This window comes from Pelobates fuscus, chromosome 4 (genome assembly GCF_036172605.1).
Source record: "Pelobates fuscus isolate aPelFus1 chromosome 4, aPelFus1.pri, whole genome shotgun sequence".
NCBI classification, from domain to species: Eukaryota; Metazoa; Chordata; class Amphibia; order Anura; family Pelobatidae; genus Pelobates; species Pelobates fuscus.
In genome coordinates, this window is record NC_086320.1 from 182,873,916 (window position 1) to 182,946,004 (window position 72,089).

A 72,089-nucleotide genomic window follows, 5' to 3' on the forward strand; every position below is an offset into this window, starting at 1 on the left:
TGTAAAAAAGAATCAGGCTCATTCCTTCATATCTGGTGGCAGTGCTCAAAACTCCAACCATACTGGAGAGAGGTCATTTCACTGATCCGCCAACACACGTCCATCACAATACCAAACACCCCGTCCTCTATACTTCTATTCATGTTCGATACCAATTACCAGAAACCCGTGAAATACTTAATATTTCACATTCTGGTGGCAGCTCAACAACTTATAGCAAAAAACTGGCTATCACCCGACAATGCCTCAACACAAGAGATAATTAGATATGTGTCCCAAGTAGGGAGATATGAATCCAACATCTCACAGGTACCACCGGGAAATAGCTGGAAACACGAAGTATGGGAGGATTGGGAACTAAAACATCCAACATGAGACACGCATAGGAACCTCACCACGCCTAACTACAGGACCCTACCACCCTACATTGTAGGGACACTAGTGGATCTGAATTATCCAAATAACCAGCAATCAAAATGCGGGTACTTTACCCTGTTCCTCCCCTCTCCTCCAGCCTCCTCAAACCCCTTTCCTCCCCTCCTCCCCCTCATTTCCCTCTCCCCCATTTACAAGTGACCTGCTAAAGATGTCCTTTCAGGTGAGGAACTACCTACATCTCACATACATGGCTCAGTGCCACTAAAGTACACATAGCGCAGGGACGGGTCAGCCGAGATTGTAACCCTGAATCGGGATATATGATGACGAGTAGGAAGCTTGGTTCAGATTGTTGCATACCACAAACATGGAAGCTGTAAATGACATGGAATATAACTTTGAAATATAAATCTGTAATGTATAACTATGTAATGTAAATCGGTAATGAACAACTGGTGAAACCAGTAGTATTACTTTCCCCTCTTAACCTTACCCTTTCTTTTCTGTACCCCCTATGTTCTGCACAAAATAAAAATTGTCAAATTGAAAAAAAAAAAGTGTCCCTTTTAAAAGTGGATGTTTTAGCATTTCCCATGTGCATTTGCTCTTTTGAGTTTATTTCAAAATACATCATATTGTGTATCATATCGATATTTCCCAAGTGCTCCTTTACGTTAATGTTTGACAAAAGATCAACATTGCTCATTATATCCATATCCAGACAACCATCTTTTCAGCATTAATTCAAGGGGTTGAACAAAAATATTGTATGAAAAATTTAGGAATTGCAGCCATTTTCATACACAGTTCCCTTTTTTCAGGGGCTCAAATATGATTGAACAAATTGACACAATGCATTCTTTTTTTCTCAGAATGTACCAAACTGATGATTTTGACGCTCGTAGTGTTCCTGCTATCTCTCCAATGGAATTTTTCTTTTGCAGCCTAAGAATGGCCTGTTTCACTTGCATTGAAAGCTTCTTTGACTGCATGTTGAGTTCACAGCAATATGTTCCAAATGCCAATGCCAATGCCACACCTGGAATCAACTCTAGACCTTTTAACTGTTTAATTGATGAAGGAATATCCCTGTCCATGAAACAGCTTTTGAGTCAATTTTTAGTTATGTTTGGTCCTTCCTTTGAAAAAGAGGGGGATACATACTAAAGAGCCGCAATTTCTAAACCCTTACTCCAATTTTGTTATTAATGCCCTCAAATTAAAGCTCAGAGACTGCACTTAAACAGACAAAAAACAAAACTTGTGTCAGTGTCCAAATATTTCCAGACCTAACTGTTTATCATATCACTTAAAGGAATATGAGTGGTAGATGAAGGGAGTGTGGAACACAATAGTTTCAAAAGACCACTTTGGATTGACTCAATGTCTTTCCGATAGATTTTCATCACCTGAGAGCAAGCTCACCCAATTCCAGAGCTTTAAAGTACAAGTGAGTATCTGGGATGGAAAGACTACACGCTAATCCATGAATTCATAAGTATGACAAGCATATGTTTTTATGATGCCTAAAAAGGTAAACATTGTATCTGAGCAGTTTACTGGTCAGGGTATCACCTTAAAGGAATATTATAAATTGACAGAATATTTATTTCAATGAAGTATATCCACCTTATCCATGAGATGTTATGCATATCACAGGTTCTGGAGCTCGATTCCAAATTTTCAGTAAATAACAGTTTCAAGCGATTGCTTAGATTAACCACAGGTATTTAGTAGAGGCTGCAGACTAAACCTCCCCTAATACCAATATAACAAAAAGCCCACACACAAACATGCTCAACCCCAATAAACACAATGCCACTGACGATCCATATACATGCAAACATACCCACAAACAGCCTCTCGCATGCAAATAGCCCCACACATATGCATCCTATCATATGTGACATATCCACACACGCAATTCCACAAGCAGCCCCTACACACAGCACACATTCATAGGTGTCAAACACAATTCCACAAACAGCCAATACATGCACAAATACAATGCTACAAAGCAACTGCAGTACCCATAAATAACACAAGCAGAATACGACAACATTCACATCTCTTTTTTTTTTATTCTATTTTTATTTTAATTTTATTACCATAATTTCACTTACACAAAAAGTATTAAAAAATTCATATTCATACACATAGACATTTAGACAAAAAAGGGACAAAGACACAAAACAACCCCCCCCCCCCCCCCACGAAAGCTCTACATACTTCCAGCTTCTACTACTTATTTCAAATGGTATCGATATTACATTTGTAGTAATTTTTTTCCCAATTTGCCCATAGGCTCAAAATATCATTCAGAAACTTGCAGTGATCCTTCTCCATTTTAATTTGGTATATCTACTGAATTGTTATTAATTTGATGTTAAATGCAGTATCTCCCTTCCAGTTCCTTGCTATTACTATTTTACAAGCTATTAAACAATGAGTAATTAAAAATTGATTTATTTTGTTTCATTTTGGCCATTGATAGTGTAATAGCATTATTTCAGGTTTTAGGAATATTTTTACACCACACAGTGTATGGATGAGAAATTGAGCCCACTGCCATACAACAATCACTTGTTTACATGACCACCACATGTGGATATAATTTCCTTTTTCCTCTCTACACTTCCAACACTTTGTGTCCATGGATGTATCAAATTTAGCTATTTTGGTTGGCGTCATATACCATTGATAGGCCAACTTAAAGTGTGTTTCTATCAATATAAAAGAATGGACATATTTATTGATTTTTTTGTAGAGTAGCTAACCATTCATTTGATTCTATATTTATTTTTAACTCAGTGTTCCATTTTTTAATAGCACTGGATAGGACTGAATCCTTTATTGGGTCTAGCATTCTAACACATCTAGAGAACAACTGCTTTGTTTTATTCTGGTTTATTATTGCTTTCAAAATATCATACATCTTACCCTCTATTACTATCTCTACTTTCTCCAAAAAATGTTTTACTCTGAGATAGGTATATACATCTTTAACAGAGAACTTAAACTCCTCTATCAGCATTTTATAAGGTTTAATTTTTCCATCTTTGGTCAGATCTTTTAAAGTGCTTATTCCTTTTTCCTTCCATAATTTTAAGGAAATATTCTTCATATTCAATTCTATTATATCCAGATTTTGAAAATAAAATATTTTGTTAACTAAATCAATTTTTTTCCTTATTTTTTGCCATATTGGAATAATCTGTCCTAAGATATATGAGCCAGATAAATTAAATTGTTTTATTTTACATAATAAGTCTAGGGGATCTCTTAATTGGCCAGATTCTAATTCTGACCACCACCATATCTCCTCTTTATTTTGTTTTATCTGGCCAGCCATGACATGGGTTATAATCCCTGCTTCATAATATTTCCTTATGTTTGGATAACCTAGGCCTCCCTTCTTTATTCCTCTTGATAATGCTTCGTTTTTAATTCTGGGTTTTTTCCCTCGCCATACAAAGTTAGAAAACGCGTTGTTGATCATTGTTAACCATGCATTCGGGATTTCTAATGGGAGCATTCTAAACATATAAATCCATTTTGGCAAAACATATGATTTCAAAATATTTATTCTTCCTCCCCATGATACTTCTAATTTTCTCCATTCTTTCAAATTCTTGTTAGTTTCTTTTAAGAGATCCATAAAGTTTATTCGCATAATGTTTTCTACTTTTTTGTTAATTTTAATTCCTAGGTATGGGAACGTTTTAGCTTTATTAAAATTACATGCTTCTTGGTATGAATCTATTTCTTGATTCGACATATTAATATATACAGCAATTGATTTTGTTTTATTTAATTTATAATTTGATACTTCGCTGTACATTTCAATTTCTAACATTGCGTTTGATATAGATGTTGACTCATTACTTAAAAATAGAATGGTATCATCAGCGTAAAGAGACAACATTCACATCTCAATATAAAAAAAATTGGACCAGAATGCCAAGGGACTTCAAGATTTTGTATTGGCACAGTACTATGAAAAGGTTGCCTACCCCTGGTGTATAAATATATATTAAAACATGATTTTTTGCTATGCTGATGCATATCTATGTAATTTGTATATTTTGAGGTTAATTTATGTGATGTTAAGTTTTGATTTGAATGAAACATGCACTTATAACAATAGTAAAATATAATAATATTTTTTATTTGTATTAATTTTGGGTCTGCACAGGTGAAGAAGCTAGTTTTCCAATCATGACTTTGGCAGTCTTTTTTTTCCATTAAGTTAGCTCCCTATTTGAGAAGAAAGGTGACTATCTTTCTTTGCGTGGTGACAGTGAAATCCAGGGAAGAAGATTTCACAGGTAAGGATTCACACTTTCTGTGCAAAGAGAGCTATTTACCACAATTAACCATTTAAGTGACTGTGCACAATCTTGCAGCATTAAAATATATATTTAACATAACTGTTCATGATAAAATTAACACCCTATCTTTGTGTTATCAGTAAATCAGCTGTGGTAGACGTTCTAAATGGAAATCCTGAAATGCACTCTTGAAAATAATAAGAAATAATAATATTCTTATTAAGTATTTTGAGTGAAATGAGTGAAACTTATTTATTTCTTAATTTAATATGGTAAGCAGAACTTCAAAATATTGTTACGTCCTAAAAGAACAAGTTGTTATGGAAACAATATCAGTAATATTAATGTAACACAGCTTGTGCATACAAACGTGTGCTGCATAAAAATCTAAACATCAAGCTAGCACCAGTGACTGAAATATCCGATAAACTCAAGCACTGGAAACAATTGAACATCATTTTATAGGTACTTCATCTCAAGGTACCATACTGCTGTATAGGCTTTTCATACCAAATGATATCTCTATCTCACAATCTTTTTCATGAGAAACTTTCCTGACTTAGGCTGTCTAAGGGAATTGGTGTAATGATTTATGAAAGGGGAACAGTTTTGGATAGAAACATTTATTATGTCACCTATGCATGTTTCATCTCAACCTTGCACTGTCAATGATGTGCGCACTGGCACTTTGAACACACTGATAGATTATATTGGCTAAAACTTCAACTGGCTCGTGCTAGAAAACAATTTAACTGCAAGATAGGTTTATTTTGAAGAAATACATAAAGGAGATAGAAGCAAAGTGCAGAATATCTAATACAGTAATACCTAAAATAAGAGTACATGTAAAGAAGCACTAGTAATAATGATATATATAGAGAGATAGAAAGCGAGAAAGAGAAAGAGAAAAAGCGAGAGAGAGAAAGAGAAAGATAGAATGAAAGAAAGAGAGAAAGATAGAATGAAAGAAAGAAATATGTATGATAGATAGATAGATAGATTATGGTACCTGTGCTGCACACTGGTCACACAGTGCAATACTGTTATTATTGCATGGTGATGATGCGTATTATCAATACTAAATTAGGTCCACTATTCTATGAATTTACTATGTACAGATTTTATATCATTATAACATTTTGGAGTAAATATACTGCCATGGCTTCTGGCCCTTCTGCCAGCGTGGCTACACATAAACTAGGCAGCCATGCCGACAGATGTTTCAGACTTACCTTGGTCGCGGCGGGCAGCTGCTCGGTCTCCCTCCGTTCCGATCCCAAGGGGTGCAAAGTTCTTAGGAACGCTGGCCACTGTGGTTCAGGTTTTTATAATAAACGTACCATCGCCCACCAACGTGCGTGCGACATCACGTGATAGATGCACACGCACAGTTTGGGATCAAAGGTCAGAGACATCCAATTACAGCCTAAAGAGGGTTATTAAAACCCAAATTACCTTTTTTTTTTGCCAGTGCCCTGTCATGGTTTCCACTAGCTGGTTATCCAAGAGTGTGTTCCTGGTCATGTTTTTTCAGGTATTTGACTTTGGCTTTGTTTCAACTTCCCTGATTTCGGGTATCCTTGACTTCTGGCTTTCCTCATCGTTGTGTCTCATTCTGTGTTTCTGACCTTGGCAAGTATTTTGACTATTCTCTGGTACGTTAAGGTCCAGTTAGACGTTATCCTTAGTTCTAGGTGTGATAGTATTCTGCGTGCTGGATCAACTATAATCCTGACATTACGACATGGCCATAGATCCTGCAGATTTGTGTCAGCACATAGCAGCTTGCGAGAGAAAGCTAGAGGAAATTGATAATATTTTGAAGCCTCATCTGGGTCCTTCCCCATGGATAGATCTAAAATTGGGTACTTAATGAACCAACTGAAAGGTAATGCTTTAGCTTTGGCCAGTCTATTATGGGAAAGTGATAGGACTATTGCCCATAATTAGCAAGAACTCCTTGCGGAATTCAAATGAACGTTTGAGCCATTGGGAAGGGAGAACAATGCTTCCACTGCCCTAATGCGTATCAAACAAGGGAACCATTCTTTCTCAGATTATGCCAAAGAATTCCGCACCTTGGCTTCTGAGGTAGACTGGACTAATAACGGATTAATCACTGCATTTCCAGAGGGATTATCCGAAGCTATCCTTGATGAAATTGCAGCCAAAGAACTACCAGGGAGGTTAAATGAATACATCACTTATGTGATGCATATCGATAACGGACTTAGGAACAGGGAGATAACTAGCAATAGAACCAGACGTATGAATATGTCACTAGCGGGGGGCGTGGTTTGGGCTCTGACCAAGATGGCCGCATAAACTGAGGGCTCCGCTCCACCAGACTCCTATATGGCACCTGTAAATTAGTCTATTGCCCCAAACGGGTCGTAATAAACGCCCTGAACCTCCGCAAACACCAAGAGGCAAGCAACAGGGCCCCCTAGATGGCTTCCTACATTCCTAACCCGGCGCAAGAGGAGAAACTGGAAGCCCGAGGATGGCGCCGACACCCCCGGCGGGCCCAAATACCACCGCATTGGAAAGGATAGGGGAAGAACTCCGAGGCCTGGCAGCCTTTATGGCTACCAGAGCGGACCTACAGCAACTCACCTCCACCATCCAGGACACGCTGAGGGCAGAGATGCTGGGGTCCGCTCTGAAGTCACTTCACAGGCGAATCGCATCACCACGAATCGCATCACCATGGCGGAGACCCAAACCAGCAGACTCAATGCTGCAGTCACAGCGGTGGCTCGGCAGGGAGACATGGTCTTGGCCATGAGGAGGCATCTTGAGGACCTCGACAACAGGGGGCACTGATGCAATATTCACATCTGCAGTGTGCCGGAAGCCGAGGGAGCTGACAACCCCGAGGAGATCCTTACCGACCTCTTCCAATCGATCATGCAACTGGCGACCCCTCAAAGATTTGAATTCGAGAGGGCACACAGGATCCTGAGGCCGCGCACTCTGGAAGAAGGCCCAAGGGATCTAATCTGCTGCCTGCACTCATTCAGAGTGAAGGACACCATCATGAAGAAGGCCCATGAGAGGCCCACATGGCCTTACAGAGGGGCCCAGATATCACTCTTCAATGACCTGTCCCCTCTCACTCTAGATGCACGAAGAGCACTACGCCTGGTAACGACGGCCCTGAGAGGCCGCGGCATAACCTACAAATGGGGCTTCCCATTCACCCTCCTGGCCAGGCACAACAATGCCTGGATCGCTCTGCGCTGGCCTGAATAGGTACCTGGATTCATGGAGGAGCTGGGACCTATGCTGGTACAGGTCAATAATTGGATCCTGGGACCAATAGGACCACCACCCCCCCACCACCCACCTAAAAAGTGCCAAAACTGGTAAAGCTCCAGGTCCAGATGGCTTCTCCACGGGCTAGTATAAGCTATTCGCAGGAAGGCTTCTGCCATGGCTCACAAAAGCTTTAAACGCAGTGGCAGACGGCGGAAGCTTTGGCCCAGAATCCCTATCCGCGACCATAACAGTACTTCTCAAACCAGGAAAGGACCCAATTAACTGCAGCAGCTACCGCCCAATATCCCTCTTAAACGTTGACACAAAACTGTTTACAAAGGTGCTCGCAACCAGACTGCAGCCTCTCCTACCGTCTTTGATTCACATGGATCAAACGGGTTTTATACCTGGAGAGGCAAGAGATAGCACTTTAAGGCTCTTCTCCATCCAGCACCGGGTGAGAAAGACGGGGGAGCGCCTTCTGTTGCTGTCGACTGACGCGGAGAAGGCGTTCGACTGAGTCGACTGGCAATACATGATGACCACGCTGAGGGAGATGGGATAAAAGCCCTTAAAATGGATCGCCGCCATATATAGCAAACTGAGGGCAGCAGTGAAGGTCAACGGAGCTCGGATGACTGACTTCGAGATAAAGAACAGAACGCGACAAGGGTGTTCACTCTCCCCACTATTGTTCGCTATATCACTAGAACCGCTCCTCCAAGCAATTCACCTGAACCCAGACATTAGGGGATACGAGGGACCGAGAACGACCCACAAGGTAGCGGCTTACGCCGACAATTTACTCTTTTTCATCAAACAACCCAGAACAACTATGCCAAACCTCCTAGCGGAATTTGAACGATTTGGCACAATGTCAGGGTTCAAGTTCAACTTGATGAAATGTGAGGTACTGAATCTTACGCTCCCTAGTGACGAATACATGGCAATGGATTCTCAATTTGAATTTCGATGGTGTTATGGCAAAATGAAATACCTGGGTGTATGGGTGACCACAGACCCCAAGCAATTATGCAAACAGTGCTCAAAATGAATGTTCTTCCTAGAATCGTATACCTCATGCAGACCATATCCCTCACACTACCAGCAACATTCTTCTCCTCCTTGAAAACAGCAGTCATACACTACACATGGTGTGGCGAAAGATCCCGACTAAAACAACATATTATGCCTACCCAGACCATCCAGTGGATTGGCATTACCGGATTTTAGAAAATACCACCAAACTGCGGTACTACAGCGCATTCTTGACTGGCACTCGAAACCCCCACATAAGTAATGGGTAATTTTGGATAAAGCAGCCAATGAACTGAGATTCGAACCAATGATTTGGGGGGGGGGAGGAGAAATGAGACCAATTGACCAAAAGGTAGGCGAGGGACCGGTAGCACAAACGTTATGAGGATGGAAATCGCTAAGAGAACAACCACATATCTCACCAACGCCCAGCCCCCTCACTCCGGTGACGCACAACAGCAAAATTGGTGGAGGACTGCCAGCTGGGGCATGGAACTTCCTGGGTGACGGAGACTACATACCCATACGAAGGGCCTTAAAAGATGGCGGAATGCGGGACCTGGACTCGTTGCTGGAAAGCAGACCACGGACCCTTAGATATATGCAAGTAAAACAATGCTACACTACTCTCACACATAAAGAACGCCTGCATAGGGACCTAACATGGTTTGAAGAATTATGCGAACAGAGCTCAGTGTTGGATCACGCAGTCTCCTCACTATACCAACACCTAGTCATGAATGGCCGGACAGATAATAACACATTCAAAAGGCAATGGGAGGAATCATTAGGTATAACACTCACACCACAGCAATGGGACAAAGCGCTTGTGTGGCAACACAAGAGCTCCATAAGCTCAAATTATCAAAAGGTTAACTATAAACTGATTTCCTCCTGGTATAGAACGCCAACCGTTCAACACCGAATGTTCCAGACAATACCACCAATGTGTTGGAGATGCCAAGTGGAATGGGGCACGCTGTTGGGAATTGTCCCATATTGGGAAATGGATTGGTCAGGCGAATTAGCTTTACTACATATCTCCCAGCAACCAATATCGAGTTACAAAAAATCAATCCTACGCCATATGCTGAATGCGGCTAAAGCAGCCATACCAGCCTAATGGAAAAAAGCAGAGGATTGGATCAGACGAGTAGAAGACATACAGAGTGCTGAATCGCTCCATGCCTCCCTAACAGGAAGGGAAACTAAACACGTGGAAGTCTGGCAACCGTGGTTTATATGTATCTCCCGACTGTACCGGAACGACGGAGAACCCGAGACCGGGGGCGGAGTGCGGGTGGGCCCGGGCCCCTTCTAACGCAGAACTTACTTTAGTCCTCTCTCACTCCCCTTTCTGCTCTCTCATCTTCTCTTCCTATCTGTCTTTTCCCCTCTCTCCCTCTTCATACTCAACCCCCCCCCCCCGCACACCCAAACTGAAACTAGATCAATCTGAGGTACACCTGACAAAAGGAGGAATCTTACCTCCCAATCCACATTACTTTGAACAGGCACCACATATTATATATATCGTGACACACAAAACTCCACTCAACAGAACAACTACACCACATGAGGACACACAACACACACATAACATACCAACCGCAGAACGCAACAAACAACCAAAGAAAAAAAAAAAGACACCTATAAGCATAGAACAGCCACTCTCTTCCACTCGCTACACCAATTACACTTCTCCCAAGTCAAAGACAAAAGTTCCTTCCCCATTAGACCACATTTAGGGAAAAATGCACCAAAATGAAACATAACACCTTAAAGGGGACGATAAAATGCGAACCGCAGACACCGCAGGCTCCAAGCCCAAAACATACACAACAACCGAGAATGACCAAGAGGATAGGGGACAAAAACAATGACACCTCACAATGGAGGATTAGGAGGTAAAGAATAGTTCCAATAGTTCCAGTGTTTGCCCAAAAGATCCAGGGGAGCAACCCAAAACTCGAAATGTTGCTTTATCTGGAAACCTACCAATAATGCATAAAACACAGAAGTTCCTTAGTTTATTGTTTTTTCTTTTTTATACAATGGGGACCTGCGAGTCCTACAATGCAATTCACCTTGTTATGCGTTTTGATTGTGAGAACCACTCTTCAATAAAAACAGATTTACAAAAAAAAAAAAATATGTCACTGGCACCTCGCTTCTCCAATCCGGTTATCCCTGGCCCTTCTTTACAGTCTGAACCTGAACCTATGCAGGTTATGAGACTGTAAGAGGCAGATAAACATTTTAGGAGAAAAGAGGGCCTCTGCTTATACTGTGGCAAGAAAGGACACATAAGAAATGCTTGTCCCATACATCCAGAAATCTTATGCATCTAAGAACCATTAGGGTACCGGCCTTATGTGTGATGTATATGTCCCCTGGTACTACCCAAAGTAGATTTCTACTTCCTAAAGTAGTGTTGCTGCTCAATATGATGAGATAAGTTTTATGTGTAACGCCCTTATTGACTCAGGCACTGCAGAAAACGTTATTGATTGGGTATCATTAATCTACCTACTCCTACACCTCAGTCTACCGAAATTCCTGAGCCTTATAGGGAGGTTAAAGAAGTGTTTAATAAAAGTCACACTGATACGCTACCCCCTACAGATCCTATGATTGCTCCATAGATTACCTGGTACTATACCTTATCACCACAGGAGAGTAGAGTTATGGAAGAATAAATTAAAGAGTCTCTACAAAAAGGCCACATACATAAATCTTCTTCTCCTGCAGGTGAAGGGTTCTTTTTTGTTACCAAGAAAGGAGGAGAGATACAGTGATGCATTGATTATAGGGCATTGAACAAGAAATAAGGAAATAATATGTTGAGCTTTGTTGAGCACGATATTTAGGTTATATGTTCTCCAAATGTAAATGTATGGTTATTAGAGGATGTAGAATATATTCAATCTTTGCAGAGATCGATGATAACAGGTTGGTTCTGAGTGCAGCTGACTGGCTACTGTTTTATATATATTCTTGCACAGAATTCATAGCAGCATCATTTGGGTATGGCTTCTAATCTTCATGGACAATGAGTTCCAAAAGATGAATAATTCATAAGAGCAGCACTGTGGAAAGGTGCTACCTACAAATATACTGGGCCAGGCGATAAACAGTCTTCTACCTCCACCCTCCCCTTCCCCATGGCTATCTTTGATGGCGAGGAGGGACCGAGAGTAGCCCAGTCTCCAGTCTCCAAGTGATATAAACACATTACTTGACATGTTTTGCATGAAGATAGACTTGTCTATCAAAGCAGTGTGATTGCTCTTCTTCTAAGCCAACTGATCATAGTGCTTTTACCAAGTATTCAAAGTAGTAGAGGCTTGTGTAAAGCCTTTGCCATTTTTGTTGTTTTTCAATTTTTAATTTTTTTATTGTTTTACTATTTTTTCAGGGATACTTTACTTAGTATACCACAATACAAAAAGAAAATGTCTTGATCCTCATTTTCCTACAGAGCACTGCAATTATGGAACACACTTTCAAATTTTCCCCGAGGCTAAAATCCTTTAAGAAAGCCCACTCTACATATCTCAAAACAGAATGCACCTGTCATGGTTGATTATATATTTCTTACCTGTTCTATGTTACATTTTGTATATATTGTGTATTAATATTGTTTTGTATATTGTATTAATATTGTTTTTGTATTTTATTGTACCCTATTGTATCAATGTTTCGTGGACAACAAGAGGAATCTCAATGTATCCTTCCTGGTAAAATATTTCATAAATAAATAAATTCATTAGGCTGGCATTACCAGGCTTGTGAGACAATATGTCCATACAGTTTAATATTTACACAAGTAAAAAAGCTTTTCTCAGCCTTGTAACTACTCCTCCATTGAATGACTAGCAAATTACTTTGCTGTTTCTATAGTTTCCTGTGGAATAACTGGAATTACAGCAAAGTTATGCTATAGAATGAAAAACAGCTTTTTGGTGCAACTTCACTGGATTTTAAACCATGTCAATCTCTAGTGAATAGAGTCTTATATGTCACGTAGTGGCATGGTTACATAGGCTGAAAAGAGACATGTGTCCATCAAGTTCATCCTTCCTCACATCTTAATTTTGCTGTTGATTCAAAAGAAGGCAAACAAAAGCCAGTTTGATGCACTTCCAATTTTGCAACAAACTAGGAAAAGAATTCCCTCTTGACCCTAGAATGGCAGTCAGATTTATCCTTGGATCAAGAAGCTATTACCCTACATTTGAAAAAGTATATAATTGAATATTATACTTTTAAAGTATGCATCTAGTTGCTGTTTAAACATCTGTACAGACTTTGATAAAACCACTTCTTCAGGCAGAGAATTTCATATCCTTATTGTTCTTACAGTAAAAAAAAAAACTTTTCCTTTGTCTTAGACTAAATCTTCTTTCTTCCAGTCTAAACGCATGACCTTGTGTCCTATGTAAAGTCCTGTTTGTGAATAGATTTCCACACAATGGTTTGTATTGGCCCGGGATATATTTGAACAATGTTATCATATCTCCTCTAAAGTGACGTTTTTCTAAACTAAAAAGGTTTACATTTTTTTATATTTCTTCATAACTAGAATGCTCCATTTCTTTTATCAATTTTGAAGTCCATCTCTGCACTTTTTCTAGTGCCATAATATCCTTCTTTAGAACAGGTGCCCAAAATTGCACAGCATATTCAAGGTGTGGTCTTACCAGTGATTTTTAAAAGAGATTTATTTTATTTAAATTACTGTCTACACCTAGTTGTTATTAAATTAACCTGTCTTCACACCCATATTTTAAGTTTATTTGTTAATTTTGATTGTGTTATTTTTAAGTATGTATTTACATTTTTTATGCTACTACTTGTTTGGGTGAGAAATTTACAGTATTTTGTTAAGTTTGTGCATATTTTTTTTCAGAAAGCCATTCTTCCAATACTTCTTGGATTTTCAAGGTTCTCTGCAAAGTGCCACACAGTGTGAATGCACTAGGGAATCTAATCAATGTTTGAGGGTCTGTTTAAAATGTTTTCATCTTCACTTGGCAGCTGGGTACTTAGATTTCACACTGTGCAGTGATTCTAAAGAACCACCTATATATTTTTAACGAGATCTGTGTACATTGGATCAATTGTGGGCAGTTTGCCTACTTCATCAAGAGATTTTTATAAATAATCCGTTCTTGTGAAAATTCTGTTTCCTGTTCTCCTCCTTTTGATTGCCAAGCGTTTCTACAGATGCAGAAGACAGATGAGAATGTTAAATCTCACCAGAGAGAAAGATCAAATAGAGAGCCAAGTCATAACTCATTTGCAGGGCAGAAACTGAAATGGTATCTAACCAATGAAAACAAATTGTGGTAATGTACAGTGAAATGCAGCATGTTGATTACAGACAAATGATATACTTTCATATCCCTAGCATAAAGAGGTGAGTCACTTAGATGAAAGGGTTTCGATCATTCAAACATGATGTAGCGTGCTTACGATCTGTGAAATGTGGAAACCAGTCTGTTGGAAGAGCTTGTATTTCATTCTATAAAATAAACTGTTCAACACTACAGTTTAATATGTAGCTTGGTATGTTTAATAAAATGTAAAAAATTGATATCAAAGTCTGCCAGCTAGTACGTAAACCTAATTTGCTGAGGAATGCAATGATATTCATCACCTTGCTTTTATCCCTGCTTAGGGGATAAAAAAACAAACTATAAACCTTCTGTGATCATAGGCTGACTTTTAAGCATGATTAAGATTTCAGTTTATTAATGGCTTCAGTTTATCTTTTACGCTGTTCAGAAAGATGGTTGTTGTTGAAACTGTGACTTATATAAGTGAAAACATATCAGTCATACAAGGAAACATAGTGATACTTCTTTGAGGCTAATATTTAACATGTACCCAGTGCTATATAAACTGCTAGCTAATGTATGATTATACTTTTACTGGGTTCACTATTCACTAATGTGAGAATTCAAAGTACACTTCATGTTTCAAGCCAAAACAGTCAGCTATGCTTCCTCTTTGGATATGTTAGCCAAAATTTGAAATTCACTTAGAATTCACTTTGAATTCTCACCTTAGTGAATAACCCTGTAGATGTTACTTTATGTTTGACTTTACATCTATGATACTGGTATAGAGGTCATAGGCACGCTAAAGTATTGTGGCTGCAGTACTTGTGGTCACAAATGAACACTCCGACAACTACCTAAAATAATAGTTAGAAACCGCTTTCACGCGCGCAAACCGGAGAGACGCTGAATTGAAGAGACACATATCTGACAGGATCCATACAGACTATGGCAAAGTAAGAAATATTACGATTCACATGAGGATTCCTAGGACATTTCTTGCAAGCTAACTATATAGCATTAAAAGTGATCCCTTAGATATTCACTAACTATATTAACACCACAATAAAAACAAGATGTATACAGTGAACAAAAGTGAATCAGTGTGATAGCAAAGAGTGCTATAAACCACCTGAGTGGGGACCCCTTAGACCACTCTAGCAAATACAAAAGTAAAATACATACAATGGTGGATCACACGTCTTGATGCATCTAAAAAGAAACATAAATAGTGCAATATTGTCTGTAAATATATTAATATGGATTACGTAGAGGTCATGTACTCACAAGCCTGGAGCCAAATAATATCATATGGCTCCCATGAATAGCGCAGTGGGACTTTTGAATGGGATGTCCCCGTCCGTCTTCTGGATGCTCTTGTAATTCTCAAGCAGCATAGGAATAAAGTTGAGCTGAGTAAATGAGATTTCTTCACAAAGAGCTTTATTAATCCAAGGTATACAATAAAAAAAAAATAAACTATAAGTAAAATTAATAAATAGGAGGTGGTGATCAGAGAGAGGAAATGGAGTGTTGCAGATATTGGATACTGTACATGAATAAGAGAAAATAAGGTCAAGAGCATTGCCAGCAACAGGGGTGGGAGAATAAGCCCACTGCAATAGTCCGAGGGAGGAAGCAATTGAAAGTAGTTTAGAGGCTGCTGGGGTTAAAGGTGGGTTAATGGAAATATTGAAGTCTCCAAGAATTAGGGATGGAATGTTAGAAGAGAGTAAGTAGGGTAGCCAGGCAGCAAAGTGGTCAAGGAAGAGGAGAGGGGAACCAGGGGGGCGATAGATAATGGCAATGTTAGCAGGAAAGGGTTTCAAAAGGCGAATTTAATGAATTTCAAATGATGGGAAAGAGAGGGAAGGGGTGGGCAGGGTTTAAAAGGAGCAGTGGGGTGAGAGAAGAAAACCTACACCGCCACCTTTAATCTCTGCTTGTCTTGGATTGTGGGTAAAGTGAAGACCACCAAAGGACAGTGAGGCAGGGGTAGCAGTATCAGAGGGAGAGAGACATGTTTCGGTTAGTGCAAGTAGGTCATCCAGAAATGCTACCTCTGCTTACGGAAAGTCCTGCTTAGGCATCTATTGACTGCAGCAAACAAACTGATCCCTCATTTCTATAAAAACACTAAAGTACCTTCCATACAGGATTGGGTTTAGAAGGTAGAATCAATAAGAATTATTGAGGAATTACAATGCTCCTTAACATATAAATACTCTAGATTCTTAGACGACTGGATGCCTTGTTCTGCAATTCTTAACACCAGACATTTTAATTAATGTCCATGAGTTCCAAACGATCCTACCCATCCAAACCTTAAACTATCTTCTTCTCCCTACAATTACTGGTGCCTTCTCTTTGCAAAAGACCCCATAATGCTAGGATGCAACATAGAACCATACACACATACCACTAGCTCTCCGTAAGAGACTTACTAACAACAATACTAATCGCTCTGGCCTTTATTGATAGTCTACGTGCACACAATCTCGGATGGTCAAATGATCGTGGTTGTAATGTCCAAGTAAAGAAAAGTGAAAACCTGTATACAAAGTTCTACAAATAAATATTAAATATTTATTAAAATGTTGCATTGTAACCTTTATCTGTTATTTTTCCCTTTACATGTGAGAAACTTCTCTCTCCATAAAGTGGTAAATATATGATTATAGCCTTTATTGGTGAATGTGGCACCTTGATATGTTCAGAAAGATTTTTTATGAACAATATGTTGTTCTTTGTTTGATTGGATTGAGGAGTGTTTCAGGTATCAGTGACTAGCCATATATTTGCACTCTTGATTTCCACCCACTTAATTGTTTTATGATACTGGAATAGAGATGTCCTGAACAGTTCGCCGGCGAAAATAGCTTGTTCGCGGTCGCCGCAGCGGGCGAACATATGCGATGTTCAGTCCGCCCCCTATTCGTCATGGAGGTGGGAGGGTCTGGGAGGGAGGGTCTGCTGCTGATTGGCTGGAATGTGTCTGCTGACTGTGAGGTACAGGGTCAAAGTTTACTCAATGATGACGAATAGGGGGCGGACCGAACACCGCATATGTTCGCCCGCCGCAGCGACCGCGAACAAACTATCTTCGCCGGTGAACAGTTCCCGGCGAACTGTTCGGGACATCTCTATACTGGAAATGTATTAAAAATGTGCCCTGTCAAGGGAAACTAAGCTGCTCATTTGCTGCCACCCCTTCTAAAAAAAAATAATAAATCAGCCTCTTCACTATTCATTTTCCATTTTATTGCAACCATGCCCAGATTCCAAATTGCAAAGAAAAATTTAAATCTGTTTGTCTATTGCCCATGGTATTTGCTTTGTGATACGTCCATATGGCCTCTTGGAGTTAAGGAATGCTATTGAGAATGCAGTTTAACTATTACAATATTCTACAGTAGCTATGTTGCCTTACTTTTCCCTTTTCATGCAGTCTCATTATAGCAAAACATACTTGTATGCACAAGCATTCTATGCCTGTATTGCTAATGACATTCAGCCTTCATCCAGTATACTCTACTTAACATCTACTGAATCGACCATCTTTTCTTATCTTATGTTTTGAGAAACCAACAGGTTAATTATTGCCAGGAGAGGATTTTGTTGGATTACACAATGGACATTTCTATTTTTCCTTGACCCAGTTATCTTGTAATGTCAAATTAAGAGATTCTAGAAATTACTACATATTTATTTACTATATGATGTATGGAGGTTAACCACACTCAATATAAGCCATTCTATACTCTTGAATAGATTGTGCTTTAGGAGCAACAATTGCCGTGAATCATTGGAGGCTACCTTTGAAGAAATTGCATTATGGTTAGTTCAAACACCACTACTGTCACAAGAAAAAATAATTGGGTCGTGCAACTTGACATTTAAGTGAATCTTCATATAAGTGAACCTTCTAAATATTCCTCTCAATTCTTTTTTCCCAAATTACTTTTTGGGGTTTTCTCAAATGTAAGTAAGAGCTCACAATATCCAGTATTTACCATATAAGTAACAATAAGGCTACATAGCCATGTCTTACGTAGGATGATGATCATCTGTGTACTGCTTAGGGTTGCCACTGTTTGCTGTACTCTTAGTTCATATTTTAAGTGGGAATGGCTAGTGGTGGTGTGTAGGTGGGTGTGCCCAGAGGTACAGCATTGTTAATACAGCTTTTATTGTATGTATTGGGGTTTATTGGGTAATATTAAAAATCCTCCACGGACGAAATGTGCATAAGGATTTGGGATAGTGCCAAGTACATTTTTTCTTTGATATTCATTTAATTTATTGGGGCTGATGTGTACTATAGTCATTCCCGCTCCCCAAGAGCAGTGGGAGATTGAGTGCAGAGCTCAATTTTGTATATTTGTACAGCTTTGCTAATAACCAGTACATTTTCTTTTTTAACAGTGTTGTCATGCAATAAGGATCAATATAATATGGTAATGTTTAAGTATTAGATGAAGCTTAACTCTAAACAAAATAGTAGACCTGGGGATTAGAAACTACAATTTACCTAAATTTGGGCCAATCAGATCAGTCAAATTCCCAAACTTCAAACCGAAATGTAACCGAATTGCAAACCTTATGAAACATGCAATAGTCTAGCAAATCTGTTTTAGTTTGTGATTCTGAATTTCATCCATGATGCCAAAAAATGAGGTTATTGATGGCATAAAAAAAAAAAAGATGATTGATGGCTAGGGGGCAGTCGCTAAATGTTGATTTTATTCATAGAGCAAGCCAGAAGTTACCAATAGAGGAAAAAATAGAGAAGCAGTATAATAAATATAAAATATAAATATCACACCCGCTTTTCCATCTGTGGATTACGTTTTCTCACTTAATCTGTGAACCAAATGGCGGAAAAATGCTCCAACATCTTTACTGGTAAATATACAGCTAACATTATATTATGTATTTATTTTGGAGCACACTGACTGGTACATTTGTTGGTTCATCTGATTCTTTTAGTGTTGAAATTCTGATGAACCAAACCAACATTTTTGCCAAAATTCTGGAAAAATGGTTGGTGCATCAAATATGGACTTATTTAGTTTTCCAAACTCACACTTAAACACACTTTTTCATTTTTTTTAATTTTTATATATTTTGTATGCATTTTTTCTTTTTTTTTTGACAATCTTTTTTCATCATTCTGCCAGAAAGAAACCCAGAGTTGACTATACCGAGGGCTCTCAATCATACAGTACGGTTGTGCACTATCACTACTGACATAGTCTGACTCAAAAGGGGTTGATTTATCTATGTATGGTGTATCACTGATAGTTTTATTGGTTGTTATATGATTATATGTAACAGGTTATTTATTAAGTATTTCACATTGCCTCGATTGTATATATCATATTGATTTTAAAAAATCATCCATTTGAAACAGGCAATTAATTAAAAAACAAGTTTACTTCGAACAAATCATTTCAGTGCGGAATCATATGTTTTTGTAATGTCCCTCACAGGTCCCCACCTATGACCGGCGGGTCGGGACCACACATAATAAAGTGACTAGGGTCCCCAAACCCCTAGTCACTGCCCCGCCAATAAAAATACCCTGCCTACCTCAGCCTAATAATAGTGAGGGGGGGGGGGGGGCAAATAAACTAACGCTGTAAAATAAAAGTTCATACTTACCATTAGATGTCTTCTATCTTCTTTTATTTCTTCAGCCCCAAAAAAGGCCAAATAAAAATCCATAATACCAGTCGCAACTGTTAAAATAAAAATAAACTGGAACGCAAAAACAAAATATACACCAGAAAAAAAAAAAACACAACAAAATATTCCTTTTTCACCCAGCGAGGGCACGGCGCAGAATGAGCACTGCAGGCCGGGGAAAGGCTAATAAAGCTTTCACACGCCCTGAAATTATGCTCAAAGCGCTCTGATTGGTTGGTGTAAGCCAACCAGAGTACTCTGACAGATAATTGAAGAGACTGACAGGTAAGAATCCAACCAATCAGAATGCTCTGAGTCATTTTACATAGCGTGGCAAAGTTCTTTTGAATTTCCCCATGCTGTGTGATTTCACTCATAACACTCTGATTGGTTGCTTTTAAAAAATAAAGCAACCAATCAGAGCGTTATGAGTCAAATGGACGAAAACAAATTATTTTTTAAGGAATTTTGTTAGAAAATTAATGGTTTATGGATGAAATTCGGGATTGACAAATGAAATTTCTATTTAGTACGAAATCATTCGTACGAAACAAGAATTTTGCTGTCTAGATCTCACTTACTGTTTTTTTTTGCGGTGACCACTGGTAACACAAGATATACAGAATTATTCATTAACACAACATTTTGTCAGAATGGGCAAAATTCAGGGCAAATGGCCAAATGAAGACTAAAGTTACAAGTCTCCTATTTGCTAACACCAATTCTGGTTGATCTAAACAAACCTGTATCATTGGGTCAGAAGTGTTTGTTGACTGGCTTAAAATCAGTGCATTTCACATCTTAACTCTATATAAAATGTAGGATTTGGAATATGTACAAAGCATTAATTTTAAATTGAACTAGGTCCAACTGCACATTCTCATATTATCATTTACTTGCTTTTTGCAAGCGAATGATAATTTGAAGTACTATTTGCCTACTGGCAATGCTAACAGTCTGGGACGAGGCCTTTCTATTGACTTGACAGCAGTTGCTAGCTTATAGTTAAAGTCACTGTGTAGTATATTTGTCCCAATTGGCAACAAGGCAGGAGGGGAAAAAAGGTAGATGTATAACCTCCCTTATACTAATTGTAACTGGCAAGCTCCACATGGTTAAACCTCATGCCCCTGATGGTTTTCTGCTGGCAGTGGTCAAATTGTTTGGATTTAAACTCTGGGCTCTGGATTTGAAGCAGATGGACTGGATTTCAACCATCTGGTAACTTTTGGTCTGGTTGAAATCAGGACTAAATTCAGTCTTGTTCAGAGACTGCTCTGCAAAATCCAGATATTGTTAAATAGAATGAACAGTTTCAATGGTCCAATACAGCACCAAATAGTGCTTTTCCATCCGGTGTGTGCACATTTCAAATTTAGTGAATAATCCTGATAGAGAACTATGGGAGTCTGGAAATACCTCTCTCTATTCCAAAATAGCCTTGTCAAACTAGTAAGAGTAGCAAAAAAAATTAAAAATGAGAGATGAAAATAAACACAATGCAGAAACACCAAAATTGGCCATGGATCAGAACAAGACGCCAATTATTGGCAACATTAGATATAAGATGTATATTCAAATTTGTCTGACAAACAAGGGAAGATGACATAATAAAAAATATAGAAAATAATACAAATAAAGAATTTATAATAAATCACATGTGCAAACATGAACATTCCTCATGTGTACCTACCACAATCCAGGTGGACACAAGAGGGTGCGATGTTACTTCGAGAAGCGCTAAGAGATAAAGATAGAAAAATTATAAGAATAAGTCATAATAAATATATACAAATTCACAAACGAGAAGTAAGGAGAAATTCTCTATTGAGTCCCTTTGGCCATAGGGTCTCTAATGTATGAATCCAAAAGGATTCTTTCTTTTTAAGCAAACCCTGCCGATTAACCCCTCTCCTTAATGGAGGCACATGGTCAATGACCTGATTATTGTATCTTTTTGGGTCACATCCTCTATGGTTTTCACCATTGAGTACACCTACCCCCCCTTTTTTTTTTTTTTTTTTTACTACTGTTTCCTTTCTAGGGTGTATTTTCATCCTTCTCTCATGTTGATTCATTGTTGATTTAGTCTGTGATATCAATACACATCAGAGTGATACCTCTAACTGCTACACCCTAGTTCTAGTTGTTTTTCATGGCATTATAACTTGGAATGTTGCCATTTATGTCTGAGTGTATCTGTTACTTTACTTGGGTGGTATTTTCTCATTGAATTTTATTGATCTTAACATCACATTTTCTAACACAAAACTTTATTTCATTCAGGTTCTAGTTGCTTATTCTGCATTAGTACCCTGAATGCTGCTAATTGAAGATTATGCTAGCTTTAGTGTACAGATATTCTTAATTTTAATAATGACAGGAGGCGAGTATTTTGCATAATCTTTCTTTACTAACTCCATAGCAGCAAAGAAAAGAGTGGCATAACTGAGAACCAATCACAATGCAGTATAGAGTATAAGAGGTGTAACACATGACATAATTTCCTCTTAAAGCATGCAACATCACAAGATCACAATGCAGAATAACAATAGAGATAACTCATAACATGAAAATTGAACATAAACAGATAAACTCCAAGGGAAGACTTCTTGATGTCAAGTGACGATCTTCCATGACAAGACGATGATGACATCTTGAATGGAGTCTTTACTGTCTTGATTCATCTGGTTAAACTGAAATGAGAATATAAAGGTTATTAGATTCCAAAAAAAGGTTGTGTAAAACAATGAACTGTCGATCCTTTATGATTAAGTAAAACCATCATTATTAAAATAGAGCGAATACATTCCTCCCATCTATTGATGCTAACTAAAACATCCCACCCACATGGCATATCTGTATTAAGTGTGAGAAAAAAACCCAACTTGGGCATTAGTACAATAATAATAGAAACAAAGAGGGTCAGAGTTGGCAGCGGAGTCCCAGTCGGATTCCTCCTTGTCAGAGGCAGCCGTCTGCCATTCGTCAACCATGGCTAGAGTATGTGATGGTCCTGCGTCATCTTCCCCAGAGGAAGTCTGAGCGGGTTTTTGGGACTATCTGCTCGTGTCTCTTCTGCGTTTAGCAGGGGCCTTTCCTTTGGGCTTACATGGTCCCATGGCCTCGCCTTTCCAATGGCGCTTAGGGGGGTGGGAGCGTTCCCTGGAGGAATCGGAGTCCTCAGAATCTGCCCCATAATGAGCCCATTTGGGATTGGGCTTAGATGCATCTTGTTCCAATTGGAACGACTTAGCAAAGGTCTTTTCCATGGACGCAGCTACAGCTGCTGCAATCATGGCCTGGAGATCTGAGGGGTTTTGAGATTCTTCCATGGTGTTATAATCACACTCGGGGCTCACCCGGTGAATATGCATGAGGGCACTTGTGGCACAAAAAATTGGAGAGGCCTGGGGACCAGGTGGTTGTATAGAAGTAGGTAATGGTTAACCTGAGAGGGTTATGTGACTGGTAGGTCAAGTGAGGTGATGAAGGCTGTCACTGGGGCTCACCCAGGAATTCGGAATCCTGCATGGACAGGTCCGTTCAGCAGCACATGAATGGGGGCTCACCCCTGCCAGAATAAGGATAATCCAACTGGCTTAAACCGACCCCAAGTGCAAAGCACTAACCTGATACTGGTCCCACAGTGAGCTGTGATAAGGATGCAGAGTTCAGGTGAGTATTCCAGAGCATCTGGCAGTAATAATTGACTGGAGTCTGCAACAGGACAACAGTAGCCATTTAAAATGGCCGACGGACTGAAGGCAGTTAAAATGGGGAGGTTTTAGTACCTCCCCTAGATGTTAGGGTGGCAAAAGGAATTACACAAACCCAGGGCATTCGTGCGCAATGAATTAGCCGAACATGAGCGCCAATAGGTGGTGCGGGTGTTCTGCACACGAAACAAATGCGAGCGCCTAATACAAGGCATTCGTGGGAAATTTGCCAAACGCCTAGAAACGAACCTATGCGAATGAACGGTCATATAGTGCCGTTCGCAAAATGAAAAGAACGTGCGAATGACGATGAAAGGCGGGGAATACCGCGAGGAGAGATCTGGCACTGGAGAGTAGAGGTGAAGATGGCGAGAATGCCGTTAAGTCCTCCTGTAAAAAGGGATAGGGCTAGAAAAATAGTAGAAGGGTCCCAGAGCCGCGGGGGGCGGGGGAGCCCAGAAATAGAGGGTAATAGCCCCAAAGGGTAATATTAACAGAAATATAGTAAAATAATAGTTACACAATATGATATGAAACACAGTAGACGTGTAAGGACAGAGAGGATAAACCAAAATCTGTACTTATCTTGTGATGGAGCAGCAAAGAAAGAGGAAATGATGTCATATGTTACACCTCTTATACTCTATACTGCATTATGATTGGTTCTCAGTTATGTCACTCTTTTCTTTGCTGCTATGGAGTTGGTAAAGAAAGATTATGCAACATACAAAGCCTTCTGTCATGTGATTAAATTAGAATTGTGATTCATTTGTCTTTATCTGTTTAGAACTACGTTTTTAAGAGACAGCTGATGTTGTATTATTATGTTGCTATTTGTAATTAATTTTATCGAATAGTCACCTTTTGTATTTTATCATTAAATATTTCCTTTTACTACTATCTCATGGACACCTTTTGTTGTTAGGAGCGCTCACACCATATTTTTATTTTTTCTGTTTATATTAGTCATTCGTGCATTGTGTGAAGCTGCCCGTATATCTAATTATTGTCATTCTTATTTTATTTAATTGTTGTTAATGACCTATACATCTTTTTCTTATGTTTGGTCAGAGAAAAAAACATGTAATTGTTTCTCAGGCACGTTGCTGGAAGTCTTATGCAATAGCCCATTGCTGTGCAGCTAATCTAAACATTTGCTAAAATCAATTGTTTACATATTAAAAGACTATAATTACAGGAGATACAGTGGATTTATTAGATTGATGTGGGATTAGATTGATTAGCGTTAAAACATGTAAATACACCATTTAAGATAGTGGACAAAAATCAGTAAAATTTTGCACATTCGATAATTAATTTTACATCAACCTTGCAGGTTTGAAGTGTGTCAATGACCGTTAACTAATATATCTGCCAAAGTGATATATCTTACAAGACCTCAGATGACCAGGATAGGATGAAACACTAACAGCAAAGCTGTGACTGCTATTGTGGATATGTGAACAGTGAGTTACCAGCTACAGAAGTGTATTTCACAATGCATCGGGTTTTAAGGCACCCCCCATGTATTGTATTTCAAATAGGCTCTTCAATAAACACTCTATTTAAATCATGGTTTAGTTCTTTTGGCTCAGTAGTTCAGGACATTGGATTCAAATTTTAATATTTGTAGTTAATCAATATCTGAAAGGCTAAAATAGTTAATATGGAAAAACTCTCAAACAGCTATATTTTGCCATTTATTGCCATTTGTGAAAGTACAACAGTCACGGTCTGTCGACTTTGCAGAATTTACACAGTCCCCTGATGGCAGTGATGTACCGAACTGTCCGCCGGCGAACAGTTCCCGGCGAACTTAGCGTGTTCGCGTTCGCCACGGCGGGCGGACACATGCGCAGTTCGATCCGCCCCCTATTCGTCATCATTGGGCAAACTTTGACCCTGTGCCTCTCGGTCAGCAGACACATTCCAGCCAATCAGCAGCACTCCCTCACTTCCTCACCCTCCAACCTCCCTCCCAGCATCCATTTTCGATTCATTCGGAAGATGCATGCTTAGTGAGAGGAGGGAAAGTTTAGCTGCTGCTGATTAGATAGGGAAATTGATAGCTAGGCTAGGGTATTCAGTGTCCACTACAATCCTGAAGGACTCATCTGATCTCTGCTGTAAGGACAGCACCCCAACAAGCCCTTTTTAGGGCTATAACATCAGGCTGCTTTTTTTTTTTTTTCCTGTATAATGTAATTGCAGGTGCCTGCCTGCCAGCTTCTGTTTGAGGTTCACATTGGATACTGTGCCTATTTGCCCAGTGCCACCACTCATATCTGTTTTAACAATAGGTTAAGCTTTACATTTAAAATAAATATTTTTTTTTCACTGTAATAGAAGAGCAGTTGCCTGCCTGCCAGCTTCTGTGTGAGGTTGGATGCCTTGCCCATTTGCACAGTCAGTGCCACCACTCATATCTGTTTTAACAATCGGTTAAGCTTTAGATTTAAAATATTTTTTTTTTCACTGTAATAGAAGAGCAGTTGCCTGCCTGCCAGCTTCTGTGTCAGGTTGGATGCCTTGCCCATTTGCACAGTCAGTGCCACCACTCATATCTGTTTTAACAATTGGTTAAGCTTTAGATTTTAAATACATATTTTTTTCACTGTAATAGAAGAGCAGTTGCCTGCCTGCCAGCTTCTGTGTGAGGTTCACATTGGATACTGTGCCCACTAGCCCAGTGCCACCACTCATATCTGTTTTAACAATTGGTTAAGCTTTAGATTTAAAATAAATAATTTTTTTTCACTGTAATAGAAGAGCAGTTGCCTGCCTGCCAGCTTCTGTGTCAGGTTGGATGCCTTGCCCATTTGCACAGTCAGTGCCACCACTCATATCTGTTTTAACAATTGGTTAAGCTTTAGATTTTAAATAAATATTTTTTTTCACTGTAATAGAAGAGCAGTTGCCTGCCTGCCAGCTTCTGTGTGAGGTTCACATTGGATACTGTGCCCACTAGCCCAGTGCCACCACTCATATCTGTTTTAACAATTGGTTAAGCTTTAGATTTAAAATAAATAATTTTTTTTCACTGTAATAGAAGAGCAGTTGCCTGCCTGCCAGCTTCTGTGTCAGGTTGGATGCCTTGCCCATTTGCACAGTCAGTGCCACCACTCATATCTGTTTTAACAATAGCTTAAGCTTTAGATTTTAAAGAAATCATTTTTTTTCACTGTAATAGAAGATCAGTTAGTTGTCTGCAAGCGTCTGGGTGTCAGGCCTACTTCAGCGTGTGCTCTGCAGACCTGTGCCAGCGTGCTTTGACAGTTGCCAATCATATCTGGTGTCTCTTTAGCGTGCTTTTACAAAGAAAAAAGGTTTCCAGTGTAAGCTAATAGCAGACAGTCAGTGTCCTTCCTTCAGCGTGTGCCCTGCACAACCCTGCCAGCGTGCTTTGACAGTTGCCACTCATATCTTGTGTCTCTATAGCGTGCTTTTACAACCAAAATTTTGTTTCCACTGTAATAGAAGAGCAGTTGCCTGCCTGCCAGCTTCTGTGTGAGGTTCACATTGGATACTGTGCCCACTAGCCCAGTGCCACCACTCATATCTGTTTTAACAATTGGTTAAGCTTTAGATTTAAAATAAATATTTTTTTTTCACTGTAATAGAAGATCAGTTAGTTGTCTGCAAGCATCTGGGTGTCAGGCCTACTTCAGCGTGTGCTCTGCACACCTGTGCCAGTGTGCTTTGACAGTTGCCAATCATATCTGGTGTCTCTTTAGCGTGCTTTTACAAAGAAAAAAGGTTTCCAGTGTAAGCTAGTAGCAGACAGTCAGTGTCCTTCAAGCGGCTCTGTCAGGCCTTCCTTCAGCGTGTGCCCTGCACAACCCTGCCAGCGTACTTTGACAGTTGCCACTCATATCTTGTGTCTCTATAGCGTGGTTTTACAACCAAAATTTTGTTTCCACTGTAATAGAAGAGCAGTTGCCTTCCTGCCAGCTTCTGTGTGAGGTTCACATTGGATACTGTGCCTACTTGCCCAGTGCCACCACTCATATCTGTTTTAACAATTGGTTAAGCTTTAGATTTAAAATAAATATTTTTTTTTCACTGTAATAGAAGATCAGTTAGTTGTCTGCAAGCATCTGGGTGTCAGGCCTACTTCAGCGTGTGCTCTGCACACCTGTGCCAGCGTGCTTTGACAGTTGCCAATCATATCTGGTGTCTCTTTAGCGTGCTTTTACAAAGAAAAAAGGTTTCCAGTGTAAGCTAGTAGCAGACAGTCAGTGTCCTTCAAGCGGCTCTGTCAGGCCTTCCTTCAGCGTGTGCCCTGCACAACCCTGCCAGCGTACTTTGACAGTTGCCACTCATATCTTGTGTCTCTATAGCGTGGTTTTACAACCAAAATTTTGTTTCCACTGTAATAGAAGAGCAGTTGCCTGCCTGCCAGCTTCTGTGTGAGGTTCACATTGGATACTGTGCCTACTTGCCCAGTGCCACCACTCATATCTGTTTTAACAATTGGTTAAGCTTTACATTTAAAATAAATAATTTTTTTTCACTGTAATAGAAGAGCAGTTAGTTGTCTGCAAGCGTCTGGGTGTCAGGCCTACTTCAGCGTGTGCTCTGCAGACCTGTGCCAGCGTGCTTTGACAGTTAACAATCATATCTGGTGTCTCTTTAGCGTGCTTTTACAAAGAAAAAAGGTTTCCAGTGTAAGCTAATAGCAGACAGTCAGTGTCCTTCAAGCGGCTCTGTCAGGACTTCCTTCAGCGTGTGCCCTGCACAACCCTGCCAGCGTGCTTTGACAGTTGCCACTCATATCTTGTGTCTCTATAGCGTGCTTTTACAACCAAAATTTTGTTTCCACTGTAATAGAAGAGCAGTTGCCTGCCTGCCAGCTTCTGTGTGAGGTTCATATTGGATACTGTGCCCACTAGCCCAGTGCCACCACTCATATCTGTTTTAACAATTGGTTAAGCTTTAGATTTAAAATAAATAATTTTTTTTCACTGTAATAGAAGATCAGTTAGTTGTCTGCAAGCATCTGGGTGTCAGGCCTACTTCAGCGTGTGCTCTGCAGACCTGTGCCAGCGTGCTTTGACAGTTGCCAATCATATCTGGTGTCGCTTTAGCGTGCTTTTACAAAGAAAAAAGGTTTCCAGTGTAAGCTAATAGCAGACAGTCAGTGTCCTTCAAGCGGCTCTGTCAGGCCTTCCTTCAGCGTGTGCCCTGCACAACCCTGCCAGCGTACTTTGACAGTTGCCACTCATATCTTGTGTCTCTATAGTGTGGTTTTACAACCAAAATTTTGTTTCCACTGTAATAGAAGAGCAGTTGCCTGCCTGCCAGCTTCTGTGTGAGGTTCACATTGGATACTGTGCCTACTTGCCCAGTGCCACCACTCATATCTGTTTTAACAATTGGTTAAGCTTTACATTTAAAATAAATAATTTTTTTTCACTGTAATAGAAGAGCAGTTAGTTGTCTGCAAGCGTCTGGGTGTCAGGCCTACTTCAGCGTGTGCTCTGCAGACCTGTGCCAGCGTGCTTTGACAGTTGCCAATCATATCTGGTGTCTCTTTAGCGTGCTTTTACAAAGAAAAAAGGTTTCCAGTGTAAGCTAATAGCAGACAGTCAGTGTCCTTCAAGCGGCTCTGTCAGGACTTCCTTCAGCGTGTGCCCTGCACAACCCTGCCAGCGTGCTTTGACAGTTGCCACTCATATCTTGTGTCTCTATAGCGTGCTTTTACAACCAAAATTTTGTTTCCACTGTAATAGAAGAGCAGTTGCCTGCCTGCCAGCTTCTGTGCCCACTAGCCCAGTGCCACCACTCATATCTGTTTTAACAATTGGTTAAGCTTTAGATTTAAAATAAATAATTTTTTCCACTGTAATAGAAGAGCAGTTGCCTGCCTGCCAGCTTCTGTGTGAGGTTCACATTGGATACTGTGCCTACTTGCCCAGTGCCACCACTCATATCTGTTTTAACAATTGGTTAAGCTTTAGATTTTAAAGAAATCATTTTTTTTCACTGTAATAGAAGATCAGTTAGTTGTCTGCAAGCGTCTGGGTGTCAGGCCTACTTCAACGTGTGCTCTGTAGACCTGTTCCAGCGTGCTTTGACAGTTGCCAATCATATTTGGTGTCTCTATAGCGTGCTTTTAAAACCAAAATTTGTTTTTCACTGTTATAGATTGAATAGCAGTTACTTGTCTTCAAGCGGGTGTCTCAGGCCTACAGTGTGTGCTCTGCAGAACTGTTCCAGTGCACATTGCCAATCATATCTGGTGTCTCTATAGCGTGCTTTTAAAACCAAAATTTGTTTTTCACTGTTATAGATTGAATAGCAGTTACTTGTCTTCAAGCGGCTCTGTCAGTCCTTCCTTCAGCGTGTGCTCTGCAGAACTGTTCCAGTGCACATTGCCAATCATATCTGGTCTCACAGTAGCTTGCACGCATAGTACCACTAATCCCCCAAAAAATGACAGGCAGAGGCAGGCCACCCCGCAGGGGCCGTCGTGGTCGTGGTGCTGTGATTCCCTTTTGCCCTAGAATAATGCCCAGTTTTCAGAAGCCACGTACCCTGAACTTGAAAAGTTCTGAGGACTTAGTTGACTGGCTAACACAGGACACCCAATCTTGTACAGCCTCCGCTCGGAACCTTGACGCACCATCCTCCTCCAGCTTAGCTTCAGGCACCTCTCAAGATAGCACTCACCCGCCTGCCGCCACCACCAAAACTAGCACCACAGCCGCTTTATTTGGTATGTCAGAGGAGTTATTCACACACCCGTTTGAAGAAATGAGTGATGCGCAACCATTATTGCTAGAGGATGTAGATAACAGGGATATATCTCAGGCAGGCAGCATTAAACACATGGAGGTACGGTGTGATGATTATGATGTTGTACCCGCTGCTGCTTCCTTTTCTGAGTTGTCAGATACAAGCGAAGCGGTTGATGATGACGATGCGTCCATGGATGTCACGTGGGTGCCCGCTCGGCAAGAAGAAGAACAGGGCAAAAGTTCAGATGGGGAGACAGAGAGGAGGAGGAGGAGACGAGTTGGAAGCAGGGGGGGGTCGTCGCAAGGAGCTAGTGGCACAGTCAGACAGCATGCATCGGCACCCGGGGTCAGCCCGACAGCACGCCAATCAACGCATGCTGTGTCCACCACCAGAATGCCGTCATTGCAGAGCTCAGCAGTGTGGCATTTTTTTTGTGTGTCTGCCTCTGACAACAGCGATGCCATTTGCAACCTGTGCCAAAGGAAACTGAGTCGTGGGAGGTCCAACACCCACCTAGGTACAACTGCTTTGCGTAGGCACATGATCTCACATCACAAACGCCTATGGGATCAACACATGAGTACAAGCAGCACGCCTACTCTAAGCCGCCATCCTCCTCCTGGTCCAGCATCTTCAGCCACGTCAACCACTGCTGTCCTTCTTGCCCCCTCTCAACCATCCGCCACTCCGTCTCCCGCCTTGAGCAGTTCCCGCTCATCTGTCCACAGTCATGTGTTTTTGTCAAGGACATGTTTGAGCGTAAGAAGCCAATGTCACCAAGTCACCCCCTTGCCCAGCGTCTGACAGCTGGCTTGTCCGAACTATTAGCCCGCCAGCTTTTACCATACAATCTGGTTGAGTCTGAGGCGTTCAAAAAATTTGTAGCTATTGGGACACCGCAGTGGAAGGTACCCGGCCGGAATTTCTTTTCACAAAAGGCAATCCCCAACTTGTACTCGATTGTGCAAAAGGAAGTCATGGCATGTCTGGCACACAGTGTTGGGGCAAGGGTCCATCTGACCACTGATACCTGGTCTGCAAAGCATGGTCAGGGCAGGTATATCACCTACACTGCGCATTGGGTTAACCTGCTGACGGCTGACAAGCAAGGGATGCGTGGCATTGCAGAGGAGTTGGTGACACCGCCACGAATTGCAGGCAGTCCTGCTGCCACCTCCTCTACTCCTCCTACTCCATCCTCTTCCATAACCTCCTCGGCTGAGTCCTCTTGTGCCGCTGCTTCTTGCTCCACATCAACGGCACCCCCCCAGCTCCCCAGGTACTATTCCACATCCCGGATACGGCAGTGTCACGCCGTCTTGGGTTTGACTTGCTTGAAAGAAGAGAGTCACACCGGACAAGCACTCCTGTCCGCCCTGAACGCACAGGTGGAAAAGTGGCTGACTCCGCAGCAACTGGATATCGGCAAAGTGGTGTGTGACAACGGAAAAAATTTGATAGCGGCATTGAAGTTGGGCAAGTTGTGCATAAGTACACAGGCTTACAGGACGTCCTGAAGCAGGCCAGGAAGGTGTGTGGCCATTTCAGGCGTTCCTACACGGCCATGGCTCACTTTGCCGATATCCAGCGGCGAAACAACATGCCAGTGAGGCGCTTGATTTGCGACAGCCCTACACGTTGGAATTCAACACTCCTAATGTTCGACCGCCTGCTCCAACAAGAAAAAGCTGTTAATGAATATTTGTATGACCGGGGTGCTAGGACAGCCTCTGGGGAGCTGGGAATTTTTTTGCCACGTTACTGGACGCTCATGCGCAATGCCTGTAGGCTCATGCGTCCTTTTGAGGAGGTGACAAACCTAGTCAGTCGCAGTTGTGTGTGTGCGTGTGTATGGCTGTCTGCCTGTGTGTGTGTGTGTGTGTGACAGGGTGAAGATTTCTTGCACATGGGTGTGACAGGGTGAAGATTTCTTGCACAGGGCGCCCAAAGGCCTAAGGCTGGCCCTGCGCATGGGTCAGTGGCTCTGCACCAGACTTCCCTCCAATTGATCAAAGTTAAAGGATTTCAAGTGGACTGATTATAATTACAGGGCCTCTAAAGAGTCCTGTATTGTTATTTGTCGTCACTACCTTCCCGCGTCGGGAGTGGGTCATTTGTGCCCCTGCTGCCTTCCTTGCATGTAGTAGCTGTTTGTCAGGAATTTGTCAATCCATATCTGCCAAGTGACCCTATGTAGGGGTAACAGTCCCTATTCTGCTCTGTGTCAGTGTGTATCATGGTCTCTGTGGACGGTGAACAGTCTCTATTCTGCTCTGTGTCAGTGTGTATCATGGTCTCTGTGGACAGGGAACAGTCTCTATTCTGCTCTGTGTCAGTGTGTATCAGGGGTTTTGAGGACAGGTGTCAATCCATATCTGCCAAGTGACCCTATGTAGGGGGAACAGTCCCTATTCTGCTCTGTGTCAGTGTGTATCATGGTCTCTGTGGACAGGGAACAGTCTCTATTCTGCTCTGTGTCAGTGTGTATCAGGGGTTTTGAGGACAGGTGTCAATCCATATCTGCCAAGTGACCCTATGTAGGGGGAACAGTCCCTATTCTGCTCTGTGTCAGTGTGTATCAGGGGTTTTGAGGACAGGTGTCAATCCATATCTGCCAAGTGACCCTATGTAGGAGGAACAGTCCCTATTCTGCTCTGTGTCAGTGTGTATCAGGGGTTTTGAGGACAGGTGTCAATCCATATCTGCCAAGTGACCCTATGTAGGGGGAACAGTCTCTATTCTGCTCTGTGTCAGTGTGTATCAGGGCTGGGCTTTGAGGACAGGTGTCAATGTTAGGTGATTTCTGCCCTTTATGGATTAAAAGCAGACTCTGCATCAACTGTGCAATTTTCCATGGGAGTTTTGCCATGGATCCCCCTCTGGCATGCCACAGTCCAGGTGTTAGTCCCCTTGAAACAACTTTTCCATCACTATTGTGGCCAGAAAGAGTCCCTGTTGGTTTTAAAATTTGCCTGCCCATTGAAGTCAATGGCGGTTCGCGCGGTTCGCCGGTTCGCGAACATTTGCGGAAGTTCGCGTTCGCCGTTCGCGAACCGAAAATTTCGGGTTCGCGACAACACTACCTGATGGTGATATCGCCGCTGGAGTCCAGTAGCCAAAGTTGAGGGGGGCGGGCAAGTAAGGGTGATATTTACTTACCTGAATCTGTCCCTCACAGGTGTGGGTCCTCTATAGACACAGTCAATTCCCTGCAGCAGTGATGATGGCTGTTGGGATTGACTCCGCCCTGAGTCTTAGAACGTCAAGCAGAGCAAAGGCAAAGTAGTCTCTGATTTGTCTCTGTATATCTCTTGACTGGGTAAAATTTCAGTAAACTTTCAACACAGTATGCATTTTTCATAAAGATTGTATCTTTATTAAATACTCTTTTTTTAGGGAGAGGAGGGTGGATTGACAGTGCCACTGTAAAGTTCAAAATCAGTAAGCTAATTAAATGATTCAATTATTTTGGTTCACTGTAAAACATACCATAACTCACCACTATTCCAAAAATAAAATTTTGGGGGGTAAAATCAGATGCAATACAGTGATTCATTACTGTAAAAATTCCTATATTTAGCTTGAATTCATATTTAATTTTTCTGTTTGGCAAATTCCAAATTGCTCCGAAACCAGTTCCTAAAGTTTAAAACTTATTTTGCACATCTGGGCATTATTGCGAATTAAGCACTGGACTTGTGTCACATTAAGATACTTTATTTTTTGCTTTTATTTGTAACTTGCTAAATAATGTTTATTTTTGTGTGTTTTATGATAATATAGAGTGGGCTCCCTTAATGTTTTAGTCAGAATCTCTTAAATAGGTATACTGCAAGTCATTGTTTAGGCAACTGACAGGTTCCTCCATTTAAAATATTAATATAAACTGGTTTTACAGCTCATCAACAATAAAAGGATTAACAAATTGATTGTGCACTGCAAATCAATATACAATTGCTGATTAGATCAGGCTGATGCATTATTTTAGATATATTAAACCTTTTAATGCCATGGGGTCATGCAATCATACTCTTCCAGTAAGTGGTCCAAATATTAAGGAAGCCAAGTAGATAATTTCAGCACAATACTTATACATCATGACAATGTGAATAGCGCCAACGTGCTATTAAAAATATTAACCCTTTTACTTTTGAACCAAGAAACCTTATCAACCTAGAAAGGTGTGCATTACTTGCATTTTAAAGAAAATATCCATGAACAGCTGGACAGCCCCAAATGACAGTCACATATGCCATCATCTGTAAACTAAAATGATGAAACTTATTTTACATTACAAGACCCCCCTTTATGCTTACCACATTGACATGGTCATGTTGCTTGTACTCTATATGTGCAGTGCATCATTAAGAAATGCTGCACATATAGAGATATTTGAGGTTGCTGCTTGAGGTGTAAGTTCACCAAGAATTAGCTTTTCGTGCTGCTTGCATGAATTCTGTGCATAAAATGCGTCTATCGGCAGCACGCATAAAACAATGTTTTTGGTTATGGTGATCTTTTAAAATAGTATTTTGTTTTAGTATACATTTACTGATTGTGACGAAGTGCCCTTCGCCACTTGGGCCTGGAGAGGACTGCTTGCCAGCCTCTTGCCATGTGATTATGGTCCCTGGGAGATTGGGCCCTTTTAAAAAAAAAAAATGTATTCGGCCCTAACAGAGTGCATGTCACTCATTCTGGCCCTTTAAACACAGTGGGGCCATTCGGTACTTGCCCTGTGTGAGCGGTGATACCCCCAGATAGCTATGCCATGGAGCCTATTCATATAATGAAAGACTATGGGAAAGACTTTAGCTCCATGGCAATTGAACTGTGTGAATAGGATCTGCGCGCTATTCGGTAGTTTTGTGCGTTCAGATCCCAGCTATCTGGGGATATGTTACATGTCTGTGTGTTATGTATAAAAAGTAACTTCATATATTTTAAAACATAATCCTGTATTTAGGTCCCCACATGTGTAATGGAGTTTTGTCTTTGACCTGGGAGATAATTGGATTACTTCTCCAATTATCTCCAGGGCAGAAGGGAGGAAGCCAGGATGCATTGTGGGGATGTTTTACTTTTACTTTTTGAGCCAGATTAAAATACTGCCAGCCAGGGGGAACAAAGGATACTTTTACTAACTTTTTAACCCCTGGTCTGATTCATGCCATTTTTTAATATGTTGTACCCCTGAATGGATTGATTGGATATGTATTTTTATGTGGATGTGATGTATGATTTTAAAGTTACAGAGTATGTGTGGAAACTGTATTTTTACTGTATGTAATAAATTATGTTAATTGCTTATCTGAGGGGAGGGGATGTGTGGGTTGTTCTATTACTTGATTGGTTGTTTTATGCCTCCCCCTGGGTGTGTCCTGTATGTGCACAACCGTATAAAAACCAGGCTGGGTGTGCCAGGACCTGAGACCACTGCTTGACCCTCAACACGGAGCCTTGTCTCGTTCTTGGGGGGATTCACTGTATGCTGTTGGAGATTGATTGCTAGGAGTGTAAGCTGATGTCTGCTTTTCCTGTTAGTCTGCTAGCAGCTATTCATGAGGTTCCAGTTTGGAGTGCTATTTTGTATCCAGTTCGGGAGTTTAGTGTTCTGCAGTAGCTGTGCCTGTCTCTCAGAAAGGGGCATATCGCCTAAACGGATTTTAACCCCTTGTCTGCTGAAACGTACCGTTACACTGATCCACATCCTACTACTCATTGTTTTTTGCGAAACTAAAATGTGACTAAACTGGAATAGATTACTAAGAATAATGAGTGTGCACCATAAGATAAATAAAAGTTTTGGATGAAATAAAGCTTAACATTATTTTTTAACAATACTTAATCTTTCATTAGAATTGATAACATCTGCAATAAATTGATTTACCGTATTTTTTGCTCCATAAGACACACCTCACCATAAGACGCACCTAGTTTTTAGAGGAAGAAACCCAGAAAAAAAATATTCTGAACAAACTGTCCCATAGTGTTTCTTACTATGGGACAGTTTGTACAGAATATTTTTTTTCTCTCCTGTCCCATAGTGTCCCCCCCTCCCATAGTCTTCTCCTCTCTCTTATAGTCTTCACTCACCCCCTCCCCATAGTCTTCATCCACCACCTCCCCATAGACTTCATCCCCCCATCCCCATAGACTTCATCCCCCCCCTCCCCATAGACTTCATCTCCCCCCCCTCCCCATAGACTTCATCTCCCCCCCTCCCCATAGACTTCATCTCCCCCCCTCCCCATAGACTTAATCTCCCCCCCTCCCCATAGACTTCATCTCCCCCCCTCCCCATAGACTTCATCCCCCACTCCCCATAGACTTCATCTCCCCCCCTCCCCATAGACTTAATCTCCCCCCACCATAGACTTAATCTCCCCCCCCTCCCCATAGACTTCATCTCCCCCCTCCCCATAGACTTCACCCCACCCCCTCCCCATAGACTTCATCCCCCCCCTCCCCATAGACTTCATCCCCCCCCTCCCCATAGACTTCATCCCCCTCCCCATATTCTTCTCTCCCATACTGTCCCCCTCCCCTTGTCCCATAATTACTTACCTGTCTTGTAGCGTTGGCCGGCAGCACAGGGCGCACCGCGGTACTGGAACTTGAATTTCATGTTCCGGTTTCCGGCGGGACTGAAAGGAAGTGCGCACTCAGCTTGTGCGCACTTCCTTTCAGTCCCGCCGGAAACCGGAACATGAAATTCAAGTTCCAGTACCGCGGTGCGCCCTGTGCTGCCGGCCAACGCTGCAAGACAGGTAAGTAAAGCTTCATATTCGCTCCATAAGACGCACAGACATTTCCCCTCACTTTTGAGGGGAAAAAAAGTGCGTCTTATGGAGCGAAAAATACGGTATATCTCTATGAACAAATTGGCTTTAGTATCTTGGCTTTTTTTAAATAGATTTCATATTAATGCATTTATTTACCTCATATTAATGTTTAATATATATTAAGTTCTAGCTCTTTTTTTTAGCTTTGACAAATTTTATTGAGTTTATATTAAAACATATCTATGGACTGTAGGAGGGAGAGAGTGTATAGGTACTATAGTGTTGTGTAGGGGGTTGTAGCAAGTGTGTGCATAGGGGCTGTATTGTAAGTGAATGTTTATTGGTTGTGTGTGTACAGGGAATCTAGTGTGTGCGTAGGGGATACATAGTGTGTATATAGGATCAACTGATAGTCATCAGTTACCAACCTTGCATTTAAGGTAATTGATCATGTACCTCCCCTGTGTACAGGAGGTGATCATGTCCAATTACTCTTGCAGATGGAGGATTTTTGTATTTTTACATGAAAAATTATTATTCCACAGGGTTTAAATGAGAAATGTTGCTGGAATCCTGTTTGAAGACAGTTTTTTTTATGCGGTTTTATTGGTGTATATCCGGATGCTCATTTTAGGTGTAACACATCTAGTTTGGAAATACACACTTAGCTTTTAGTAAGTTTAGTGTATGTATATAATGTGTGCTGTGTTTTATGGTCATTTGGGCATACAAGTTCCTTGACTGCCAGCTATTTTGTTCCAGCTTGTATGTGTGTACATATATATATGTATATATACACATATATATATATATATATATATATATATATATATATATATATATATATTTGTGCTCTGAATTTATCTAATATGTAATGGGATGTAGAAGGAGAAGCAAAGTTGGTTGAGGTGTGCCGAAACCAACGTACGAGTAGGCCTGTAAAAGAGGGCAAAAGAGGATTCAAAGAAAACACACTTTATGCAAGTTTATACAGCGTGGGTACTGAAAGCTTGTGAGGAGCTTTTACTCTGATTGAGGTACATATGTAACTGCGCTGAGGATTGCCCGTGGCCCCAACACTTAGTGATGTAGACTGGGGTGTAAGAGCTTGAAGCTGCTGATGCAGCGCTTTGTAACAGAGAGGCCGGCAAAGGAAGTCATGATATAGCTCCACCCTAATGGAAGGTTTAGACGTGAAGTAGTGGATTAGGATTGATAGTGTGTGGTTGACCTTGGAGACGTAAAGCGGAGTGAAAGCATAGGAAGTTTAAGTAAGATGCTTGATTTGTAGGTTTGGAGAAAGAGGCAAAAAAAAAAAAAAACATATTTAACTGCAAAAATCTAGATTCAAGCAAACTCTAATTGTCTATCGTCAATCAAGCTCTGTTAAAAGATAAGGAACATTTCAAATCTGCAGTTGTGTTCCACATGAATTATACTTGTGGCATAACAATAACTCCTCCCACAAATTCAGGCCAAATGGCCTTCCAACATATATAAAACATTATTTTCTCACCCCTCCTGGATGGAATGTTTTATTCCTCATTCTCGGTCCTCTACCAGAGGCGTGGGAGTTTAAGGGTTCAGCACAGTGTCTTAGCAGTTCATAGAACTGCACTCTTCTGGACAGCGATCTCAGATCTGGAATCTGATTAAGCCACTCCCCCAACTTGGGAGTCACAGCCCGAGTGCTCCTAACTGGGACTACTACTGCCTTCACTTTCCACATCCTTTCTAGTTCTTCTTTCAGTCCTTGGTATTTATCCATCTTCTCATGATCCTTCTTCCTGATGTCATGGTCACTGGGTTTTGCTATATATATATTAAGTGTGTATATATATGCATATATATATATATATATATATATATATATATATATATATACACACACACATATATATATGCATATCTATATATATAGATAGATAGATATGCATATATATATGTGTGTGTGTGTATATATATATATATATATATATATATATATATATATATGCATATACCGTATTTATCGGCGTATAACACGCACCGGCGTATAACACGCACCTCATTTTTAGAAAGAAATTCCAGGAAATTTACCCCCCTCCCATTGTATTCCCCCCCTCATCCCATAGTATTCCCCCCTCATCCCATAGTATTCCCCCCTCATCCCATAGTGCCCCCCCTTTCCATAGTATTCTCCCCCCCTCCCATAGTATTCCCCCCTCCCATAGTATTCTCCCCCCTCCCCTCCCATAGTATTCTCCCCCCTCCCCTCCCATAGTATTCTTCCCCCCTCCCCTCCCATAGTATTTCCCCCCCTCCCCTCCCATAGTATTTCCCCCCCTCCCCTCCCATAGTATTTCCCCCCCTCCCCTCCCATAGTATTTCCCCCCCCATAGTATTTCCCCCCTCCCATAGTATTTCCCCCCCTCCCCTCCCATAGTGTACTTTCCTCCCCCTCCCCTCCCATAGTGTACTTCCCCCTCCCCTCCCATAGTGTACTTTCCTCCCCCTCCCCTCCCATAGTGTACTTCCCCCTCCCCTCCCATAGTGTACTCCCCCCCTCCCCTCCCATAGTGTACTTCCCCCCCTCCCCTCCCATAGTGTACTTTCCTCCCCCTCCCCTCCCATAGTGTACTTTCCTCCCCTCCCCTTCCATAGTGTACTTTCCTCCCCCTCCCCTCCCATAGTGTACTTTCCTCCCCCTCCCCTCCCATAGTGTACTTTCCTCCCCCTCCCCTCCCCTCCCCTCCCATAGTGTACTTTCCTCCCCCTCCCCTCCCATAGTGTACTTCCCCCTCCCCTCCCATAGTGTACTTTCCTCCCCCTCCCCTCCCATAGTGTACTTTCCTCCCCCTCCCCTCCCATAGTGTACTTTCCTCCCCCACCCCTCCCCTCCCATAGTGTACTTTCCTCCCCTCCCATAATTACTTACCTGTCCTGAAGCGTGGGCCGGCTTCACAGCGCGCACCGCGGTACAGGAACTTTAATTTAAGGTTCCGGTTTCCGGCGGGACTGAAAGGAAGTGTGCACACTATTGTGCACACTTCCTTTCAGTCCCGCCGGAAACCGGAACCTGAAATTAAAGTTCCTGTACCGCGGTGCGCGCTGTGAAGCCGGCCCACGCTTCAGGACAGGTAAGTAATTATGGGATATCGGCGTATAACACGCACCCACGATTTTCCCCCTATTTTCAGGGGAAAAAAGTGCGTGTTATACGCCGATAAATACGGTATATACACACTTAATAAGCAACCCTTCATTTCTCTGTGTCTGAGCTTTCAGCTGATTTTAACAATCCGCTCCTTCATTAATGTTGCCACGGTTACTCACCTGATTGTAGTAACCAGCCCTGCTGCTAATCAGTGCAGCCTATTTAAGCAGCAAGCCCCAGTACCTCCTTGCCCTTGCATAGTTTCCTGTGTCCCAGAAGACTCCCTATTTCCTCTGTGTTCCTTGTTCCTGACTCCATTGCTCTCCGTTCTCCTGATCATGGCTCATCTGACTACCCGCTCTGGTGCCTGATCCCTGCTTGCCTCCTGGACTTTGCTTATGGTTATTTCTTTATTTGCTATTTATAATAAAGGTGTTTTGCATCTCTGTCTGGGTCCTGGTCCCTAACATTGTTTGCCCACAAAAGTGCCATTAATACTTTTTCCCGGCTATCCCCGTTCTTGGTGAACTATGGGTTTCAGCCGTCAATGTTGCCTGATACGTTCATGCTACAAGAGATACCAGCATTGGAGTAACTCTGTTCCACTTGGTTGCAGGTTCAGAACTCCTTGCAATGCTCAATGCAGATCTACAAACTCCAGGCTGACTGCAAACACCTACCTACATTTACCTAGACCTACCTAGAGAAAGGGTGTGGCTGTCTTCCCCTAACCTATGGCTTCGTGTTCCCTCACAAAAACTAGCACCCCGCTACATTGGGCCATTTCATATATAGTTTGAAGGGTTAACCCTGTAGCTTATGCATTTGACCTTCCTGCTAGCATGCGCATCTCAAATGTATTCCATGTTTCCCTCTTGAAACCCTTGGTGTGTAATCGCTACACCACCTCAGTGCCATGCCCATGTCCTGTTCTGGTTGATAATCATGAGAAATATGAGATATGCAGCATCATGGATTCACTAGTGTTCAGAGGACAAATAGAAACATAGAAACATAGAATGTGACGGCAGATAAGAACCATTCGGCCCATCTAGTCTGCCCAATTTTTACATACTTTCATTAGTTATAGTTAGGATAGCCTTAAGCCTATCCCACACATGCTTAAACATGCTTAAACTCCTTTACTGTGTTAACCTCTACCACTTCAGCTGGAAGGCTATTCCATGCATCCACTACTCTCTCAGTAAAGTAATATTTCCGGATATTATTTTTAAACCTGTGCCCCTCTAATTTAAGACTATGTCCTCTTGTTGTGGTTGTTTTTCTTCTTTTAAATATGGTCCAATACTTGGTGCAATGGAAAGGGTACAGTCCAGAGGAATGCTTCTGGGTTCCAGCCTCTGATGTCCATGCCCCATTCCTCCTTCGTTCCTTTCATACCCACTTTCTCATGAAGCCTGGATCCACCAGCAGTTATGGGGGGGGGGGGGGGGAGGGGCATTGAGGGGAGGTACTGTCAGGGTTTCTTTGCTGTTTTAAACGGCAACCCTTCCTTTCTGTTTGTCTGAGCTTTCAGCTGATTTTAATGACCAGCTCCTTCTTTAATGTTGCCATGGTTACTCACCTGATTGTAGTAACCAGCCCTGCTGCTAATCAGTGCAGCCTATTTAAGCAGCAAGCCCCAGTACCTTCCTGGCCCTTGCATGGTTTCCTGTTTCCCAGAAGACTCCATGTTTCCTGTGTGTTCCTGGTTCCTGTTTGCTGACTTCTGGCCTTGTTCCTGACTCCGGTGCTCTCCATTCTCCTGATCCTGGCTCGTCTGACTACCCGCTCTGGTGCCCCCTCCCTGCTTGCCTCCTGGACTTTGCTTTTGGTTATTTCTTTGTTTTCTATTTAATAATAAAGGTGTTTTGCATCTAAGTTCTGTCTCTGTCTGGTTCCTGGTTCCTAACAACATGTCAACAAAATCAATGTTCTTAAGGAAGAGAGGCTGTACTCCCTTGAGGCAGAAGGTAATAACTGTCAGGTAAGCCAAAAATAAAAAAATCTCTAGTCTTAGGATGACTGTCCTAAGGATAGGACAGGAACAAAAAGACTGAGAGGTAGGAGGGGTTTCTTTAATACTTTGTTTTAATTAAGTTCTTGTCTAATTGGGGATAGGGAAGAGCCACCCCATTGTTTTGCTGCCATGGATATGTACCCCTGCATCTTTATTTTTTGGTGGCCTTCAACTTACCCACAACCCAAGACACTCTGAATGTAAAGGTGGTGGTGTAGGGTTTCTACTCACACCTCACTGCTCCTTCCAACCTCTACCCACCCCCCCCTTGCCTCTCTTTCTCATCATTTGAAATCCATTCAATTAGCCTTTTCAAACCCTCCTCTGCTCACATTGCCATTACTTATCGCCCTCCTGGTTCCCCTCTCCTCTTCCTTGACCACTTTGCTGCCTGGCTACCCTACTTCCTCTACTCTAACATACCATCCTTAATTCTCGGGGACTTCAATATTCCCATTAACTCACTACATTCAATTCCCCCACCCATGTAGCTGGAAATTCCCTCAACCTCCCATTTTCTCTTATGCAAATACAGTGTCTAATATCTGCAACACTCCATTTCCACTCTCTTACCAGCACCTCTTATCATTTGCACTCGAATACCCCCCCACCCAACAACCTCAGCCTAACCACTCTCAACTCATAAGGAACCTTAATTCTATTGAACTCCAGCAGATGTCAGTTGATATTGATTCACAACTCTTATCCATCCCTTCCCTCTCCTGTCCCTCACTGGCCATCTGCACATATAACACCACCCTCACCTCTACCTTGAACACTGCAGCCCCACTCCAAACATGAATCTCGAGGAGGACACGCCCCCAACCGTGGCATACTAAATCAACACGCTACCTGCAAAGTTGCTCCCATTGTGCTAAACGTTCCTGGAGGAAGTCTGGCACCCACTCAGAATTTCTTCTTTATAGATTAATATTATGTTCACACAGCGCAGTCCTTGCACTGGCCAAACAGTCATATTTTTCCTCTCTCATTAATTCAAGCTCCTGCAATCCCAGGTGTTTCTTTTACACCTTTAACTCTCTTCTTTGCCCTGCTGTAGCCACCATTCAAAGCCAATAGCTTTGCATGCTACTTTACTGACAGCTAAGGAAAGGAAAGAATAAGGAAAGAATTCTCCCCACCCTGCCTTTCTCTTTCTCAACCACACGTTGATCATGGCTTTCCTACCCTTCAGACTTTCTTCCCGGCTACTGAACAAGAGGTGGCTGTGCTTCTCCTTTCCTCTCAACCCACCATTTGCCCGCTTCATCCTGTCCCATCCCACCTTATCAGATCTCTCTCCCCTTGTCTTGTGCCTTCCATAATACACATCTTCAACTGCTCTCTCTCTTCTGGCATTGTCCCTGCTGACCTTAAACATCTCTCGACCCGTCCTCGCCCTCTAACTATCGTTCCATATCCCTGCTCCCTTTTTCCTAAAAGCTTCCGGAAAGACTTGTCTTAACTCGTGTGTCTCACTTCCTCAATTCCAACTCTCTCCTTAACCCTCTTCAATCTGGCTTCTGCCCTCTCCACTCTACTGAAACTGCTCTTATCAATGTTACTAATGACCTAATAGCAGCTAAATCAAAAGGCCACTACTCCATACTTAGTCTTCTTGACCTCTGCTGCCTTTGACACTGTTGATCATATTCTCCTTCTTCAAACTCTTCAATCACTCAGTCTTTGTGACTCTGTCCTCTCGTGCTTTTCCTCCTACCTCTCCCAACGCTTATTCAGTGTCTTCTTTTCTAATGATACCTCCTCCCTTTGTCCTGTCTTGGTTGTAGTCCCCAAAGCCTCTGTCTTTGGTCCCCTTCTATTTTCTCTTTATACTGCCTCTCTTGGCAAACTTATTGCCTCATTTGGAATCCAATAACACCTGTACGCTGATGGAACCCAGATATATCTCTCCTCGCCGGACCTCTCCCCTGCCGTCCTGCAACGTGTCACTGCTTGCCTTTCTTCCATCTCTGACTGGATATCCTCCTGCTTTCTGAAACTAAATCTCTCTAAAACTTAGCTCCTTGTCTTTTTTTTTTTCTCCTAATACTGATCCTCCTCTTTCGCTCTCCCTTAAAGTTAGTGGTATCCACATCAGTCCATCCTTGCAAGCACGTTGTCTTGGTGTCATACTTGACTCTGGCCTCACATTTGAGTCTCACATCCAGCATGTTACCAAGTGCTGTAGATTCCATCTTAAAAACTAGCCCACATTCACCCCTTTCCTACGCAAGATGTTAGTAAGGATCTTGTCCATGCTCTAGTAATCTCCTTCTTGGATTATTGTAACCCTCTCCTAATTGGTCTTCCCAAAAACCGTATTGCCCTGCTGCAGTCTGTAATGAATGCTGCTGCCAGACTGATTTTCCTCTCAAGTCAGTCCTCTCACACCTCACCCCTCTGTCAGTCCTTACATTGGCTTCCTGTATCCTATAGGAGTCAATTCAAAGTGCTAACCCATACCTATAAAGCACTGAACAATTCTAGCCCCTCTTATATCTCTTCACAGATCCATAGGTATGCCCCTTCTCGGTCTCTCCACTCTGCCAGTAACCTTCTCCTGTCCGCTGCTAGCCCGCGGACGGCAACTCACGCATGCAGGACTTCTCGCAGGCGGCTCCCTTCCTATGGAATAACCTGCCTATTGCCATCAGACTCTCCCCTAGTCTTCAATTGTTTAATAAGTGCCTTAAAACCCATTTCATTAGGAAAGCTTATGGCCTCCCAGAGTAACCTCTACCTTGCATACCTGTCTCTTGCTCTCTCCTAAAGGGCAGCACTCCACTCTCTCCTCCAGCTCTACTTCACTCCCACCTTATTTGATGCTATTTCCTTTTCTATTGTGTTTTACACCCCACCTCCTTTAGACTGTAAGCTCATTTGAGCAGGGTCCTCTTCAACCTATCATTCCTGTAAGTTTTCTTGTAATTATCTTATTTATAGTTAAATCACCCCTCTTATAATATAGTAAAGTACTACGGAATCTGTTGGTGCTATAAAAATGACAATAATAATAATAGATAGATAGATAGATTGATTTGTCTTTCCCAGGATAAGTTATATATGATATATTGTACTACATTTATACATAATATTTTTGTTAATTGTCCCAATGAATCGTGTTGTGTCCTGTAAATGGGGAAATGTCCTATCAATGCAAAAGTTGGTTTTCTGAATATTTTTTTTGCTTTTATCTTTTATCTATAACCATCTCAAAGTCTCTAGTTTTAGCAGCTGAGGGATTTATAATGGATGTTAGTACAGGGTTTTAAATAATTTGCAATTTCCATTTAAAAATCCATTCTGTATATATCTGAAATTTGTGTAAATCCATTCCAACATGAAGCAAATAAACCTTTCTAAATGAAATCAAATGAATTCTCAAATGCAAAAGCAATACAAAGCAATATGAAAACATTGTGTGCTGCTCAGTTCTGCTTCTGTACAATTTTGTTTGTTCCTGATGCCTATGAGAACTACTATGGAGCAATGCTTGCAAAATTGCCTTTGCTTTTCTTTATAGTATTAATAAGATCTGCAGTTTTGGCAGATGAAAAGAATAGTACTTGATGTTTCTATTTCTCTGACCACATTTACTCAGTTAAAAGCATAAACATGATATGCATTGCTCCTATGTGTTGCTGCTTATGTCTTAATAACCATCAACTATTTCTGAGCAAAAACGAAATAAGATATTCCATCCTAACTCTGTTATTGTTCATTAATAATTACTATTTTAATTTTGTTCTGACCATTCACCCATAAAACCTGTATTACCATTGCTTTCAGTCTCTATAATTCTTTTTCAAATTGTTATACTTTGGCAGTTCTGATATAGGTCAAATTATATATCAATAATGAATAGTTTATACCCTTTTGTTTGCTCTTTGCTTATTATTGTATTTATTTTTTCTGACTAAATATACTGAAAAATGATATATGAATTATAATGATATGTACAGTGAGGGGAAAAAAATATTTGATCCCCAGTTGATTTTGAACGTTTACCCACTGACATAGAAATTATCAGTCTATAATGTTAATGGTAGGTGTATTTTAACAGAATACAGAGAGACAGAGAAACAGAATAACAAAAAAAAAATCCATTAAAACGCATATCAAAAAAGTTATTGATTTGCATGTCAATGAGTGAAATTAGTAACTGGAGTATCCCTTTAAGTTAATATACTCCCCCTATTACAGCTGCCTTTAGAAAAAAAATAACCACTGTGACATAATTAAATGCAATGTCAGTGTATAACAAAAAAGAATTGGTAGCTTTTAGATATTTATGTATTACAAATGGTTGAGCATGAGAGAAAGACAGTCCCAAGGTGAGCCAAATGAATATCACTTAAGCAAACCATATGGTGCTTTAACCTATGTTTTTTTTTAAATGCTTTCTTATTTTAATTAACACATGGTCATCACTGTGATAATCCAAGATCTTGCTCTGTATTTATTCTTAAGGAGCTATGAAACTAGTGGACCAGAAATAAACAAAACGCTGGATGGATATCACACTGACGAGCTAGACTAATGACATTTGACAGCTTTGCCTCTGGATAAGTCTGAAACTCAGGTTACCTGTAGCTTATATAAAGAAAGAACATTCAGATTTGTACAGCAAATTTTGAATTATACAATTACAAAAAAGAGTGGTATTAAATATAAAAGGATTAATCACATCTTTTATAGCAGTGACATGTTTATATGTACATGTATTTGTGCATATACACATTTTCATTAAATCTTGTATGCTAACAGGCAGCATTAGTAGCGAGTGAAGAAGCAGTTATTCAGTATGATTAAACACTGTCAAGATTGCTATGAATAGTCCTTTCTACCGGAGGGCAGACAAAATTAGGTACACCTGATATGCCTACAGGCATTCTTGTCTGCACAATAAACCAAAGCTTGCAAGCAAATCTTCCCGAGACGCATTAATGTGTGAGTAACAACAACAACAGTAGGCCATGTAGCAGAGGCTTATAACATTATGTGCACATGTTTATAAAAGAAGACATATTGCATAAGACATACATTAGTCTCAATATGTTCAACAGTGTTCTCAATACAATTAGCAGACTATGTAATGTTTTACTGTACACGTATGACATTGCAATTACCCTTATATGAAATGAGGTTACATATCTCGAGAGTAGAATTCTACAGGCATGTATTCTTAATGAACTATAGAAATGCATGTAGGAAGGCAAATGCACCTGTCTTTTCCTTCAGCAATTTATGAACAGAGCATTAAGGATTATGCATTTAGAGTTAACAAGCTCAGTTTGTCGGTCATAACATGATTTTTAAAATTTATGAGTTAATGAACCATTGCAGCATCAACTGAGTTTTCACATTAACATTTGTTTCAACAACAGCAGTATAGGGATTTTAAATTATCCTATGAACTGGAACTGGGCTCTGTCATGCAAAATATGAAAGAGTTCCATTTTAATCTAATAACGATTTAATCTATACATTATGCACTGATCTAGCACATCTATAAAGGAAGAGCTATTTTTTATTATCCTAGTATATTTATTTGTCCTCGGTCCCCTACCCTGACATTAAGTGCAGTGATAAGTCCTAGCATAGAAGTTGGGGTAGGTATGTATGTTTTATATCTGCATAAATCTGTTACTTATGCTTACTTATGTTTTAAAGAATTTTAACAGAATTCAAAATGAAAGGCATTAAAATGTGCTGATTATAAGAAAATATATGAATTAATTTAAAGTAACAGAGATGACAAACAGTCTGTTAAATAGAGAGTCCAATCATAACATCAGGACAAAATGTGGACATATTCTTCTTCATTCTATAACTATGTACAATTGTAACAGCCCCACCTACTGTCCGGTATGACAGACACACTTATATCTGATTTGTGATGCTTCAACTCAAAATACATTGTAGCAGTTCAGCTTAGAGGTTTAAGAAATATTCAAGCCAATATACATTTGAATCCATATATTATCTGGAAAATCACTGTATAGATAAACATTATATACCAGCTTTAATATGTATTTGTCATTTATGTGTTTTGTGGATAATAGACCAAATGTAAATAATTCAATTGTATGTTCATATTATATTATATGTGATATAATTTCACATATAAAACACACTAGATCACGCTTCCCCAAACTCCGGCCCTCCAGATGTTGCTGAACTACAACTCCCATGATTCTATGAATTAAATAGGCTGAAAATCATGGGAGTTGTAGTTCAGCGACATCTGGAGGGCCAAAGTTTGGGGAAGCCTGCACTAGATGAAGATGCGACACATATCTTAAGATGTTGCACATATAACATTTTTACAATTGGGAATTGTAAAGTGCCTTAGCTACATAAAACTGTTTCATTTTATCTTCCTCTTTCAGAATCTGTTCTTCATTAATTCATAGCTGATCTATTTCTCTTTAAACTATAAGGCAAAGAAGGGACTACTTTGTTTTATGTTTTTTTCCTACACTTGGCAGTCTTAAAAAAAAGATTAAGGCAAGCTTTACCCCCTTGTTAGATTGACAAAGGAAGTGAAGCTTGCCTGCAGCTCAACCTGTTGGTCACTATTCTGGCAAGTCTAGAACTGAAATGCTAGCAAGTCCTCTCTGCATGAGAGATACACCAACCCTGGGCAATCGTTTGGGCCTTTTGGCCTCATCAGAGAAGTGTAGCTACGTCTGATACCACACTAGGCACAGTAAGCACAGGGGTCCATGTCTGGATTACCCTTTTAAATAAGGGAGAACCTAAGCAAATACGTTGCTACAAAACCAAACAATATGAGAAATATGAGAATTGGCAACAATTTTGAGAAACTTGCTGATAGTGAGTAATTTTCCCCTGCCATGGTCTTTCTTATCAATTTGAAACTCTCTGTATTTCTCCTTGTCTCCAAACCAGCTGGCGAGGGGCACCAATGAACAAGACAAGACAATAGAAGGATCAAGGTTACTCCTAACATTTAATAGCTCCATCAGCTGATCATCTGCAATAAGCAATGCCTGATTTCAGAATTATCAAGCCCCAATACTGCTGTAAGAAATTCAGTGCTCCATCAGCTTATCATCTGCAATAAGCAAAGGCAGACTTGTGGAAGACCACACTAAGACTCTATCCTGCACAGCATCATTTATACCGTATTTATCGGCGTATAACACGCACCGGCGTATAACACGCACCTCATTTTTAGAAAGAAATTCCAGGAAATTTCCCCCCCTCCCATAGTATTCCCCCCCCTCATCCCATAGTATTCCCCCCTCATCCCATAGTGTTCCCCCCTCATCCCATAGTGTCCCCCCCCTTTCCATAGTATTCTCCCCCCCCTCCCATAGTATTCTCCCCCCTCCCCTCCCATAGTATTCTCCCCCCTCCCCTCCCATAGTATTCTCCCCCCCCTCCCCTCCCATAGTATTCTCCCCCCTCCCCTCCCATAGTATTCTCACCCCCTCCCCTCCCATAGTATTCTCCCCCCCCCTCCCATAGTATTCTCCCCCCCTCCCCTCCCATAGTATTTCCCCCCCTCCCCTCCCATAGTATTTCCCCCCATCCCCTCCCATAGTATCCCCCCCCCTCCCATAGTATTTCCCCCCCCTCCCCTCCCATAGTGTACTTTCCCCCCCTCCCCTCCCATAATGTACTTCCCCCCTCCCCTCCCATAGTGTACTTCCCCCCCTCCCCTCCCATAGTGTACTTCCCCCCCTCCCCTCCCATAGTGTACTTTCCTCCCCCTCCCATAGTGTACTTTCCTCCCCCTCCCCTCCCATAGTGTACTTCCCCCCCTCCCCTCCCATAGTGTACTTTCCTCCCCCCTCCCCTCCCATAGTGTACTTTCCTCCCCCTCCCCTCCCATAGTGTACTTTCCTCCCCCTCCCCTCCCATAGTGTACTTTCCTCCCCCTCCCCTCCCCTCCCATAGTGTACTTTCCTCCCCTCCCATAATTACTTACCTGTCCTGAAGCGTGGGCCGGCTTCACAGCGCGCACCGCGGTACAGGAACTTTAATTTCAGGTTCCGGTTTCCGGCGGGACTGAAAGGAAGTGTGCACACTATTGTGCACACTTCCTTTCAGTCCCGCCGGAAACCGGAACCTGAAATTAAAGTTCCTGTACCGCGGTGCGCGCTGTGAAGCCGGCCCACGCTTCAGGACAGGTAAGTAATTATGGGATATCGGCGTATAACACGCACCCACGATTTTTCCCCTATTTTCAGGGGAAAAAAGTGCGTGTTATACGCCGATAAATACGGTAATTAATTTAACAACCCTGTACATTTATTTTATATTATTTTATATATCCTGTGTGCATTGTATATTTTCTTGCCTTTATAACTTGTCTGTCATGCTAAAGTGTAGTTTTGCTAGCCCTGTACGTAATTGTTTTATTCACCTATATGCATTCCCCTATTTTCCCTCTGATTTCTGACTGACCTCTTCTTATATTGTTATGTTTGTTTTTATTTGAATAACTATCACTTCATTTCTGGGCCTAGATACATATCTCCTTCCCTCAGCTTTATTGCAAGCCTATCTGACCCTCACATATCTTTATTCAACAGCCTGATTTCAGAATTCTCAAGCCCCAATACTGCTGTAAGAAACTCTGAAAATCAACAGCCATACACAACATTTTCATCTCACACTACTTGCACTTACAGAGACCTGGCTGTCCCCCACTGCTAGTGCTACTCCTGCCTCTTTATGTCTTGGTGGGCTACAATTCTCTCACACTCCTAGACTCAACTGTAAATGAGGTGGTGTAGACATCCTTCTCTCCCCTCAATGTACTTTTCAACCAATCATAACTCCCCCTGCCCTATCCTTTTCTTCTTTTGAAGTCCACACTGTCCGCCTATTTAAACCCACTCCTTTAAGAATTGCTGTCATCCCATGCTATTCATTGAGCACTTTTATTCCTGGCTTCCCCACTTCCTCTCATCTAGCACTCCTTCCCGTATACTTGGGGATTTCAATATCCCAATTAACAACCCCAACTGTACTGATGCCTCTCGTCTGTTCTCTGTAACCTCCTCCTTTGACCTTACGCAGGGCCGGCCTTAGGCATTTAGACGCCCTGTGCGAAAAATCTTCACAGCGACCCCCCCCCCCCGTCATCCATGTATGCTGTAATGTTTGTGTTGTCTGTGTATGTGATAGTAGGTGTGATGACTGTGTGTGATATGTATGCTATGTGTGATATTTGTAATGGGTGTATTAACAGTGTGTGATATGCGTGTATTGGTTGTATGTGACACACACACACACACACAGAGTCAGACGGCCATACACACACACATGAAGACATCCACACACACACACAGGCAGACAGTCATACACACACACACAGACACACAAAGGCAGACAGTCTCACACACACACACAGACACACACAGGCAGACAGTCAGTCATACACACAGACAAAGACAGTAATACACACAGACACACACAAAGGCAGACAGTAATACACACAGACACACACAGTCATACACACAGACACACACAGAGGCAGACAGTCATACACAAACACACACACACACGCAGACAGTCATACACACAGACACACACAGACACACACAGGCAGACAGTCATGCACACACACAGACAGTAATACACACAAACACACACACACACACACACACAGGCAGACAGTCATACATACAGACACACAGAGGCAGACAGTCATACACACACACACAGACAGTAATACACACACAGACAGTAATACACACACACAGAGGCAGTAATACACACACAGAGGCAGACAGTCACACACACAGACACACAGAGGCAGACAGTCATACACACAGACACACAGAGGCAGACAGTCATACACACACACAGAGACAGTAATAAACACACACACACACACACACACACACACACACACACACACAGAGGCAGACAGTCATACACACAGACACGGACAGTAATACACACACACAGGCAGGCAGTCATACACACAGACACAGACAGTAATACACACACACAGGCAGACAGTCATACACACAGACACACAGAGGCAGACAGTCATACACACACAGACAGTAATGCACACACACAGGCAGACAGTCACACACACACACAGACAGTAATACACACACACAGGCAGACAGTCATACACACACACAGACACACACAGGCAGACAGTCATACACACAGAGGCAGACAGTCATACACACACACCGACAGTAATACACACACACAGGCAGACAGTCATACACACAGACACACAGAGGCAGACAGTCATATACACAGACACACAGAGGCAGACAGTCACACACACACACACACAGTAATACACACACACAGGTAGACAGTCATACACACAGAGGCAGACAGTCATATACACAGACACACAGAGGCAGACAGTCATATACACAGACACACAGAGGCAGACAGTCACACACACACATACACAGACAGTAATACACACACAGGCAGACAGTCATACACACAGACACACATAGGCAGACAGTGATACACACAGACAGTAATACACACAGGCAGAGAGTCATATACACACACACACACAGACAGTAATACACACAGACACACAGAGGCAGACAGTCATACACACACACAGACAGTAATACACACACACACACAGAGGCAGACAGTCATATACACACACACAGACAGTAATACACACAGGCAGAGAGTCACACTCACATGACAAGCACACAGTTACCTGTGGAGTTCATTGTGGAGGCAGTGCAGCTCCTGGTGACTGTTTGGTGGGGAAGCAGGGACTCCTTCCTGCTTCCCCTGCAGCAGTTTTCCGGCGCTTTTAGCTCCGCCCCACCCGCATGGTAAGCTCCGCCCCCGCTGAAAATTTAAAAAAAAAAAAAATCCCGGCCGGCTGTGCGGCCGCACGGCGCCCCCTGCTCCATGGCGCCCTGTGCGGCCACACAGCTCGCACACCCGTAAGGCCAGCCCTGACCTTACGCAATGGTCCAATTTAGCAACCCATACAGCAGGAAACACTCTTGATCTCGCCTTCACCAATCTATGTACTGCCTCTAATCTCTCCACTATTCCTTTTACTCTATCTGACCAGTATCTGCTGACTTTTGACATCGGCATACCTAAGACCCAATTTACGACACCGTATGAACATCAATCTCACAGAAACCTCCAATGTCTTGACCTAGAGCATTTCTCCACAAATCTCAAAACTCTCCTTTCACTGATCTCAAACCTCACCTAGCTCTGCAACCTCCTTCTACGATTCCACCCTCTCCTATCAACTAGACATCATGGCACCTCCTACATTTAAAGCGCCCCCAACAACCTTTCCGCCCACGGTTCACCCTTCTGTCAGTTCCTACATTGGCTTCCTGTAAGATATAGGGCTCAATTTAAAATTCTTGTTCTTGCTTTCAAATCTCTACATGATGCTGCTCCCACCTATCTATCCTCTTATACACAAGTATGTCCCGTGTAGGCCCTTACGGTCTGCTGAAGACTTACGTCTATCTTCTGTCCGTACACCCATCTCTGATGCTCACCTTCAAGACTTCTTGAGGGTTGCACCATTCCTGTGAAACTCCCTTCCCTCCTCCGTTAGATGCTCACCCAGTCTCCACTCCTTCAAAAAACCATTAAAAACCAACTTCTTCCTAAAAGCGTATCAATTAAACTGTAAATAGCTCTCGACTGATTCCTCTCTTGCAAATGTCTACTATCCTTACCTTTTGTGTCACTTTACCCCACTCCCTCTAGCATGTAAGCTCATTTAGCAGGACCCTCAACCCCTCTGATCCTGTGTGTCCATCTTATCTGGTTACAACTACATGTTTTTTCGTCCACCCTCTGTAAAGCGATGCGTAATTTAGTAGGATGTGTAACAGGTTAAATTCAAGGGGAAACAGAGGTGGTCTTACAAGCATTATCCAATCCTAACAAAAATCATTTATCTTATCTTAACCTATAGCTAGCTTGCAGGTGTATCTTCATGTTCAGGCCTTGCACAAAGCTAAGTTTCAATATAACTACGCACTTAGATTTAAAAGATATTAACTATGCAGTTCTAAATGACACATTACTAAGCAGTAATGATCAAAGAGAGAAACACAGGAAACAAGGCAGACGGTACAAACACACAATAAATAACACTAACACCTGTTACACGATGTTCTATAGCTCTTGTGTATGGGGTATATTCACTAAGCATTGTATGTAGACAAAGTGTATTATTCCCAATAGCTGACATGCTTCAGGTTAGCCAATTTTAAACAGACTGAACATCTGGTCATCTGTAGCTTGAGCCTTGTGTCACTAAGCAGTGTATATAGGCAAAGTGTATTATTCCCAACACTTGCCCTATGGTTAGTCACTGCTCAGGTCTTAATTAAATATTAGTAATGTGCATGGGCAAAAAATTAAGTTTGTTTCGGTTCAGAAATTAGGGTAAGAAATAAATTTCAACACTTCGACAATTTGGCACTTCGGCAATTCGATTCGGTTCGGCACTTCCGAAATTCAGAACTTTGGCAATTCGTAACTTCAGCAATTTGCAATTTGCAACTTCGGCAATTTGGAACTTTGGCAGTTCCGGACTTCAGAATTCAGAACATCTGTTGGGCTCCCTAACCGTACCCCTATCCCTATCCCTACCCCTGCACCTACTACTACCCTAACCATAACCCTACCTCTAACCCTAATTTTATCCCTACCCCCACCCCTGTCATCAATAACCGTATTCTCCCTCACTCTCTTGTTTTGCCACTTTTCAGAAATTCAAAGCACTTCAGCACTTCTGAAATTCGGCACTACGGCAATTTGGTTCAGTTCGGTACTTCCAAAATTCGGCAATTTGACACTTTGGACATTTGGAAGCATCCAAATGTCCGAATTGCCCAAAATTCATTCAAATTCACATTCAGAATGAAACGAATTGCACATGTCTATTAAATATATAGATTGAGATTTATTTTACTGAACACCCTTTTTTTTACTTTACTGGTCACTTCTCACTTAATCTGTGAATAAAATCAACATTTAGTGACTGGTGCATGGGAGGAACTATGAATTACATAAAAATAAAAAAGTTTTTTCTATTGTCCATTTTGTTTTTTTCATGATTCCATCCATTGCAATGTGTAGTTCAGGATTTCAGATGAATTGCTAATTGCCCACAATTGCCCACTTTCTCAACAATAAGTGTATGTACATAGAATAGGAGAATATCTGCTAAATACAGACACAAGAAAGAAACATAGCATTTAACTGTGTGGGGACTGGCATTGATGTGTAATCACAATTGGTCACTCACAAATATTGACTGTATTATAAATATAGACTGTATTGTAAATGTGGATATTATTTCACATTTTTTGTAAGTAGTGCCATCCAGAATTTTTTAATTGTTTTCCTCTCCCCCCGTTTCCTTCACCCACTCATATATGTTTTGAGCTAACACACCATCACAAGAAAGACTAACTAACGGCCGCGACCCATTTCCGGGTCGGTGGAACGCAAAATGAAACGCACACGTTGGACGCGATGACGTCACCAGGCTCAACAGCGTAACGTACGCGATGACGTCACCGGGTTCCTTGCCGAGAAAAAGAGAATTGGAAGACAGCTGATGGACGTTTACAATTTAAAGGGGATGTATATAAGGACTGGGAGGGGGGATTGTTTATTATGCTGCTATTTTTCACTGCACTTTACTGCACCAACTCCCTGAGGAAGTCCAGACTTGGGACGAAACGCGTAGGACGTATGGTGACAAGCTGTTTGTTTTTATATTCAAATGTAAGTTATTAAATACTTTTTTACTTTACTCTGGGAGTGCACTACGTCTTTGTATATATCCTTCTCTTTTGAGATACATACATCTTCTTTATGATGAACGTGTGAGGAGGGACAACACTACATTGGACACTGAAAGAAAAGACACTGCTTAAGGCTGTTTCAATTCTACAAATTTGTGAGTGACCAATTGTGATTACACATCAATGCCAGTCCCCACACAGTTAAACGCTATGTTTCTTTCTTGTGTCTGTATTTAGCAGATATTCCCCTATTCTATGTACATATATCTATTGAAGACAAGAGGAAGTCTTCGGGGATTTACCGGGAAAACTTCACCTAAAAATATTATGGGAAGTCCTGGTTTGCTTTGAACCATTTCTTTTTTTTCACTGGGTTGTGTTCACATACATTGTTGTTTTTGTTTGCATATCTTGATCCTCACTATTGTGACACAATCACTATGGCAACTCACTCATTTGCAAATATACAAAGAGGTAGAAATGTAAGATTCGAAAAAATGTTTCACCAAAATATAGATAATATCCCTTTAAGGGATTCTGATAACTACTACTTCACCAAATTAGAACGCCTAATGGTGAAAGAAACAAAAAAGTGGTGGGAAGTGTCCTATCTAGAGGGTTATCTCAAAGAGGGATTAATCCCTAGGGGATTGAGAGTGGAAAAGATAACAGCATGTGGTATAGAGAATGAGGAATTCTTAAGAAAATGGGACTCAATTTTAGATACATGTTCCCAAAACCTTATGAAATTGATAATTGAATTTGAAAAACAAGGTAGAGAACAAATAGAGTCAGATTTAAAAACATTAGAATCTGAGGGCAGTCAAAACATAGAACCCAATAAATACAAAGAAAAAGAACAAGAAATTTGCAATGTAATTAATAATTTAGAAGAAAAGATTGCAGAGACTAAAAACAATAAAATGAAAAGAGATAGACGAGATAAAACATTCAATACCTTTTCCACTAGTAATAAAATTAAGAATAAACACAAACGACATTTTGATAGAGACAATAGGAATTTTGAGGGATCACAAAAAAACATTCACTTTAGAAAATTTGATACATATAAAAGAAACACTTCACCCACTCGAATAAGAGATTCCCCAACTAACTACACACGAAATTCACCCAGTAAAATGAGGAGACCCCCTAATAATTACACACGAAGCCCAATCATCACGAGACGAAAAACATTTACCACAAATACTGTCCCACAAACTCAAAATCCCACTAAACAAAGGGGAAGAAAAGAATCAACTTCCCCAAATCAAAGTGACACTCCCCCTAGAAGATCCTATGCCCAAGCAATAAGAACTAATCTGGAACACCAAAATGAGAGGGAGGACCTTTTTTTAGAGGGAGGGACCCACAGGGATGGGAGAATAACCCAATTCTTCAAACCACGCCACAACTACCAGGGAATTACATCAGACATCCACTCAACCTCCCCCAAAAGAAAAAGAACAGAGGAGAATCCACGGAGAGAGGACTCCCTAAGACAAAGACACTAGAAAAACACTATGGAATCTATAATCTAACAGATATTCAGCTATGTGACACTGATTTGAAAGCACTAAGTAAAGGTCTAAAATTTGCCCCAATCAGAAAATGCATTTTTTTAACACGTATATTGATGTGCAAAAATACATCCGTAAAATGACACTCAAGAGATTTTTTCTAAAAAGAGAAATAGAAGAAGTAAACACTCTCTCAAAAAGTTTGGACGAAACTAGTTTAGAACAGAAACAATTCAAAAAGAAATCAAATTTTTACCCAGTAGGAGATAGAGGCCCTTTTCTGGAGACATTCAATAGCATGGTATGCCATGACTTAGAGGAATTAGAAAAAGAAAAAAACCTAGGAGAAAATAAATATAACATGAGCAAGGAAGAATCAGCAAGTATAATAATATTACAAAAAATGGACAACATAGTAATAAAAGAAGCTGATAAGGGGGGAGCCATAGTCATAATGACGAAACAATACTATATGAACGAGGCACACAGAATCTTGGGAGACATAGAAACTTACATAAAACTGACAGGAGACCCAACCAAAAAATTTAACACCATCTTAGGATCCCTGTTGGACCAAGCTTATGAAAATAACATAATTTCTAAAAACAATAAGGAATATCTTTTTAATAATTTTCCAATTATACCCATTTTTTATTTTCTCCCTAAATTACACAAAAACCCAATAACACCCCCGGGGAGACCAATTATCAGCGGCATAAATTCTGTATCTGCCCATCTATCAGAATTCGTGGATTACCACCTTCAAAAATATGCGCAAGAAGCACCTTCTTATTTAAAAGATACTGCCCACGTTTTAAGAATCATGGAGAATATAATCTGGGAACCTGACTATGTTTGGGTGACCCTAGATGTTACATCATTATACACAATAATAAAACATAAGAAAGGCCTGGTTGCAGTGGAACGAATTATGGAGAGAGATGAAAACATGTCATCAAATTTTCGAAATTTCATTGTAAATAGTATTCATTATATTCTTAAACATAACTATTTTTTCTTTGATGATTCATTCTATCTCCAAACCACTGGTACAGCCATGGGGACCAGGTTCGCCCCCAGCTATGCAAACATATATATGCGGGATTGGGAATCCAACCACATATGGAGTGGGCATAGCTGGGCAGCGAACCTCGTCCTATGGAAGCGTTTTATCGATGACATTATATTAATTTGGCGAGGACCACAAAGCGATCTGTCATCATTCATAAATTACATTCATCAAAATGAGTATGGTTTAAAGTTTACACACGAAATAAATACTACTACTATCAATTTCCTAGATTTAAACCTCTTTGTAGAAAATAACCAAATCCAATCAAAATGCTTTTTTAAAAAAACGGAGGGTAATAGTTTTATCCATAGAAAAAGTTGCCATAAAGATAAATGGTTGGAAACCATACCAAAAAGCCAGCTAATACGAGTAAGAAGAAATTGTTCAAAAAACTCAGACTTTAGAGAACAAGCTGAGCATATAAAAAATTAATTTGTGGCAAAGAAATACGAAACAGCATTGTTAGACAAAGAAATTAAAGAAATAGGAAAGAAGAATAGAAGAGATCTGATAGCTTCTAACCCCCAAAAACAGTCTAAGAACAATTACAACTTTTCCTTCATTACCCAATACAACACACAACACTGGAAAATAAAAAAGATCCTCAACAAACATTGGGACATCCTGCGTAAAGATCCCATTTTAGGCAAAGTCTTACCAAAAAAAACACCAGTCATTTTTAAGAGAACGAAAAATCTAAAAAATGTATTAGCCCCAAGCTATGCTTTGAAAATTCCACGTAAAAGTATGACTTTAAATATTAGTGGCTTCACCCCCTGCAATTCATGTAAAGCATGCAAAAATAAAAAATTTATACAAAAAAAAGATTTTATAAGCTTCGCCACAAAAGAGAGATTTAAAATAAAATCAAATATTAATTGCAACACAAGAAATGTGGTATATATGCTACAATGCCCCTGCGGGAAACAGTATGTGGGGAGAACATGTCGAAAATTAAAAGAGAGAATACTAGAACATCAAAATAATATTAGAAAGAAATCAATGAAGCATATAGTACCGCTACATTGCAACATGTGCAATAAATTTGATTGGCAGAACTTTACATTCGTGGGTAAAGAACAGGTGGACCCATACTGGAGAGGAGGAAATTTGACCAAAAAACTCTCCCAAAGAGAAACTTTTTGGATTAGTAAACTAAAAACACTCCAACCCTTGGGTCTAAATTTAGATATTGACTTATGGAGCTTTTTTGAAGACTAAATAAATCACCTGCTAGATATTCTGTTTTTTGTTGTTTTTTGTGTTTTGTATGGGTATGAAAGCACTCCTCTCTCATTCGAAAAATGAAGGACCCTATCACATTTCCATCTTCATTTTTTTATTTTTATTTTTATTTTTAATTTATTTTTAATTAATTTTTCAATTCTTAATTTTAATTTCATTTTACTTCCACTATATATACGTTTTATTATCTTTCATTTTAATTTAATGTAATTTTATTTTTATTTATACTTATTTTTATTTTTATTTCATTATTTATTTTTATTATATATTTTTTTCATCTCTATTTTTATTTTTATTTTTATTTTTATTTTTATTTTTATTTCTAATTTTATTTTTATTTTTACTTTTATTTTTAGATATTTTTCATTTAATATAATCTTTTTTCCACAAAATTCTTATTTAATTCTAAATATAGGCAATGTGATATTTAATAACTCATCTAATCGAAAGATATAAATGGATTCTATTTACCTCTAAGTAGAAAGAGATAGAAGTGCGATATAAATGGGTTTCACCAGCCACATTAATATGTATAAGTATGTACATCAATATGTACATGTATGTATGGATATTACATTACAGATGGATATTATACTAAATAGTGGCAACATAGACATCTGTTTTGTATTTCTTTCCTATTTTTGTAAATATTGATTTTTTTTTTTTTACATCAAATGAAGTGTGTATGAAATGCATGCAGAACGGATAATATATGTCCTTATATAAACTTTATCATTAGAAATAAATGTATCTGCAAGATTTGCAAATATTGACTGTATTATAAATATAGACTGTATTGTAAATGTGGATATCATTTCACATTTTTTGTAAGTAGTGCCATCCAGAGTTTTTTAATTGTTTTCCTCACTAACGTAGGACGTATGGTGACAAGCTGTTTGTTTTTATATTCAAATGTAAGTTATTAAATACTTTTTTGCTTTACTCTGGAAGTGCACTACATCTTTGTATATATCCTTCTCTTTTGAGATACATACATCTTCTTTATGATGAACGTGTGAGGAGGGACAACACTACATTGGACACTGAAAGAAAAGACACTGCTTAAGGCTGTTTCAATTCTACAAATTTGTGAGTGACCAATTGTGATTACACATCAATGCCAGTCCCCACACAGTTAAACGCTATGTTTCTTTCTTGTGTCTGTATTTAGCAGATATTCCCCTATTCTATGTACATATATCTATTGAAGACAAGAGGAAGTCTTCGGGGATTTACCGGGAAAACTTCACCTAAAAAATATTAAGGGAAGTCCTGGTTTGCTTTGAACCATTTATTTTTTTTCACTGGGTTGTGTTCACATACATTGTTGTTTTTGTCAACAATAAGTGTCCCTGGGCAAGACATGTAAAGAAATTGACCCCATCTCAATAATATAAGCATAACACTAACCAAGACAGTTTGACATCTCAGATCTTGCCTAGATTAACAAAGGTTGCCTCAGATGATTGGGAACCAGAGCAATATGACGACAAGTGGACTACTGGAATAAACCATTCCCGGAGGTGAAGTGAGAACTTAGACCTGCTTCACTGCCTACCCACAGAGAGAGAACATGTAAGGAAGTAAATAAGAAGTAAGTTGGATCAACTTCAAAGTGGTGGAAAGATCAAGAACAGAAACTGGCTACTGAGGAAATATAATGGTTTTGCCTATACCAGATGCACTGTAAAAAGCTAAGCAAAGACTGCCAGACTGTCAGGATCGGGACAGGGATCCAACACGCAGAGTACAAAGAGTGGAAAGGTACGTATACCGGGCCTTAGAATGGCCGGACTAACGTACCGAGAGTAAAGAATAGTCAGAGGCAAGCCGAGGTCGAGGGAACGAGAAGACAGATAAGCGAGAGACAAGCCGGGTCAAGGGATAACAGAGAAACAGGGTAGTACAACGAGCCGAGTCAAAAACCAAAAGAGCAAACTAGAATACCAGAGCACTGAGTGACTAGACAAGCTAGAACCACGACAGGGCAATGAGCTGAAGTAAGGAGTAAGCTTAAATACCCTGGTTCTGGATGGAAATCACGCCTCTGAAAAGTACCGATTGGATATCGGACACTTGAGTGACAGATTGCTCGTGCTAGCGTCATGACGTCACGTATTGAGCGTCCTGCTAGAAAAGGACGTGGATTCCTCGCGGCCGGTGTTTAAGTGACTGGATGAACCGCGAGGAACGGAGGAGACAGCTCGCCTGGACGGATACACCACCAAGTCTCTACCTCCCTTAGAGGTAGAGGCCTCAGGTACCCTGACAGTACCCCCCCTCTCAGATACGCCCACCGGGCGGAATGAACCGGGGCGAGATGGGAAGCGAAGGTGAAATGCTCTGCGAAGGCGAGAAGCATGGACGTCCTCCTGAGGTACCCAACTCCTCTCCTCAGGACCATATCCCCTCCAGTTGACCAGATATTGTAATTTTCCCCTTGAAATTCTGGAGTCAATGATGGAGCTGACCTCGTACTCTTCCCGACCCTCCACCTGAACAGGACGAGGCGAGGAGACCTTAGAGGAGAATTTGTTGCAAATGAGGGGTTTCAACAAGGAGACATGAAAAGAGTTAGGAATGCGTAAGGCAGGTGGCAGAGCAAGGCGATACGCAACCGGATTGATACGAGTGAGAACCCTGTAAGGACCTATGTAACGAGGAGCAAATTTCATGGACGGAACTTTTAGGCGAATATTCTTAGTACTCAACCATACCCTATCCCCAGGAACAAAAACAGGAGCCGCTCTTCTATGTTTGTCAGCGTGTTTCTTGAACAGCGAGGAACTATGTAATAGAATTTGTCGAGTTTGATCCCATAATTTCTTCAGGTTGGCGACATGATCATCAACCGACGGTATCCCCTGAGAAGAGGAAACCGAAGGAAAAATCGAAGGATGAAAGCCATAGTTCATGAAGAAAGGGCTAGAGCGAGTTGAATCGCAAACAAGGTTATTGTGTGCGAACTCCGCCCAAGGAATCAGACCGACCCAATCGTCCTGGTGTTCGGAAACAAAGCAACGCAGATACTGTTCGATCTTTTGATTAGTACGTTCAGCAGCTCCGTTAGACTGAGGGTGATAGGCAGAGGAAAAGTTCAATTTGATGCCCATTTGAGAACAAAAGGATCTCCAGAAACGTGAGACAAATTGAGAACCTCTATCAGAAACAATCTCTGAAGGGATCCCATGTAGGCGAAAAACTTCTCTCGCAAAAATCTCCGCCAATTCAGGGGAAGTCGGAAGTTTAGGTAATGGCACGAAATGGGCCATCTTGGTAAATCTATCCACCACCGTGAGAATAACAGTCTGTCTTTTGGAAGCAGGTAAATCAACGATAAAGTCAATGGACAAACAGGACCAAGGTTTCTCAGGAATGTCCAAGGGGTGTAACAGGCCACATGGGGATGCATGAGATAGTTTAGTCTTGGCACAAGTCTCACAAGCTGCGACGAACTCCTCAATATCCTTACGAAGTGAAGGCCACCAGAAATCCTTGGATATCAGAGAGTACGTCTTGCGAATACCAGGATGACCAGCTATTTTACTTTCATGAAAACATTGTAAGAGCTCCAGTTGAAGTTCAGGAGGAACAAAGTTTCTTCCCTCAGGAGTGTTTCCGGGAGCTAGATGTTGTGACTTCAAGATCTGGTCAAGTAGCGGGGAATGAATTTTGAGACTGGTATTAGCAATAATATTGCATTTGGGTACAATGGAAGACAAAAGTGGTTCAACTGAAGCAGAGGGTTCATATTGGCGAGATAGCGCATCGGCTTTAGAATTCTTTGACCCAGGTCTGTAAGTCAGAACGTAATTGAAATGGGTAAGAAACAACGACCAACGAGCCTGCCTGGAGGACAGACGCTTGGCCTCTCCGATATAAGACAAGTTTTTGTGGTCTGTCAGGATGGTAACAGGATGTAATGTACCTTCCAATAAATGTCTCCATTCTTTCAAAGCCTTGATAACCGCTAGTAATTCTCTGTCACCAATGTCATACCTGCTTTCAGTACCGGTCAATTTTTTAGAGAAAAATCCACATGGATGTAATGGTTTATCAACACCCAATCTTTGAGATAGAACAGCACCTAAACCAGTCTCTGATGCGTCTACCTCGAGCAAAAATGGCAGAGAAGTATCAGGGTGAACTAAAATTGGAGCGGAAGCGAAAAGCTCCTTGAGAGTCTTGAACGCAAGGAGAGCTTCAGTAGTCCAATTCTTAGTGTCAGCCCCCTGTTTGGTCATGTTAGTGATAGGTGCAATAATGGAAGAATAGCCCTTAATAAAGCGCCTATAATAATTGGAAAAACCAATAAATCTCTGTATGGCTTTAAGACCTGTGGGTAAAGGCCACTCTAGAATGGATTGGAGCTTATCCGGATCCATCTTAAATCCCTCCCCAGAGATCACATAGCCGAGAAAGGTTACCTGGGTTTGATCAAAGCTACATTTCTCCAACTTGCAGTACAAGCCATGCTGGAGAAGCTTGTGCAAAACCCTCCTGACTTGTTTGTGATGAATCTCAATGTCACTAGAATGAATGAGTATATCATCTAGGTATACAATGACGCACTCTTGCTGAAATTCCCTAAGAACCTCATTAATCAGATCTTGGAATACTGCTGGTGCATTGCATAACCCAAAAGGCATGACGGTATATTCATAGTGGCCATATCGAGTATTGAATGCCGTCATCCACTCATGTCCCTGCTGGATTCTCACCAAGTTATATGCCCCTCTGAGGTCTAACTTGGTGAAAATTGTAGAGCCCTTCAAACGATCGAAGAGTTCGGTGATCAAGGGAATCGGGTAGGCATTTTTAATGGTTATCTTATTCAGGCCTCGATAATCAATACAAGGTCTCAAAGAACCATCTTTCTTTTTAACAAAAAAAAATCCAGCCCCGGCAGGGGAGGAGGACCTCCTGATGAATCCCTTGTCTAAATTCTCGTGAATATATTCCTCTAGGACTGAGTTCTCCTTTATAGATAATGGGTATACATGACCTCTGGGAGGCATGGTACCAGGGAGTAGGTTAATTTTGCAATCAAAGGACCTGTGTGGGGGTAAGGTATCGGCTTTCTTTTTGTCAAATACTGCCTTTAAATCTAGATACTGAGGCGGAATTTGTGTCTCTGTAGGATTGTCAGAGGTATTCGATGTATTAGTTAATCCAAGAGGTAAGACCTTCCGCAAGCATTTTTCTTGACAATTCTCTCCCCATGAAACTATCTCCCCTGATTCCCAATTAATAATAGGGTTGTGTCTCCTCAGCCAGGAGTACCCCAGAACTATGGGAATAGACGGAGAAGAAATGAGCATCAAGGATATATCCTCTTTATGCAGGATGCCAACAGTCAAGTTAATCGGTATGGTCTCATGAAAAATAACAGGCTCAAGTAACGGTCTACCATCGATGGCCTCAACAGCCAGAGGTGTCTCTTTTAACTGGGATGGAATAGCATGCTTGGCAGCAAAACCCTGATCTATAAAGCTCTCAGCAGCTCCAGAATCGATTAGTGCCATAGTCTTAACTACTCCCTTCTCCCACTTTAAGGAAACGGGTAACACAAGCCTGAGCTCCTTGTAGTTGTGAATAGAGGACAAAGTAGAAACACCCAAGGCCTGTCCTCTAGAGGAACTTAGGTGCGAGCGTTTCCCGAACGATTGGGACAATTTAGGCGTAAATGACCCCTGACTCCACAATACATACATAAACCCTCCCTTCTCCTGTACTGTCTCTCCCTTTCAGTGAGATGAGTACTGCCTATCTGCATAGGTTCAGGAATACGTAAGTCTTCGAACTCAGAGATTTGAAAGGTAGGCGCTAGTTTAAAGGAGGGTCTACGGGTCCTATCTCGAGTGTTCTGCCTCTCTCTTAAGCGTTCATCAATACGAGATATAAAAGAAATTAAATCCTCCAAATTTTCAGGGAGTTCTCTAGTAGCGACCTCGTCAAGAATTACATCTGATAACCCATTCAGAAACACATCTATATAAGCCTGTTCGTTCCACTTAACTTCTGCCGCCAAGGATCTGAACTCTAGTGCATAATCCACAAGTGTTCGATTGTCCTGTTTAAGGCGCAACATTAATCTAGCTGCATTGACCTTTCTGCCAGGAGGGTCAAAAGTTCTTCTAAACGCAGCTACAAAGGCATTATAATTATAGACGAGTGGATTATCATTCTCCCATAAAGGATTGGCCCATCTCAAAGCTTTTTCAATGAGCAGAGTAATAATAAATCCAACCTTTGCTCTATCTGTAGGATAAGAGCGGGGTTGTAGTTCGAAATGGATGCTAATCTGGTTTAGAAAGCCACGACACTTCTCCGGTGACCCGCCATAACGTACTGGTGGGGTAATACGGGAAGAAGCACCTACCGTGGCTACCTCTAGACCTGAGACTGCAGGAGAGATAGAAGGAGTACGTGTCTCCTCAGGTGGATTACTAGCACGAGACAAAAGTGCCTGTAGTGCCAAAGCCATCTGATCCATCCTATGTTCCATGGCGTCAAACCTGGGATCCGAAGAACCAAGCTGACTGTTTGTACCTGCAGGATCCATTGGCCCTGTCGTAATGTCAGGATCGGGACAGGGATCCAACACGCAGAGTACAAAGAGTGGAAAGGTACGTATACCGGGCCTTAGAATGGCCGGACTAACGTACCGAGAGTAAAGAATAGTCAGAGGCAAGCCGAGGTCGAGGGAACGAGAAGACAGATAAGCGAGAGACAAGCCGGGTCAAGGGATAACAGAGAAACAGGGTAGTACAACGAGCCGAGTCAAAAACCAAAAGAGCAAACTAGAATACCAGAGCACTGAGTGACTAGACAAGCTAGAACCACGACAGGGCAATGAGCTGAAGTAAGGAGTAAGCTTAAATACCCTGGTTCTGGATGGAAATCACGCCTCTGAAAAGTACCGATTGGATATCGGACACTTGAGTGACAGATTGCTCGTGCTAGCGTCATGACGTCACGTATTGAGCGTCCTGCTAGAAAAGGACGTGGATTCCTCGCGGCCGGTGTTTAAGTGACTGGATGAACCGCGAGGAACGGAGGAGACAGCTCGCCTGGACGGATACACCACCAAGTCTCTACCTCCCTTAGAGGTAGAGGCCTCAGGTACCCTGACACAGACTGAACAGATACACAACAGAAACAGAGGCTCAGAGAACAAATGTCCTTTTTACCAAATAATTATTAAAGGTGTATGCACACTGCAAGGTAACCACAACATATATACCCAGCGCAAACACAAATATAATGCAACCATGAGCAAGAGGCAAGGAGGATAGCATGTACCTCCAGAGAGTCGGACAGGTCCTGAAGTCCCAGCTCAATGGCAAGAAAAAGATTTGAGCCATAAACACATATGCCCTTCCATTCATCAGGTACCCAGCTGGAATAATGACTTGGCCATAAGAAGAGTTTGTCAGACAAGCAAGGAGTGGCTAACCAACCTGTTGTCATGGTGGTAGACAAGGAACAGAAGGCTGCAATGGTGGTGGATGTGGCAATATCCAGTGATCATAATATCAGGAAGAAGGAAAAAGAAAAGGTGGCCATATACCTAGGAGTTATGTGGAGGAATCTAAGAGGAGAGTCCAAAATAACTAGTTCTAATAAATAGTATGCCATCAGTATGCTTAAAACATATATATCCTAGGAAATAAATCAAATATATGAAACACGCCCTAATTAAGACCACAGCGATTAAGGGCGTTCAATTGGTAGAACCAAAAACATTCTCTTTTAATAAGGAGGTGATTGAGATCAACTTTCCTGCAATCCAATTTAACATTTTCAATGCCACAGCATTCTAAGCCTCCTGAGCAACCTTCATGTTGTGTCCCAGACATGTCATGCTATAGGAGTGTCTCTCTTATTTATCACTACTCTGATATGTTCCCTAACCCTCTCTTTGAAGGAGCAGATTGTTTTCCCACATATTTTTTTATACCTGTAGGTAAGTAAATATACAACATGTTTTGTGTTGAATTTTTTAAAATAATCTTGTCATTACTTGAAGTAATTGTCTTAGATTCTCTTTGATATGGTTGCACTCTAAACATTTTATGCAAGGATAGGTGCCTATAACAGCAGATTGAAGCTTACAGCATAAGGCATAAGAACAAGATCATTATCATTGTTAAGAAGTGGCCAGTATCCCTGTAGGATCATTTTTATATGATGCCATCGTACATTCTAAGTTGTAACACATTGGATCGTCTGTTTGGTCTGCCTATGATTCTGAGAGGGTTTTATGAGTAGAAACTCATGGGTTGTTTCCCAGCTATCTCTTGCTTTTATATAACATATATTGGGTAACTGTTTCTTTCTGAAAAGCATTCTTAAAATCTTTGCTTGTTTTTGCAAGTCCTCATCACTGGTACAGTTGCTCCTTAAGCTTAGATTTTGACCTACCGGTATCCCCTGTCTTAATGAGTGCTGGTTGAAACTATCCCAGTGTAATAAATTATCAGATGTGATAGGTTTCCAGAAAAGAGTTGTATCTATTAAAAAGTTACCATTTATCCAAAAAATTTATATGGTTTCCACCAAAACCATGTTAAATTCTGATTGTTAACATTCAGTTGTTCAACAAAGAACTTAAAACACTTATCTGTACAAATAAAAAGAATGTCATCTATATAACCAAAACATTTGGTTAAATTTGGTCCAAGGTACGTCTCAGGGAGGGGGGGATAAACTAGTGTTTTTTTTTTCTTCATCCTCTTCCTCCCAATTAAAGTCCCTGTATCCTACTACAGGGATAGGCAACCTTTGGCACTCCAGATGTTGTGAACTACATCCCCCATAATGCTCTTACACCCATAATGCTGACAAAGCATCATGGGAAGTGTAGTCCAAAGCATTTAGAGTGCCAAGGGTTGCTTATGCCTGCCCTACTACATCCTCTAACTCACCTACTAAAGTCCTTTTAACTTAACAACAGCCCCATTACTGCATCTATCCCTACTATATTACCATATTTCTACTGCAGCCCCTATCCTCAAATGTCGCTCCCCTTCTGAGATTAGGTTTTAGATCTGCCCCTAGCCTTGATAAGCTTTTTGGGCACAAAGATGGCACTTACAATCTATTTGTGAACGGAGATGGCACTAACTAGCTATGTTGAGACAAAGATGGCACTGATTAGCTATTTTGGGACACAGTGGGTAGCTGTATGAGGACAGGGATGGCACTGGGAAAATTGGCACTGATAAGCATTTTTGGGGAAAAGCTGGCACTGTAGGATATGATTGACATGCTATCTGGAGCAGTTTGGGGGGCCAAATAGTTGGAGTGGTTTTCATAGAAAATGGAATGCTTGTGCAGTGTTAAAGTTGTCATTCTTGTAAAGCGGAGAACTTTAGAATATAGCCACATCCACCTGGAGAACCAAAAATATTATTGCAAAAATAATAGTCATTTAACCCAAAACTGGGAACTTACAAAATGTGTACTTTATTAGTGATATCAATGGTGGGCTGCAAAGCATGTTATACATTCAGGCAATATTAAAAAATACACAACATGCTTTCTGCAATCGGCTGTTGTTTTTGTACTTCACATGCAAATACCAAAGGATTTGCAGCTGTTTTTACCAGTTTTCTTTCAGCTGGAAACAGAAGATGAAAATGAGTCAAATGCTGTATATGTGCATAGAAAAAAAAATTGTCTTAATTTATCGTTAATATGCATATATCTATTTGTTTTACTTTATTTGTTAACTTCCATTTACATATTAGGCAAGTGGTGATTGGCAAAATTAGGCAAGTGGTGATTGGCAAGTGGTGATTGACTTAACATAAGAGCCAAATTGAAGCAGCAACATATTACTTTTCTTTAAAATATGTTAAAGGAACAAAATACCAAAACAACTTAAACTGTAGTAGTTATAATGCCAAGAATACCGTGGACGGCAGGGCTTGGTTCAGGAGTTAAGGGATATTCCTGCTTTGGAACTTCTGGCTCTTCGGCATAACTAGTGGAGGTGGTAGCAGTACCCAGTAGACCCCCAGGTAAGAAATCAAACAGTTCTAAATATGTTTTACTACTTACAATAGTGGTGGGGATACCAGGGCACCCCAGCATATATTGGTTAAAGTGCTTGGAGTGTTACTTTAAACTAATAGTATTTGGAGAATAGGTAACAAATCATTTTCTCTAATATCAGATCTGATTTAAGTTGTATTTTGTTTGAAATATTACTATTTACACTGTATTTTCATTTCATTTAAAGTTTGGCAAAATGTTTATTGAATGAATTCCCTTCATAGACCGGAATGTCTCCTTCCTAGTTATATTAACACTGTGGTCTAGATTCTTTATATTTTATTTAAGCAAAAATCAAAGAAGCAAAAATAAATGTCTTCCAACAAATCCAATATTTATGTATGCTGTCTTTACTCTTATAATAACTTCTGTACTTTTTGACACTCTGCATTCTGAGCTTTCATCTTAACCCTTCGGCTTCCACGGTAACCAGAAATGTATTATTTCACAATTTTTTCAAAATCCCCTCTGGCTGCAAAATAATTAAAATTGTGATAGCTTTGCATTGTTCCCAGGAGATATTATTGAGCTGAGTTAAGCATTGTCTAGAACACCACAACATCTTAAAATGAGTTGCAGCAAAAAAACAAAAAACATTTTTTTAAAGAAGTTACCCAAATATAATCTGAAATGTTGCAGTAATCTTCTTTGTTAATTATTTACTGCATGGTGTTTAGTCCCTGGGAATGCATGCCACGATTATTTTTGAACTGGTATGATGGATAGATTAAAGAAACTATTTGCAGGAAATAATGATTTTTTGATAGAGGTGGCTTGCAAATGCTTTTAAATCTTATCAAAATGCAGATACTCTGTGTTAGTGATAAATCATCACAAAATCACATGGAGCAAGTTGTGATATAACATGCACGCTATGATACTTTGCTTTACTTTTCCCACCTCAATCAATATGCTCATGTCTTGATTATGTTTACAAGTGTTTTCACTTTGTTGACTTATGCAATTTTCCAAAGCATTAGATAGATACATTACAGCAGTGTTATTGGCCAAGATAAGGCACATAAATTCTTATTAAAAGCATGATTGGGGCAAGACATAACTTTATTATTACATTTTGTTACTTTGCATATCAACATTTTTACATCATGTATCAAATGATATTTACAATATTTTGTTAAATGTCTTAATACAGATGAGATAAAAAAATGCAGAAATGATTAGAAGTTTTTTCCAGCCACAATTTCTTGAATTAAATTTGGTGCCTAGCAGTTCAATAAAAATCTTTTATAAGTAGGTTTTTACTTTAGGGTTAAAATAGCTAATTTGGCGAAAATTAGAACGGAAAGGTACAAAATATGTCATGCTGAGATCAGTCCGTCGAATGTAAGATATTCGCAAGAGAAGCACATGCCGAAAAAAACTGAAGATGCCGCTGCCCCTGGAATGGAGTGAGCACTGAACAAGGATAATTGACATAGTGTGTTCTCATTAGACATTAAACATGTGCAATTCAGACAAATTTAATGCAATTCGGACATTTGGATGCTTCCGAATGTCCGAAGTTTGAATTGCCGAATTTCCGAAGTGCCGAACCGAACCGCCGAAGTTCCGAATTGCCGAAGTTCTGAATTGCTTCGGATTTCGAAAAAATGGCAAAAGAAGTGGTTAAGGTTAGGGTCCCAATTACCAAAGTTCTGAATTGCCAAACTGAACCGAATGCCATTGTTCCGAATTGCCAAAGCAGACAAATATTTTTACTTACTCGAATTTCTGAACTGAACCGAACCAAAGTTTTTACCCATGCACATCCCTAGTCAACTCCCACTGAGGACAAGATCCATCAAACTCACCTGGCAAGAGTAGTGACCAACACTGGTCCATGAGGACAAACCTAGGAGATAAGAAGCTGAAAAGTGGAAGAATGTCACAATGGCGAGGTAACCACAACATGGCGAGGCAATCACAACGATGCAAAACCATGTATAACTGTGGGCCAG